At 34.4% G+C, this 72,089-nt stretch overlaps 4 protein-coding genes and 1 pseudogene across 4 annotated transcripts; 4 read left to right on the top strand and 1 right to left on the bottom strand.

Moving 5' to 3' along the window:
• The first annotated feature begins 3,214 nt into the window (after nt 1-3,214).
• Nucleotides 3,215-7,821, top strand: LOC130951619 (peptidyl-prolyl cis-trans isomerase FKBP62-like). The gene is made up of 13 exons (XM_057880316.1): nt 3,215-3,529; nt 3,721-3,807; nt 4,092-4,352; nt 4,436-4,510; nt 4,593-4,673; nt 4,798-4,992; nt 5,092-5,184; nt 5,260-5,435; nt 6,166-6,288; nt 6,381-6,527; nt 6,607-6,734; nt 7,351-7,456; nt 7,566-7,821. Exons 1-13 carry the CDS (start codon nt 3,325-3,327, stop codon nt 7,614-7,616), a joined length of 1,728 nt encoding a protein of 575 aa, XP_057736299.1. The 5' UTR covers nt 3,215-3,324; the 3' UTR covers nt 7,617-7,821.
• Nucleotides 7,822-26,766: 18,945 nt separating this feature from the next.
• On the bottom strand, nt 26,767-28,012 carry LOC130949112 (glutathione S-transferase F9-like). Its single transcript, XM_057877932.1, has 3 exons — nt 27,738-28,012; nt 27,577-27,625; nt 26,767-27,032 (listed from the first exon to the last, which is right to left on the bottom strand). The coding sequence occupies exons 1-3, from the start codon at nt 27,879-27,881 to the stop codon at nt 26,767-26,769; spliced, it is 459 nt and encodes a 152-aa protein (XP_057733915.1). The 5' UTR covers nt 27,882-28,012.
• A 1,551-nt stretch (nt 28,013-29,563) lies between these two features.
• On the top strand, nt 29,564-31,898 carry LOC130947515 (40S ribosomal protein S8). Its single transcript, XM_057876208.1, has 5 exons — nt 29,564-29,614; nt 29,730-29,802; nt 30,351-30,681; nt 31,408-31,577; nt 31,675-31,898. The coding sequence occupies exons 1-5, from the start codon at nt 29,611-29,613 to the stop codon at nt 31,748-31,750; spliced, it is 654 nt and encodes a 217-aa protein (XP_057732191.1). The 5' UTR covers nt 29,564-29,610; the 3' UTR covers nt 31,751-31,898.
• Nucleotides 31,899-32,784: 886 nt separating this feature from the next.
• On the top strand, nt 32,785-39,577 carry LOC130948467 (probable xyloglucan glycosyltransferase 6). The gene is made up of 5 exons (XM_057877211.1): nt 32,785-34,178; nt 36,381-36,689; nt 37,198-37,488; nt 37,564-37,677; nt 38,312-39,577. The coding sequence occupies exons 1-5, from the start codon at nt 33,414-33,416 to the stop codon at nt 38,945-38,947; spliced, it is 2,115 nt and encodes a 704-aa protein (XP_057733194.1). The 5' UTR covers nt 32,785-33,413; the 3' UTR covers nt 38,948-39,577.
• A 2,069-nt stretch (nt 39,578-41,646) lies between these two features.
• On the top strand, nt 41,647-46,651 carry LOC130949111 (probable ribose-5-phosphate isomerase 3, chloroplastic; annotated as a pseudogene).
• The last annotated feature ends 25,438 nt before the right edge of the window (nt 46,652-72,089 follow it).

Raw genomic sequence — 72,089 nt, 5'->3', positions numbered from 1 at the left:
ATTTGTCTAAAATGTAAAAAAGAGTATTTACCCAAATTGGTCCCCAAAAAATTTTTAAATGGACGTTTTGGTCCCCAACAAAATTTAATTATTTAATTAGTCTCCAACTTTTGTAAACGTCCGTCATTTTAGTCCTTCTATTAGTTTCTTCCGTGAAATTCTAATGGTAGAGTCCAACGTGTCATGTTAAGGTGTTGAGTCAGCTGTTAAACGCCACGTGGGATGAAAGACAAAATGGTCCCTAGAAATACAACTACAAATTTATTCTTGTATGATGCCCTAAATCCTAAAACAACAGTGTGAAGGTCATAATCATCGTCGTGTGCTACTCTGAAAATGTGTAACCATAGCAAGCGGAGGGAATTCAGCAAGTTCTTATCGTCAACGAGTTATTAGAGATAGCGGAGATGGTAGTGTTTCAGGTGGCCCGAAATTTGGAATTGCAAGAGGGGAAAATTCAAGATGCCACTGTGGAGCTTATGCCATTGTTGTGGAATCTGGAACAGATAAGAACCCAAGAAGACCTTTCTTTGGTTGTCCTTATTATAGGGTAAGAAACATTGGATATGGTATCTTCTTTATGCATTGCAAAATTCGTGGGTTAACTCTGATTTTGTACATTTTCCCCTTCAATGTAGGAGAATCTTTCACACTGTGAATTTTTTATATGGTTTGACAAAGTTTTTTCCCATGAAATGCAAGGTAGCCAGAATAATGTTGTACTGAAAAAGAGGGTGAAGAAGTTGAAAAATTTAGTAGATGAATGAGAGAAGAAAACTAAGAATATAAGTAAAAGGAGGGAGTGGAGCAGTCAATAGAAAAATGTGTTCTTTTTCATGCTAGGTTTTTTGGTTTGTAATTTTGTAGGAAAGATATAGTTAGGTAGGAAAAGAAGGGAATTAAGTGCTTATTATGGATGGATATATTGTAATTGAATAATTAATCAAAGTGTAATTGCTAATATTATAGTCTGTCAGAATTGTGTAATGAAATTTTCTTTGCCCAATATTAGAATCATATGCATTCACAAAAAATAATGTTTCAAAAACCTAATTTAATACAAATCACATCACTCATAATTATTAAAATAGTCTAATAACTATAATTTCATATATTTAAAATCAAGCATCAAAGTTCTGAATATTCCAACAAAAAACTTACTCCTAGCTAGTTTATATATGTTGCTAGTATCAAAGAAACATTCCAAAAACATAGCTTAAAGTTGCATAAATGCACTACATAACCATAATCTATTACAAAAGGGTCTTAATAAACTAAACAACATAACTACAATCAACATGATATCACAGAGCAATATCATTTCTTCTTTTGGAGGTTGAGTCCTGGTGTAGGCATGAACTTGAATATTCTGGCAGCAGTTCCAGAGCTTCTAGCAGCAACTGTTTCTAGAGAGACTCTTGGTATCTGATTCGGATGAAGTGACCTAGGCACTGGAGCAAATGGGATTGTAGGTGGAGTAGTTAAAGTTGGTGGAGGTAAAGGTCTTGGAGCCGAAACAAGCTTTATAGGAGGTGTTGGAGTAGTGACCGGAGCTACATGAGGTCTCAGAATTTGTTGTTTGGGTCTTGGAGGCCTAAAACTTATTGCTGATGCAACTTGGTTGGATGAGTTAGTAGTGTGCGCCTAAAACTTCCTTGCATTATCCTTTTTTCTAACAGCTTTCTTCTTACCCTTCTTATCTCTTTTGCCACCTTTTCTCTTTGTTTTCTTCATGAGTCATTCATCTTCAAAGCTATCATAGCTATCATCGGTGTCATCCTCAAATCCTGGAGGTGGGGTTTATACGCCTCGTCTTCAGTACTTTCATAGCTATTATAGCTATCGTTGTCAGAAATTGGTTCATCAGACAAGACCTCGGCCTCACTATGCTCATCAGTATCATCGCTATCTTCAAAATCAACATCTTCCATAATTGGATGATCAAAGAACAGACACAATTCATCCGTCTCTCTATCCTCTCTCTTTTTGTCACACATCTCTCTAATTTTCTTGTCTCCATATATAGGATGTAGGCCTGCTTCATAACTAGGAGCTGTTGGGTCATACCAATACATCTTTTTGTATGCATGGTAGCCAAGTTCTTCAAATATTTTCTTCAAATCAAAATAATTCACTAAATCAAGATCCAAAGGAGGAAATTTCTTTACATTTTCATTAATATAAAGTAGTTCATCCTTGTTATCTTTGACAAAACTCTCCTCATATTGAAAGGCAGGGATAACCCACTCAGTCATCTACAATCCATAAACATGGAATAAAATGTGAAAACCAGAACACAAATTTATACAGAGCAATTTCATATTAAACAATAACTGCTCAAACTTTAATTTTCTAATTGTGATAACTAGATTAATTAATGTAAAAAGTATATTTACCACAAAATATTGAATCTTTTTAATATTAAACTCATATGCTTGCATTACGTCACTTATCAATAACTGATTTTTATAGTAATGGAGAACTTAAAAACACTTTTTATAGTAACTAATTTCTACTACCATAAACAGATACACAAGGTAAACACATTCAAACAATTGCAACGATGATCAACTATACTATCCGCACATAATAGAGAAGAGATATACTAACCTGACCGATGAAGACCGATAGACCGACAAAACCTTCTTCTACAATAACTTCGTCTAGTACAAAGTCTTGAGTTAACAATGTCAGTGAGATTGTCGGAAGATTGACTACCGGTTCACGTGGTGGTGGCTTTTTTTGTAAAACCTAAGGGAAGAGAGAGTGTTGGTTGTAATTTCGTTTTGGGGGAGGAAGACAAAAATAGACCTTTAAAGTCACTCAACTAACGAAACGACACACACCTTCGTGCCCTACTTCCAAAACACGGCGTTTAGCATTATTCATAATAGAGACTAATTCGTCTTGATTGAGCATGTGGCACTTAACGGCTGACTCATCACTTAAACGTGACACATTGGACTCTACCGTTAAAATTTTACGAAAAAAATTAATAAAAAGACTAAAATAATGAACATTTACAAAATTTAGAGACTAATTACCTAATTAAATTTTATTTGAGACCAAAACCTCCACTTCAAAATTTTTTGGAGACCAATTTGAATAAATACTCCTTACTGATTAAGTAGCATGGGTGAATAATAAATGTCATAGCTTTTTCTAAGTAGACTTTCCCATAGAAGTCTCTGGAACAATCCCAACGGATCCTTCGCTCACTTCGTTTTTTTTTTTTTTTGGTGACTTCGCTCACTTCGTTTTAAAAACCCTCTCTTCGCTCTCACTTCTCCACTTACGTGATCTTTCTGAGCACATTGCACTGACATGGATGAAGATCTCGACTTGCCGATGGCGGAGCCTATGAACGACGACTTCGACTTCGCCGGCGGCGGCGGCGTCGGAATGGACGACGATTTCCCCGTTCTCAAGGTCGGAGAGGAGAAGGAAATTGGCAAGCTTGGATTGAAGAAGAAGCTCCTCAAAGAAGGTGAAGGATGGGAGAATCCTGAAGCCGGTGATGAAGTCCAAGGTATAAATATCTCTCTCTTTCACTTTCTTCCTTTTTCGTTTGCTTCGATTGGATTTGTTCTCGGTTACATTGTTTTCTTGAGTGAACATCAAATTCATTTTTGAAATAATCATAATAATAATAATAATAGTATTTCGTTTATAAAATTTACTTATTATTGTTGTTTGGTTTATTTATTTATTTATTGGCAGTTCACTATACCGGGACTCTGCTTGATGGCACCAAGTTTGATTCCAGCAGAGATAGGGGAGCCCCTTTCACGTTCACACTTGGACAAGGTGAGTGATGTGCTTGCTTTAATCTTTGTTGATTTTGTTAGGATTTTTGATGTTGTCATTGAAAGCTTTGAATTTGGAAGAGTGACTGCTTGATTGGTTTATGAACTGATTTAGCTGTTAGCAATGCAGGATTGTTTGATGGATTTTGTGTTGTTTTGATTGTTAATTTGAAATCAACTTTGTGCAGCTGATACTACTAAAGTGCACCAAATAGATGCACATTTATGAGATGCACCTCTAGTCATCATTTAATATATTTCTAAGTGACACTTTCAAATATGTAGGGCAAGTAATTAAAGGATGGGATGAAGGTATTAGAAGCATGAAGAAAGGTGAAAATGCCCTTTTCACCATCCCACCTGAGCTAGCTTATGGTGAATCCGGTTCTCCTCCCACAATTCCGCCCAAAGCAACTCTTCAATTTGATGTTGAGCTGTTGTCTTGGACCAGTGTGAAGGACATATGTAAGGATGGTGGTTTGTTTAAGAAGATACTTGTTGAGGGAGAGAAATGGGAGAACCCTAAGGATCCTGATGAAGTTCTGGGTATGCATATTTCTCATATTTGATTTCTCCGTTTGTTCGTCGACATCTGTACCTTACTATGTGTTGCCCTCTTGGTGCCACAGTTAATTATGAGGCACGCCTTGAAGATGGAACACTTGTAAAGAAATCTGATGGGGTAGAGTTCACAGTAGAAGACGGTAAGTGTGGCACACATCTTTGTTATCTCAATTTATACTTATGCTTGTGTTGTATCTTATGTTAGTCGTTACTTTATGATAGGTCACTTTTGCCCTGCATTGTCAAAGGCCATCAAAACAATGAAGAAGGGACAAAAAGTAATTTTGACTGTAAAGCCACAATGTGAGTTGTCAATGATTTGGTGATTTTTTATTGTGTGTTTTGGCAAAAGATATGAATGCTATTTTGTTCATAACTTCATTTCATTTTAGATCAATTATTAATTCATTTCTTATTGGGTTATTAGATGGATTTGGCGAGAAGGGTAGGCCAGCCCATGGTGATGAAGGTGCTGTTCCACCAAATGCAACATTGCTGATTACTCTTGAGTTAGTCTCTTGGAAGACAGTGACCAATGTAACTGATGACAAGAAGGTCATGAAAAAGATCCTTACTGAAGGAGAAGGATATGAGCGTCCCAATGAGGGATCCATTGTGAAATGTGAATTCTTATTGACATAGTGAATGGTGATTTTTAATTTATCAATTGATTTATTGCATTGATTCTGATAGATTCTCTCCTCATGTTGTATCTTCTCAGTGAAACTTACTGGTAAGCTGCACGATGGCACTATTTTTGTGAAGAAGGGCCATGATGGTGAAGGGGAACTACTTGAATTCAAAACAGATGAGGGTAATAGAAATTCCTCAATGTAACTCCAAATATACTTTTATGCCTAGAGAAGTGAATATTTGATGTGTTCAACAGAGCAAGTAATTGAGGGGCTTGATAAGGCTATGTTGACGATGAAGAAGGGCGAGGTAGCACTGTTGACTATTGCTCCTGAGTATGCGTTTGGTTCATCAGAATCCAAGCAAGAATTGGCAGTTGTTCCACCTGACTCCACTGTGTATTATGAGGTTGAATTAGTATCTTTTGTGAAGGTATGCCGAAAACTGAGACTTATAAAATCTATTAAGATTTGGTCATATTTGTGTTACCATTTCAGTGGAAGAAATTTTATTTTTGTAAAGTAAGACTTGCCAATAATTTAAAAATTGGGTTGAATTGATTGGTTGAACTGTTCAGAACGTGGGCCATGTTTTTAGTTTGAAAATTTTCCAGTTCAATGACAAGTCAATCACAGGTTCTTAGTACAAATCCAAATTGAGATCTTGTGATTTAATACCCACTTTGGTTTTTAAAACGTTCATATTAAGCATGCAACTGCTGTTGGACATAATTCCAAAGAAAGTACTGATGAGTGAGAATCTGAAAAAAAAGCATAATAAAACTGCAATTTCTTATATTACCTGCAAATTCTAAATTTGATATGCTTCTCCTTTTATGCTTGTTTTTATTCCTATATACCAGTTACTTGTTAATTAGAACCATCTCTTATATACTACTCAATTTTCGTCAAGCCTTACCAATTGAGTGTAAAAGATTAATTGGATTTCTCTACTCATTCTTAAATCTGTTTTGCATATTCTTCCTAAAACATAGGAGCAGTCAAATATACAGTAACTTTGAGGAAATCTGTCCAGAGAATTGCTGCTCTTGGCACAAAAGGCAAAAAAAGAATAATGGCATACCATTTTACTATCCCGTTTTACCCATTCATTGTATCTATTCATATACCCACCTTGAAACAATCTTCATGATTTCTTATAGGATAAGGAATCTTGGGACATGGAAACTCCAGAGAAAATTGAAGCTGCTGGTAAGAAGAAAGAAGAAGGGAATGCACTGTTTAGAGCTGGTAAATATGCAAAAGCTTCTAAAAGATATGAGAAGGTAATCATGCACGCACATATACAGGAATATACACCTATATTCAATTTGTTTCATTGTAATTTGAGGCTATTAATATTAAAACCTTTTTGCAGGCTATTAAGTTCATAGAATATGATACCAACTTCAGCATTGAAGAGAAGAAGCGTGCCAAGGACTTGAAGATTGCTTGCAATTTGAATGATGCAGCTTGCAAGTTGAAGTTGAAAGATTATAAACAAGCAGAGAAATTGTGTACGAAGGTATGGCTCTCGTATCACATCTTGTATAGTATCGACCCTTGCATAATAAACAACAACTTTTTTTTATGCGGACATTCAGGTTTTGGACCTTGAGAGCACAAATGTGAAAGCACTCTATAGAAGAGCACAAGCATATATCCAGTTAGCTGACTTGGATTTGGCAGAATTTGATATCAAGAAAGCACTTGAGATTGACCCTAATAACAGGTATATTTTCTGATTGCAATTTACTTCGATTTAATCTCACCTCTATGTGACTAGACAGTTGGCATCCATTTGGTATAATGCTCCATTTTTGTAGAGGAATTTCCCTTTTCCGCTGATATGTTAAGACATAGAAAGCTATGATTTTGCTCTTATCCTATATCTTGTGTTATTCATTTCTCCATATTGATGAATCTTTTCTTTTAAGGTGCATGCTATAGTGAAGGGGAAAAATGGTGAAGAGATGAAGATTTACTTCTCTCATAGATAGTTAGATACTTGTTTAGGAAAATGTGTCATTTTATTGTTATTAATTTTTAAAAATAAATTTATACACTTCTCTTCACACAAAAATTTCTTTATCATAGAATTATCCTTCTTTTAACCCCCCCCCCCCCTCTCCCCAAACAAAAAGGTCATAGAGATGGTCCTGCAAAAATGGGCTAGACACCACTTGCTTTCTCTCCTCTCTCTCTCTCTCTCTCTCTCTCTCTCTCTCTCTCTCTATATATATATATATATATATATGAAAGTGGTGTCTTATATTGTGTTATTTTATAGATATCATATATGGATGTATAAATAATCAATATAACTCGTTCTGATGAATATAAACCAGGGATGTTAAGCTAGAGTACAGGATTTTGAAGGAAAAGATGAAGGAGTACAACAAAAAAGAGGCAAAATTTTATGGAAATATGTTCAGCAAAATGACCAAGTTAGACGTGAGTATTCTATCAATCTATCACCTCTTTCTCTATCTGTTGTTAAGCACAAGGGTTTGTTTTGGTGTTCCTGATTTGTGTATTAATGTTCCATTTGTTTAACCTGCAGAAACCTGCCTCCACGGATTCAAAACCCATGAGCATTGACAACAAGGCATAAAATGAACAAGAAAATACACGATGGAAATTCATCTAGTTCCTGGGTCCGGCTTTCTTTGGTTTCGTTCTTATTAGTGTCGCTTTGGTCAACGTTTTAATTTTGTTGGCAATGTTAACAGGGACAAATTGTTTATTCTAATAGAACAGCGGAAAGAAATTTGTCTTCGTGAAGTTATAAAATTTATGTTGTCTTTGGTGATTGGTCATATAGATGTTAGTTATTTGGATTTTTTTTTCATTTAAATAAAAATTTGTTATTTACGTTTTTACACGAGCTAGGGAAATATTTTCAAATAAGTCCCAAGGCTGCGAAACATCAACAAATTTTACAAGTTAATTCATTAATTTGAAAATATAAATAATAAAAAAGTACTTTTAGATTAGATTTAAATAAAATATAAAATAAAATGGATGAGAATAGAAATAGAAATTTAAATTGAATGTTTTAGTTTAAATTTAGGAAACATTATATTTTGGGCAATTCAGTTAAATAAAATATTTAGAGATTAATTTTATCAGAATATATACTTTCTAAATTACAAAATGCAAATGTAATTTTTCACAAATTTATAGAAATTGCTACTCTGAAATATATATCGTTATGTTCCTATTTTTTTTATTATATATGCCAGTTTTTTTCATTAAATATGCTTGATATGCTGTTCACTAGATCTCTATTCCGATACTGAAATATAACCGGAATAACTTGTACATTGTTTTACGTAAACTGCAGTTGTCAATAGCAATTTACGTATTTTTTTTAATTTGTTACTGGTTTTTATAAAATTGTGAAAGTTGTATTTGCGTCTTGTGGTTTAAAAAATTGTATTCTAATAAAATTAATCTCTAAATATTTTATTTAAGTAAATTGTCTTTATATATTTTTATTAATTTATGAAATTGAAATTTTGTTAAAAAGTACGTATATATATATAGTCTAGCTTATGATCTCACATTGAGAATTTTTAAGAGTTTGGTGTAACATGATCCAATGCAATCAATATATTTGGTATACTATATTTATTTTTCAGTTATTTCTTAAATTATATTGTCTAATGTTTAGATTTGATTAGTTTTTTTAGATTGTTTTATTACAATTATATATTTCTTTAATTATTAAAAATTTCGGCACTCTTACACATCCATATAATCATGTAATTAAGTTGGCCCAAGTTCAAATAGAATCATGTACATTAATGACGAATGAAAACACGCGCTCGAAAATCCTTCGTTACTTCGCGCTCATTATGAAAAAACGTTATTTCTTCCTCAACCTGAAATCGCTCTTTCTCTTCGAATCTCTCTCAAAATCACTCAAACTTCAGTCACGTTCTCTGTAAAAATCACTACTGGAGAAGAATCGCGAAAAGATTTAGCAAGGACAACCAGAAACGAACGAAAACAGCAACAGAGATTCGCCATCCTCCTCCTCCTCATTCTTCTCTTTCTTTTTCGCGTTTCTTCTTCTTTACGTGTTTTCTCTTTATCTTCATTCTTTTGTTGTTATTGTTGCTGTATTTTTTTTGTCTTTTTCTCTTTCTCTCTCTTGTGAAGAAGTAGTAGAAAGTAAGGAGGAAGAGTTTTAAATTGTGCATAACAGAAATGAACCGAAATTGTCAACTCCACTGAACCGAATATCATTCATGTGCTGAATAAATCGTCATAAGCATTTAATCATCAAAGAAAAATATACTATGATAGTAAATTCACTGCCCTCTCCAGCCCTTATTGTAAATTCACATCTGGAGATTTAGATAGTAAATAGCATATATTATGATTGGCTGTTTGTAATTAACAATATTTTGTTTAACTTGTTTAAAAAGCAAAAAATGCTTACTTCAAATGTATATATGTGAATATTAATCTAAATGTTAATGTTAATATTTTATTTGATTCAAGATGGATTATTTATCTGAGATGTTAATTTATATATCTGTTGGAACTGTATCGCTGCTGTTTTATTTCAAGTTCTCAGTGATTGCAATCACTGTATTTAGTAATACATTACGAACTCCAAAAGAGTACAGTGAACCGAAATTAATTCACTGGGCGAACCGAAAGTTGGAAACCCACTGAACCCCTAAACCTTGAACCCTAAACCCTAAACCCTAAACACTAAAACTAGAATCCTGAACGCTGAACCCTGGACCCCTAAAACCCTGAACCCCTAAAACCCTGAACCCCTAAAACCCTGAACCCTGAACCCTAAACTTTGAACCCTGAACCCCCTAAACCCCTAAAACACTAAAACCATAACCCCTAAAACCCTAAACATTGAACCCTAAATCCTGAACCCTAAACCCCTAAACCCTAAACTCCTAACCCGAAACCCTAAACCCTGAACCCTGAACACGGTGAACCGAAATTAATACACTAAGCGAACCGAAAGTTAGAAACACACTGAACCCCTAAATTATGAACCCTAAACCCTAAACTCTAAACCCTGAACCTGAACCACTAAACCTTAAACCCTAAATACTAAACCTAGAACCTTGAACACTGAACCATGAAACCATAAACCCTAAATTCCAAAAACCATAACCCTAAATCCTAAACCCTAACCCCTAAACCCCTAAACCCCTAAACCCTGAACCCTGAACCCTGCACCATGAACTCTAAACTCTAAACACTATATTCGTCTAATTATTTTTAGACTCCTTTCTACATACCGAATTGAACAAATGCACATGGTGAATAAACTCTTTAGTAATTACCGAACCGAAAAGTTACTCACAGTTACATATTATCAATTCAATTCAATTCAATTCAATTCAATTCAGATATAGATCACTTCAGTCCATTCAATTCACTTCAAATAAAATTAGCAATTTCATTCCATTGAATTCGATTCAAAATTCAATAATCCAAACCTCATCAAATTGATGCGTTTCGAAAGAATTATCCAAATCGCACTCATTGATTTAAAGTTGATTCATTCATTATTTCAATTCAAAAGTGCAAATCGAAGAAGAAAACGAAGAAGAAGATGAACGATGAAGCTAATTACGTTGAAGTCAATCCAGATCCATAATGCAAAGAAGAAAAACGCGAATAGAGGAGAGCAACGAATTTAATTAGGTTGAAGAAGAAGAAGAACGCGAAAAAGGTATACGTTATATGGAAAGGTTTACGTTGAGAAAGGTTGATCACGCAAAATAAGGATTACGTTTATACGTTATATGAGTCGCATGTAAAGCAAACGAGTGTGTGGGTGGGAAAAAACGCGTGAAGTGAAAGGTATTTGAATACCATCCATGTAATTTTTACATGGATGTAGAGCTTTTCCGTAAAATTTTTTAAGTTTGGAATTGTGTAGAGTTAAGTTTTAAAGTGGTCTTTAAGTTGTATTTAAATCTCAAAATTATTTCTAAAAATAGTTATCTAACTTTGTTCTTGAAATTACATTTGGAGACTCATAATAATTCTTAAGGCACTTTTCGTCTATTGCTCGTCATCAAAAAATTAAGTTAGATTAATTTCTATTACATTAACATTGTAACAGCTAGTTAATGTGACATAAAAAAACTTTATTTTTATAATTTGGTCTCCTTCCAATTTTTAAAATATTAATTCTTAAATTATCTTCAAACTTAAATCGTTGTCAACATAAAAAAAATTCTTTACTTCTTTTTTATTGTCGTGTTCCCAACCATCTTTTTTGTCACCGTCATCACTCTTATACTCTCTTCCCATTGATATTATTATTATTATTATTATTATTATTATTATTATTATTCCAAGTCAAGAAACAACTAGTAATATTAAAAAGATAATAATCTAAAATTATTTTATTTAATTTAATATTTATAATTTTGTGTATATAATATTTTATAATTATACATTTATTATTTTTAATATTATGTATTTATTCTAATAATAATTAATAAATAAAAAATAAAAAATATTTGATAACAAAAAAATTAGTAAAAAATAGTCAAAATTTACTTTAATTAATGAATGTCAAAAAGGATAAATTCTAACTATTTTTTTTCTCCTTAATATTATCGTAAAACAATTAAGTTATGATTATCTTTTTTTTAGTTGTTTATGATATCTTTCTATCCGATAAGTCAATCATTAATTTGTCTGAATTCTATTTAAGGATTTATCACTAACTAATGAGTGTTGTATATACAAAACAAGATTTAAACTCCCAATACTTACTTAAACATGAGTGAGTTGATCAACCAACTCAAGTTGGTTAGTTATGACTATCTTTGATCTCCTAATTTTGGCCTCCAAATATTTTTGTTATCAATAACAAAAAAAAATTAATTTACATTTGCTTTAGCTCGAAAATTTTCATCATGATAAAAAGTCTTCTGAAGTGATTGGATTAGTTACTTCCATTATGAATTGGATTAGTCCTATTAAATTGAATCACTTTCTCAACTTTACAAAATTCGTCACTTAGAAGATCCAAATCCTCTTTCGTAATCATACCCTTAGATCAAATTGGATATGTGGGAAGAACTTTAGGTTCAATTCCCACTAAACTTTCTCACTAGGAAGGACGAAATAAATCAGTGTCATACTCATATCATAGAAAGCAAATAGAATTCCATTTAGGAAAAGTAAAAAAGGAAATATTTATGATATAATAAATAAATGAATATTTTGGAGTAATGAATAAATATTACTAAAAAAAATAAAATGGAAATGGATTTCGTTAATAATAAAAGTAATTTTTTAAGTATACGACACCGTTTAGAGTTAGGTTTCATTGATTGTCTCACATAAATACTTGTCTTGTGAAAGTTGTGCTGCTAAGCCGTCACAATTTTTTTTTACAACATATTGACCATAGTAAGAGCTTTAGGTTGTTATTTCTTTCTCATTCTCTATCTTGAATCATCAAAGATTCAAAGTCTATGGTTTATCTGTTTAATTAGTATATGGCCTTTGACTGTTTTGTTTTTTTTTTTTTTTATACATCCCTAGTTTGTGGCTGACAAAATTTGTTCGATGGCTAATCTTCATCAACAGGATAATGGAGATACCTTAACAATTGAGGTATTAACTATTAAGTAATTTCACCTTTTGATTCAAAATCTCTAATTAATTTTAATAAACATGTGAACATCTCCTTGGAGATTTATTTTAAATAAATCAATTAAATTTATTATTTATTGATATATTTTTTAATTATTTATATTTTTATATTATTATTTATCTCGTTTATAGCAACCACAAAATATATATAAATATATTACACTGCAAACGAGATAAATAATATATAAAGTAAATAACATGTGATTAACAAATCTCTTTATATGATACGTAATTTCAAAAATAATTAAATATTATATTAATTAAATTATTATTTAATTTGCAAAATAAATAGGCGATAGCAAGTGTTTTGATCACATTATTGTCTTCAAATTTGAATTATAAAAAAAAATCCAAATTTGAGTTTTTATGTCAAATTGGAGGGTTGTACATTAGATTACTTTTTTAATAACAAAAGATACAGTAATAATTTTTTATGATTAAATGAATCAAATGATAATTTGTAAGAAATCGTTAATTATTTTAGTTACAAAATTCATAAGTTTTCCATAATTTAAAAACAAAATTTGGATTTTTTTTGACGTATAAATATATACAAATATGTGATGATTGAAATTTTACATTAACAATGCGCTCTTAAATTTAGAAATTTATAAAACTTGTAATCAAATTTCAACAGTTGATTATATTGTACCCATATAGAAAGATATAACAACAAATTTGCTTGTTTTATTTTTTTATAGTACTCTTAATTTAATAGGTTACAAATTATTTTGTTGCAAATTTGACATTTATTTAAGTAGATAAATTAGTTAATCATTTTGTCTATCCAAAATTAACCCATTAATATTTTATTATGTCAATGTAATTTTCAACCAAATCCTTGGCCAATTCCCCAAAAGACAAGGCCATGGTTTTGTTTTAGAGATAAAATATATATTAAATAGTTGAAATTTGATTACAAGTTTTTTATAATTTTTGTGTTATTTTTAAAAGCTTTTGCATCATTTTTACAAAACTTATATGTTGTTCTTATAAAATTTATTTGTTGTTTTTTAAAAATAAAATTTGTGTTGCTTTTATAAAATTTCAGTGTTTTTTTTAATTAAAATTTGCAAATATTACATCACCCTTGAATCATCATATTATGAGGTTCCTCTTATGTGATTATTTTTTTTATTAAATATGTTTGGATTTAATTGTATACAGACAAGAAGAGAAATTGCCCTGATTCAACATGCATCATATTGTCAAACTTTAAGTTGCACATTTCCAAAGTGTTTGAGGGTGAGGAAACTTATCAGGCATAAGGAAGATTGTATGATTGGTATTGATGAAGGAGATTGTTCGGAATGCATGGAAATTTGGGATTTGCTTAAGCTTCATGCTAAATATTGCAACACAACAGATCCTGAGTGTGAAGTACATCGTTGCAGGTTTGTCTATCATCCATGCTTGCCTACCTTAACCTATTACTATAGTGAAACTTAGTTATGATCTAAGATCTTTTAATATATTAATTTACACCCCCATTTCTTTTTTTTTTTTACAAGATAAAATAAATCTTTTATGTTTAAATTTTTAAAAAAATTTTAGAAATATGTTCAAGTTTTAATTTGATTCAATTTCATCTTATTATTTAAATTAAATTTTATTTTTATTCTTTTAGCTAATTTTTTAACAATAAAAATTAAGTCAATTTTTTTTACCAACTTTATTCTTGTTAATTCTACATCATTGTCGTCATCATCATTATCATCATCTCTTATACTTTCGACAATCTATTATTATTCTTTACCTACAGATAATACCACCACTACCACTACCATACCATCGCCATCATCATTATCATCGTCAAAACGATTTTACTAGACCACCCTTTTTCATTTCACTGCCATCTCTTTCATCCACCACCACGAAAAATTGAATCACCCTCATTTCTTCTAACCACCAGCCACCACTACCACCATTATCATTATGAACATCATCTCAACAATTTTACCGGATAATCACCCCATTCAACAATCAACCACCCAATTTTAATCAACACACAAATCCTAACTCGATTATCACCACTGCTACCACCACTATCGACACACACAAAATCAACAATAATAAAGATATAGACAAAGAAAAAACATATCGAAATCAAAGAAGAAAAAGAAAATACCATGAAATTTCGCTGAGAAAAATAGAGTGTACGTTGGAGGAGGATGAAGGTGAGATGATGGTGAAAGTGAGATGCCGTGATAGTAGATGGAGGTAAATTAGTAAAAATTACAAATATACAGAGAAAAAGAGAGAAAAAATTTTTTGAAGGAAGAGGCCAAGGAGAGGTGACAATGAGGTGAGAAAGTGTGGTTTTGATAACATTGTTTGGTGGTGGTGTCGTGGCTAAGGGATAGGAGGCACCTAGTATGGGTGGTGGGGTGGTGACCACTGGTATTGTGATGATGTGGTGGTGTGCACTGTTACTATGGTGGTATAGTGTGATGGGTAGGGATGGCAACAGGGTAAGGTGGGACGGGGATGCCTCCTTACTTCTGGCTCCGCCCTTAAATTTGTTCTCCGTTCCCGCCTCGATCTCCACTGTGGGAGAATATTGCCCCATCCTCATTTTTCGCAGGGTCCAATTTTCTGCAGGGATCCATTCCCCATCTTTTTATATTAATAATTTATATGAAAATTATAATAAAAATTAAAAAAAAATCACAAAATATTATTACAACATACAAATAGAGTATTGTCCAAGATTACAAGTTCTAAAATATAAAATAATACACCATAGTCTTAGAGAGAAGAAATTAAAAATGTGGGACAACACACTGTTAGTGTTATAGAGAAAAGGAAAGATATTTTTTAAATTAGGATTAGATTTTTTAATATATATATATTATTATGTAAAATGACTAAAAAATCTATATTAAAAATAAATTATTAAGAATATTTAAATAAATTTAATAATTTGGGACTTAGTGGGGATAGGACGGGGATTCTCGCGTCTGCTTCGGAGAAATTTTATCTTCATCTCTATTTTCGTAGAGAAAATTTTTCGTCTTCGAGTCTTCATTTGGAGCGGTCTCTATGAAAATTCTCATATTTTGGGGAGTTTTGTCATCCCTAAACTGATGGGATTGAGAGATGAAGATAATACCTGATGATGATAAATATAAGAGGGGCAAAACTAGTAAAATTATATTGACTTTATTTTGATCATTAAAAAATTAAAGGCAAGTGCAAAATCAAAATTTATTATAACATTAAGGATAAAATTGAATCAAATTAAAATTTAAGGATATTTTAAAAAAATTTCAAAAATTGAGTACAAAAGTATAATTTATCTTTTTTTTATATTTTACAACATACATTCCGCCATGTAAAAATAAGATAATTAAACTTAAGAAAAAGTTAATTTTTTTTTATATCCACTAAAATAGCGCACACACACAAATATATATATATATATATATATAGAAAATATATTAATTTTAAAATTGATTGTCATGAGAATGCTAGTTAAAACTAGAAGTTACATATTCTTTAGTTATAAATTTTAAATAGAGTAAGGTATGTTTTTGTTCTTAATATTTACGATTTTTTTAAGATACTCTTAATGTTTGCGATTTTTCTTTTAAAATTCACTCATTTTCTACCTTGTCTAGTATTTTGAAATTGCGGTTATGGTGGCGCCATAACCTTATGGCATGGCGGGTTTTGATCTTGTCGCCATATAGTGGTCGTCGCAACGTGGTTTTCATGACGGGCGCAATTGCGGTGGCGCCATAGCGGAATGCAATGTAAATGGCGGAAACGGTGGATTTTTTTTCGAATTTTCCAAAAAAAAATTTGAGGATGTTTCTGGTAAATTAGGAAATCTAAGTGATCCCACTAACCCTAATAATCAGCCTCTTATTCAAAAACTCCCTCCTTTGCCTCATCTTCACAAAAACTTCTCACCGTCTCTATTCTTCTCTGCGACGCTCCCCTCTGCGCCACCCATCGCCGTCACTCATCGCGCCGCTCGTCGTCACCGCTGCACTGTTAACCATGGTTCCCTCTCTGGTTCGTTCATCTTGTTTCAACTTCTCTGCTGCCCCTTCTTTTCTCTCTTTCCTATTACCCTTTCTTTATAGACGTTATCAATAATCAGTGTTAAACCTCTCTTCTTACAATTTTTTTCCATTCAGTTCACTATGTCCACTTCTAGACAAGCCCTTCTGATGGTCCTACCCCTGCCTCCGCTAGTCCTGCAACTGGCATTGTCTTTGTTGGTCCTGCAGTGTCCGTTCTAATAGAATTGACCCATGCTGAAAATATATTGGTACTGAAGAAGAAGAAAATACCAATGACACTGTATGTAATTTTTGTGGAAAAATTATGAAAGGAGGCATTACACGGACAAAATAGCACTTAATGATCAAGCCTAGAAACGTTGCTGGATGTAAAATGATCCTAAAGAATGTTATTGCTGAACTATGGGAGTATTATAATCAGAAAAAGAATCAAGAAAGACAAAGTGCCACACCAGGAAGCATCAAAGAACAAAGTTTTAATACTAAGGAATTTGACTTAGAGAGTTTGGGATTTGGATTGCCAGAGGAAGATGCTCAAGGGATTGATGAACTTCATAATCCAACCCAACTCCAATGGCAGTAGCTAGAAGGGGTGCAAGTAGTATGACAGGTCTAATGGACTTGTTTGTTAGAAGACCTAAAATTGCCATTGCAAGAAACAAAAGAGAGAAATTGAGGCAGCAAAACATCAAGGAAGCATGTCATAAGGAAGCAGTTCATAGAGTTCATCGATACATAGCACGGTGGTTTTACCAAGCTGGGATTTCCATTTAACCCAATGAAGTTAAGAGTTTTCAAGATATGTTGTGAGCTATTGGAAGCTTTGGTCCTAATTTACCTGCTCCCAATTATCATGCTTCTAAGGGTTTCGTTAATTAATGAGGAGTTGGAATACACTAAAGAATTGTTGAAGGATCATAAAAAACAATGAAAAAAATATGACTGCTATATTATGTCAGATGCTTGAATGGATAAAAGGCAAATGAGCATTATTAATTTTCTTGTAAACTCTCTAGCTGGAATAATATTTTTGAAGTCTATTGATGCTTCTGATTATATGAAGATCGGTGAGAAATTATTTGAGCTTCTTGATGATGTTGTGGAGAAAATTTGTGAGCAAAACATTATTCAAGTTGTAACGGACAATGGGAGCAATTATGTTCTTACTGGTAAGTTATTGATAGAGAAAAGATCGAATTTGTTTTGGACCACTTGTACTACCCACTGTTTGGATTTGATGCTTGAGGATATTGGGAAGCTACCATTAATTCAAAAAACTATAAAAAGGGTTATTTCTTTGGTTAACTTCACTTATCGTCACTTTAGCACGTTATCTATGTTGAGACACTTCACAAATGACAAGGAGTTGGTAAGACATACAGTCACCCGATTTGCCACTTCATTTCTCTCTTTGGAAAGGCTTTATGAGGAGAAAGGAAATATGAGAAGAATGTTCACCTCGGAGAAATTGGCAAAGAATAAGTTGTCAAAAGAGGTAAACGAGAGGGAGTCAACAAAAATTGTTATCATGCCTTCCTTTTGGAATCATGTCAAGTACACCCTTAAGATCATGGACCCTCTTGTTCGGGTGCTTAGACTTGTTGATAGGGAGAAGAAGCCACCAATGAGATATATTTATGAAGCAATAGAAAAGACCAAAGAATGCATCATGAAAATATTTCTTAATGATGAGAGCAAGTACAATGATGTTTTTAAAATTATTGACAACAGATGAAATTGCCAACTTTATTATCTGTTGTAACAGCTAGTCATTTTTTAAATTCCGAGTTGTTTTATGATAACCCTCACATTGAATGGATTTAGAAGTCATAAAGGGGTGGTTTGAGTGCATCATTAGATTGGTGCCAAGTCAAGTTGTGCAACAGAAGATATTGGAGGAGCAAGCACTATACAAAGCTGGCTATGGACTTTTTGGATCAGATTTTACAAAATTTCAGAGGAAAAAGATTTCACCCGATAAGATTGTTATAAATTTTACAAAGCTTTATAATTTAGTTTGATTAAAATCTTAGACAAATTTATTTTAATTTTATAGTATTTTGGTGGTGGACATATGGGCATGAAGCTCCAAACATGCGAGACCTTGTTATTAAGATCTTGAACTTGACTTGTAGTACTTCAGGATGTGAGCGTAATTAGAGTATATTTGAACATATTCATACTAAAAAAAAAGAAATAAGCTTGTTCATGAAAGGATGGAGAGTTTGGTCTTCATAAAGTATAACCAACAACTCATCGAGATGTACAACCTTAAAGATGAAGTTAACCCTATTGTACTCAATGACATTGATGAATGTAATGAGTGACTAGTTGGAGAAATTAGGACTGCCACTTTTCGAGATAATGATTATGCGGATGATGATGCTGATTTGGTTCATCAAGATGACAACACTTTGAGTTGGAACCTTGTGTTTGAAACAATGGGAAACATGAGCCTATGACAAATACTAGGAGAAGACAACAAATTAGAAAAAAAAGAATTTACAACTGCAAGGGGTAATGCAAAAGGTGAATTAAGTGGTCTAAGGCTTCAAAAAAAGAAAAAAGAAAGACAGTAATTGTGGAAGAGGAAGAAGAACCAGAATTTGAAGATGAAGAGAATTTTGAATGAAGAAGAACAAGAAGAGGAGATTCAATTTAATGATACTGAATCAGAAGATGATGAGGGGGCAGAGGGACACGATAACAATCGTGTTAATTTGGATGAAGTTGATGAGAGCTAGAATTTAGATGGTTTATAGTTTTTATGTTTTTTGTCTTCTATTTTATGGCTTCATTATGACTTTTGAGTTATCATTTGAACTTGATGTTATGTTTATTTGCTAAATTTGCTACATTAATTTGATGTTTTATGACTAGAAAGTTACTTATATAGATAGATTTTATAGTTTATTATATTTGCAATTTTTCTTCATGTTTTTTTTTGTACATATATATGTGTTTTTTAGGTAATACGCCTTTTTTGCCATTTTCCGCAATGCCATCCGCTATAATTTTATGGTGAATTTTTTGCTCACCGCCATGAGCCATCATCCACAATAAAAAACTATGACCATGTCCTCCTCTATTTCTGCTTCGCCCTTCGAGTACGCCTCTACCTTTCGTTCTTCGACCTTTACCCTCACCCTGGCCCCACGTTTGCTTTTTTCTCTCAACGTCCTTATCGTTGTCCTCTCTCCTTCTTCCTCTATCTAGCTCTCTTTGTAAGACTAAATCTCCATTTTGGTCTTTGAGATTCACGCGATTATCCTTTAGTTTCCGAAATTCAAAAACCCCTATAATGGTTCCCCATATTCGGATCCGGGCACCAATTCGGTCCCTTGATCCTTTCAGACAATAGCCAGCAAACAAAGTGTTGAGATGGCACCCCTTGCCACATTGGACGCTGCAACAACTAGCTGACGTGACTTAATTTGTATTTGTACCCAATGTGGTCTTTGAAACTCTAATTCCAATCTTCCTCAACTTCCTTCTTCTTGTCTTCTTCTTTTTCTTATCACTGTCACCGCTGCCTTCCTCCTTTTCCTCGTTTTCTTCCTCTGACGTCGCAAGTGCACCATCCTTTTCACCGTCGGAGATGACTCCAAGCCCCACACCGGCTCTTCTACTCCCTCTTTCGTTGTACCACCAACTTTTTTTCTTTCCCACTCGGTCATGGTGGCTTCGGTGCCATCTTCTCCACCACCCTCCCTCCTTCAGTGAGAACCCCTGTCGTAATGAAGTTTATGGACCCCACAACAACCTCACTGCAAGGTGAACGTGAGTTCCACAATGAGCTTTTCTTTGCCTTGGGGCTCCACCAATCCTCCTTTATCATTGTCGTTGTGAAATTCTAATTAACCCAAAATGACATCATTTTCTCCTCGTCTACAACCTCATGGCAAACGGAAACCTCCAAGACGCTCTATTGCATAGAAAGTACCTTGAACTCGCGCTTCTCTATTGCATTGGACAAAGCAAAACATGTTCTTTTCCTTCATAGTTGTGACCCCCTTTGATTTATAGTGATATTAAGTTCAGTAATATTCTTTTTGATGCTGAATTCAATGCCAGGATTGAAAATTTTAGATAGTAGGGGTGATTTTGAGAAGAAAATGAGAGTTTTTTGGAGTGTAATTGTAGTGGGATTGTTGTTGTCATTGATAATTGTGAAATGAAAAAGAAGAAGAAGACAAAAAAGAGGAAGGGGGATGAAAAAGATTGTAATTAGAGTTTCTGGGACTACATTGGGTACAACTACAAATTAAGCCACGTCAGCTAGTTGTTGCAACATCCAGCATGGCAAGGAGGGTTCCATCTCAATATTCCGTTTGTTGACTCATCGTCTAAAAGGGTTGAAGGACCAAATTGGTGTCGAGACCTGAATCTGGGTACTACTATAGAAAATTTTAAATTTCGGAGATCATAATGGATAATCGCGGGAATCTTAGGATCAAAATAAGAATTTAGTCGTCTTTTTTATTTTTTTTAATTAAAAAAATCAGTTGCTATTGTTGTGGGTGAGGAATATGCGGTAGAAATTTGGGTAGAGTGGAATGAGTTGTTATTATTAATTAATGAATGGGGTGAACGACATCAAACAATGCACTATCATGGTGTGGGTGGGGAATGGAGTGTGGTAGTTGCTACTATGATGGGGTACTACGGTGATGAGGGGGGTTTTAATGTTGTGACAATGCTGATAGTGGTGTAGGTGGTAGTGCAGTGGTGGTGGTGGTGGTGGTTAGATGAAGGTGGAGGGATGGGTTTGGAAAGATTTCTGACTAAGTGAGTTTGAGGTTAAAGTTGGATTAAGAATTTAATATTTGAGTTAGAATTAGGACTAGATTAGAGAAAGTTAAATTTAAATGTTAAATGATAAAATTAAATTAAATTGAACGTTAAAAACAAAAATATTTTTTACTTTTTTAAATATGATTGATAGTAAAATTGTTAAATATTTCTAGAGTTAGTGATGTGACAACACATAGGGTTTGAAGTCTTTGTCCAAGTAGGGCTAGCATCATAAGGATAGGATAGGATTTAGACTTTAAACTCCATTTTAATCCTACTCACGGGTTAAATTATCTCTAAAATTCAACCATACTCTACTTGCGAGTTGAGAATCAACTCTAACTCTATCCACACTCTAAAGTTCTACACTCGACCCACCACAAATAAAATTTTTCAATAAAACATAATATATAATCATTTCATAGTTCAAAAACATACTAATAAAATACAAAATTAAATCCATATTAAAATTAAAAGATGTGAATTCGATTTTCATCAACTTCATTATATATGTATAATAATTTTTAATAACATATTTTATAATATCACGGGTGCGGTATGATCGGATTGTGTTAGGCTTATATCCACACCCGATTCTACCCGCATCGCAATCTAACTCAATGCAGATCGAATTGCCAATTCTATTCGAATGGATTAATTTGGATTGAATACCTATAGATAAGATTAAAATTACCAACTCTATATCCAAGCGATAACAATGTGAATGTATGATACACCTTCTTCGACTTCATTCGACCTCAATCATGATTTAATACAATGTTAAAAAAAATGAAAATTTACTTGATATTCCTAAAAAATTGATTTGTTAAACAAATCTACCAAAACTATCCAATAATCTCCATTTTTGTTTTAGATAGATATATTTTTATTCCACATCGTATTTTTTATGATTAATTTTAGTATTTAATTCATTGTGAAATTCAAATACATGTATAAAAAATAAATTTTTAAATAAATTATTATATATTTATGTATAATATATATTATTTTATATATTTTTAATATATATTTTATATTTTAACATGTATTTTTACTGATTAATAATTGATTTTTAACATGCATATAACATTATTGTTTTAGTAAAGTAATCCATTGATTTTTGTTAATTATTTGGAGTGAGTTCAGAGCCATGAAAGCAGAGTTAGCGAAAGCGAAGCGACAGAGTAATTTGAACCGAAGAGCGGAAGTAATGGGATTTGTCTTGGAGGCTGTTGTAGCAGCTTCCAATTCAAATGTGCATGACGTGCATCTCAATCTCTCTGCTTTGGAGACCTGCATTAATGAGTATATCATATGAATCAACTTCAAGGCTTAATCATAAGCAAAACTTGGTTTATTTTTATTTTATATGGCAGGACTTATATAAGACCAAAGCAATTACTTCTTATAATCTAAATTTCTATTTTAAACCTCTATCTGAACAATGTTATACAATGTGATCATAACATTAATTTTGCATGGATTTGTTAAAGGTCTTGACTCTTGATGGTTGATCTAGATTGGTTTTCTTAACCCATTGTTAGCTACTTTTGCTCCTTATAGTTTTTTGAGCTTGGTTTAGATTTTAAAATCTACATTTGTGTAGGTTTTTTTTTTTCAAATTATATTTCGGGTTAACTTAAGTTAGTCCAAAGTCATATAATTCTCTAAAAACTATGAAGTATTTTTTAGGATTAGTCTTACAAAATTATACTATCTTTTTAAAATTATAATTGTTTAAAGTTTAAGGACTTATTTGGACGCCATTCTTGAAAAATATCTTTTTTAAAAAAATCTTTTACAAAAGTAATAGTAATTTTATGTTTTGAATACTTTATTTAAAAATACTTATTTAAAAGATGTTATTGTTTGGATACAAAAATACAAAAGTACTTTTATAATAATAAAAATACTTAAAAGATATTCAATCATAAAAGAGTTTATTAATAATAATAATAATAATAATAATAATAATAATAATAATTTATACTCATTCATTTGATTCCATAATTAATTTTTTATATTATCTCTTATTTCTTCCATTGTTCAAACATCTTCTTGTGTTAGTTCTTCCCATTCATTAATTTCAGAATTTGTTGAACCATTTCTTATAATAGTACCATCATTTTCATTGGCCTGTAACGAAACAATATCTTCAAATTTTGGCAAAATACTTATCTCATCAGAATCCATCATTCTTATAAAATTATGAAGGATGAAACATGCAACAATGATATCATGCTAGGTTTCAAATTTGGCTCTTAATGGCATATTTTGTAGTATCTTCCATCTTACTTTGCATACTCCAAAGGTCCTTTCAATTACTATCCTTAAACTTGAAGGACAATAGTTGAACTTTTCATTGTTTATCTAAAGTTTGGTGCTAGTTTAAATTGTGGAATCTAAAATTTGGTGCTAGCTATGTGGAGCAAGGATCATCTCCCTTAGTTGCAGCTTTTGACTCCACACCAACTAAAATACGATCAAGTGAGTCTTGTAATCTAAATGCTATTCAATCTTGTTTTTCAACTTTTTTGCTAGAAGTCTTTCTTCTTTTCTCTCTAGTAGGGCTTTGAACAACTGATTAGCAATGTCTTCTTCAATAAATTCATTTGGATACAAATTAATGTCACCTCCACTCTCGAAATTCTCATTATTCTAATTATTAAATTCTTCAAGATTTGGATCTTCCGATGACGCCTAAGCACCATAACTAGTAGCTACAATGTCCTTGAAACATTGTTCAAGCCTATCTAAAGATTTAGAATGAATCCTTAAACTTAACAAACTCTGGAATCTGTTTAAAATATGCAAAATAATCAATATAAAAGATATCTAATAATTAAATTTTAAAGATAAAATTAACTTATGTATTATTTTATAATACAAAATTAACACACTTTAATTTTATCAGTCCACTAAGATTCAGAAGCTAACACTTGTTTTTTCTCATGATCTTAACCAAGACCAATCTCTTGTCCCACTAATTTAGCCCATAATTGAAAATAAGATTTAAGAGCATTCCATCTATTTCTTAGTTGTCTATGCACATATGAAAGTCTTGTTCTCTCTCTAAGTTTTTTTTTTAGTTTTTTCCATCCAATTTTGCTGAAATGTTTATTAGGCCTATTACCATCTCGTATCTCTTCCACACAGATAGTAAAAAATATTTCAGTATTTCAATAATTCCATTTTACTTTTACAGTTTCTACTTCTCCTTCATTTATTGTATTATTGTTTTCAATATTCAGTTAACTAGAACTTCTTCTTAAATCTAGTTTTGGAGCCATACTATATAAATTATAAATTATATCAAATTTTATAATGCATAACGTTAATGAAATCAAATAATAACAATGAATATAATAACACACTAAATAAAAATAAAGTACTATGATAAAAAAAATCAAATAATAATGACGTAAAATAAATAATAATAACAAAATGATAAAAAATAAAATAAAAAACTAATATGAAGATGGAAACAATATGAAAGTAATATGAAAAAAGATAATAAAATAAAATAAAATAAATAAATAATAATAACATAAAGTAATATGAAAACGGAAACAATATGAAAAGAAAGCAAATAATAATAACAATATAAAGATGAAAGGGTAAAAGAAATAAAAAAAAGTAAATTGAAGACAAAAATAATATGAAAAGAAAGCAAATAATAATAACAACATGAAAAAAAAAAGGGTAAAAGAAAAGAACCAATGACTTGTTGAATATGTAGAAGAACAATATCAAAGAATAATATTCTTTTAACCTCATATAGAGTTAGCCCTTCTAGTATCATAGCATCACCATTTTTGAATTTAAGTCTCACTTTAGTTTTTAAAATTGGCGAGTTGCATCGATTTAATATTTGAGATCCCAATAACTTCAAATTAGTCCCCATATTCGACAAAATGCACCCCATTAGTCTTTTTTTTCATTTTTCGAGAAGAACTGAACTTTGACTTGTGTCTTGGAAGAGCAACGGCTACAATTGACTTGTGCTAGGAGAATCAAGAATTTAGACTACGTTTATTTATAAAGACAGAACACTGAAACAGGAATACAGAGACACAAAATTGTGTTTGTCACAGGAGATATGGATAGAGACAATATATCTAGAGACATTAAATTAGTATATTTTATGTCTATTCTAACAGGAGAAATACGGACACACTAACAAGAGATATAACTTTTTTTCATTATTCTTGTTAAATTTTATAATTATATTTTTGTCTTAAATTTTTTGAATAAAAAAATGAGAATAAATTAAATTTTCATAATTTATTCTAATTTATCATCAAATAAAATATAAGAACATAAAATTTTGTGTCTATATCCTTTATATCTTATTCTCAATGTTTTGTCTTATTCTATTCTTATAAAGAAATGTTGCCTTAGGGTTAATGTATTTTAAGTTTAAAACTTTAGTATTTTCTATTTTTTATTTTTAGTGAAGGAGGCGCTACACACTTTCGAAGAGGGGAGGGATTTTTTTTTTTTGTTGCCAATGAAGAGGAAAGAGTGTGTGTAGTTGTATTAGGACTTATATTGTTCTTGTTGGGCTTCAAATAGCCCAAATACAACAAAACTACTAAGCGGGTCGGGTCTTTGTAGGGCTAAGCCCGTGACAAAAAAAATAATATTCACAATCTGGAGTCCACCTAACATAGGTAGACTTTCTTGGGTGTTGAGTGTTGACCTTTATTTTCTTTTACTTTATAATAATAATAATAATAATAATAATAATAATAATAATAATAATAATAATATTATCATAACATTTTTAAAATACTTAAATATATTAAAATTAATAATAAAATATTTATTTATGAATAATCATACATAATTATTTAATATTAATTATTAATGATTGATGATAAATTTTAATATTAATATTTTATATTTGATTTTTTTATTTGATTTTTGAGTTTATATTTAAATAAGATTATAATACTTTTATGTATTTTTAATTTGAATGACATTTTAAAATTTATATTATACTATAATTATGTTTAATATATTTATTAAAATTTTATTATAAAATAAAATTTTTAATTAAATTACAGTGAAACCAATTAAATTAATAAATCAATAATAAACAATTTGATGATTGGTCCGATTTCACAGATATTGAACCAAAGTACCAAGAACACAAGATATTTATTATCATTTAACAACTTATTGCACACCCATCATGATAAAGAGTTACAGACACAAAAGCAAACTACAAAAACAAACGACTGGTCCTTATTAGCAGCATGGTAGCTAGCTTTATCTAATTATCTTCTCCTCGTAAATGTCAAGCACCTTTGCAATCTTTTCATCACTCTCTTGAACCGCTTTTGTGTCCGAGGGAACACCCTGGATTGGACCAAATACAACATTCATTACTAAGTTGTAGATTGGAGGTTGGAAATTGTGGGCTTCAACTTCAAGCCATTGTTCTACAAGACCTCTTTCTTCTATTGTCTTTCCTAGCAATTCAGTCCCTTGCTCTCTGTACTTTTCAGCATAGTACCTTATTATTGCACGAGATTCTGCATAATTGATTTCACAAAGTGCATTAACTATAATGAATTTAAGTGAAAGATTCTCTTTAGTAAAACCTTTATTTATCTTTTTATGTTTTCTGCTATATTTTTTTTATTTCTTTTAATTTCGTCTGTATTCTTTTATGATAAAAACTCAGGTATTTAAGAGTTGTTAGATAAAAATTTAGTCAAATAAATTAAATTATCTAACAATTTTTAAATATTAATTTCATGTAGAATTGACTATATTTGAGTTTTTACTTTTTTTTATTAATTCTGTTTTTGCTATCAATTTTTTTATCTTTTTATTTTGTTACGTCTTTTCATTTTTCGTTTTTTATTGTCCATATAATTTATGTACACTTCAATCAAATTAACTATACCATTTTTTTTTCTTCAGTCTAAATCAATAATTTAATTTTGATGGTTAGTACATCAAAATTAAACTTCCAGATCAAAAAATTTTATAAAATAAAATTACTAAGCATGGAACTTAAGAAAGGAAAAGAAAAAAAATTGCTGAAATTTGTAAAAATTTGAGTGGGCTAACCATAGAGAGTATAATCACCATCTTGAATAACAGGAACAACTCCAAAAGGCTGCAAAATTAGTATAATTATACATAAAAAAATAAAAGAAAAAAAATAAAAAGAAAGAAGAAATCATGAAACCCCATGAAGCAAAGTAAGAACATAAAATCAGAAGACAGACCTGCAACTTGAGGAACTCAGGTTCCTTATGTTCCCCCTTGATGAGATCAACATCCACTGTTTCAAACTCAATTTGTTTCTCAATGAGACAAACTAGCACCCGCTTTGGGCAACCATATGCTGGACCATACACCTTTACTACCATGGTTGGTTGCTGCTTTAGGTTCAGGAATTCTATATGTGATTGGTGGTGTGAGTGTGCAGATATCTTGCACCCTTTGATACTTTATAGTGCCCTCCAAGAGGCCAAGACCATTAAAAGTCAATTCTCTAGAAATCTTTCAAAGAAAATTAGGCTGTGTTTGGTTAGAGCTTTTATTTTATATTTTTATTTTTAAAGTTTTTAATTTTTTTAAATTTTGTAAAGTTAAAGAAAAGTAAAAGTAAAAAATACTAAAAAGAAAATAAGTAAATATATAACAAACCAAATAAAGTAGTATATATATATATATATATATATATATATATATATATACATATGTGTGTGTGTGGGAGAGAGAATTCTTTGCACAAAAAATAACTAATGAATGAAAAATAATAGAATATTGTTCCTGGATAAGAATAAATATTCATTATGTCAATTAAACATGTTTATCATGTTACCAGCTCAATCAAGCCTAACAGGTATACCATTAAGGCCAATTCTATGGTGCCTTTTATTTGGTGCCTAACTTTTGCCTAAGTTACTTTTTATAGTAACTTTTAAATATTTAAATTTTTTAACTTTTATACTTTTAAATTTAAAATTAATTATTTTACCTATTTTAGTAATTAGGCAATGCTTTTTAAACACCATAGCACACACCTACCATTAAATGAGAATAAAATCATTAATTCAGAAAATTGTCACATCATGATCCTAAATGCATATTAAAGGTAGTACATGTCTAACGATTACCTGAGAAAGGTCTAATAAAAGAAAAAAAAAAAAGAAAAAAAAAACTAAACTCAGAAAGGAACACATAATTCAAATAAACTATTGTAAAACACTAATGATTTAAGTTTTAGAGTGTTTTATAGATTATTCTTTCGACTTGATATTGAAGTTGCTGAATCTTTAAAATTTGTAAACTCGTGATCTTTCACAGAAGATATTTATAAAATTTAATTTTGATGTATTTATAGTATAAAAAAAGTTATATATATATATATATATATATATATAATTACATATCGGTATATCAATAAAAATAATTACTTTCAACAGTCAATGTATCTAATTTTAAATAAACATTAATAATTTATACTATTAATAAATTAAAATTAAAGTCTTATTCATAATAAGTAAGTTATTATTAAATACATAACATTTAATATACAAATAGTTAACTTTTTTGTCAATTTTTTATTAGTGACTTATTTTCCCAAGCAAATCCTCTTTTATATATTCTATTAATTGGGATAAGAGATAAAAATCAGTAGTTAGAGTTTATATTCTATAATAGAAGAAGACTATCATAGTGGAGATAAGAGATTAAAAGGTTATAATAAATAGACATAAATTATGAATAGTGATAAAATTAAAAAATTTAAGATAAAAATTATATAAAATCATTTTTCCGTGTATGGCTCGCTTACAATTTTTTTTTGGACAAAGTGTTGTCCGGTTGAGGAAAACCCAACCAAACAAGGCCCAGTTACTTTTTTGGTTAAGGCCCAGTTACTGATTAGAATTAACATTAGGCTCAATTTGGGCCTGTAATCATAATCCAAGGAGAAAAAATTTAGATGAGAAACTAGGTCATAAAAAAAAGAGAAGCCCTGACCCAAAGAGAAAGAGAACACAAGCTCGTATATATATATAATATAAGGCACAATTAGGGTTTAAGGTGGTAGCAGGGAGAGGCCGACTCTGTGTTTTTGGTTCAGCCAAGATGGGTATGCTTCAATCAACATTATCGCTCTTGTCCAATTGCAACGCCAATTATGTCATGATTTCACTGAATCTAATTTCAACGCCAATTATATGATGGATTTGTTTGTTGTGTTGCAGGTATTTCCAGGGATTCTATGCACAAGAGGCGCGCCACTGGTGGCAAGAAGAAGGTTTGGAGGAAGAAGAGGAAGTACGATTTCACTCTCTCTTTCGATTCTCCGTGTTTTTCTTCATTTTGTGTTTTTGCGAAGTGACTTAGTTTCAAACCCAAATTCTCCCAAATTTCAACCCTTGTCCTTGATTGGATCTAGTTAGTTTCATTTTTTTATTTAGGCTTCTTGGATTAAATTGGGAGATGAAGAACTGACAGTGTTAGCTCATTAGAATGTTGCATAGAAGTTTGATGCAAAATGTAGAACTTGTTTGAAAGTGGCTTATCTGTTATTGCCTGATTTGCGAAAGGATCCAGTTCCTTCTTCTGATGTGTTATTTAATAATTTTGTTTTATATATTTAGGAAATAGAAAATCATAAGTACAGAAGTGGAAATGCAATACAATTAGATTGTTTTGTTTTCTATTCCTGTAGAAAAACCTAAACTGAAAGGAAATAGTACTATATAACATTTTCTTGATAAACTGGCCTATAATATATATATATATATATATATATATATATATATATATATATGAGTCCTAAATAATCTTTATGAAGAAGATACTTTTATGATTTAACATAGGTATGAGCTTGGACGCCAGCCAGCCAACACTAAGCTATCGAGCAATAAGACGGTCAGGAGGATTCGTGTTAGAGGTGGCAATGTGAAGTGGAGGGCATTGAGGTTGGATACCGGAAACTATTCATGGGGAAGTGAAGCTGTGACTCGCAAGACTCGAATTCTTGATGTTGTTTACAATGCCTCAAACAATGAGCTCGTGCGAACTCAGACTCTTGTCAAGAGTGCCATTGTTCAGGTTGATGCTGCCCCATTCAAGCAGTGGTACCTTCAGCATTATGGTGTTGATATTGGCAGGAAGAAGAAAACGGCTGCTGCCAAGAAGGATGCTGAGGTGAAGCCTTCTGATCTTTTCTCTTTGATTTGTTTTAGTATGATAAGCTTTCGTCACGTTTTATCCTGTCTTCATAATCAATGTAAAGGAATTAGCCTTTTGAAAATAATTAACCAACTTCTAGTTGCTCCTTAAAGAAACAAAAATGGAGATATTATTTTTATTACTCCTGAGAATTTAACTCGAACAATATAGGAAATTAGGGAAAGTGATATTTCTTTTTTAACAAAATCCTATAAACTAAGCTGTAAGCATAATGATATTCATACAATATTTGTATACTGAAGTCCAATTGATTAGTTTATTTTATCCTTTCTATGTTGAACTTGGGTGTTCTTCTTGCATTGTTTGTCATACAAATAATATTGGTCATTACTCATGAATATCTCAAGATTTTAAGTAACCACTCTTGCATTGGTTTATGTTTGTCACATCTAACAGTGCCTGAACAGTGACAATATGATATATTTGTTTTTGTTTGATGCTTTGCATATAATTTATGAAAATCTATTAGTAGCATTTATTTTAAATTTGACTTGTGTTTTTTATTAAATTTTCATCGTGCTTTTCACCCCTTAGAATGTGATTTTCTTATACTCTAATTTTTGCATTTTAGAATTTTGGTTTTCATTTTCCATTAGATCGAATGCACAAAATGCAACATAAATAAGAGTGCTGTGCAGAGGCTGATGTGTTTCTTATTATTCATTGATGTCTCATTTGCAGGAAGGTGAGACCCCTGCGGAGGAAGCCAAGAAAAGCAACCATGTGCAGAGAAAAATCGAGAAACGTCAGAAAGATCGTAAGCTTGATCCCCATATTGAAGAGCAGTTTGGTGGTGGGAGATTGCTGGCTTGCATTGCTTCTCGACCTGGTCAATGTGGCAGGGCTGACGGGTAATGCATATAAATATTGCTTGTTTGGGTTGCACTGAATTTTGTCTAATTTGATTCTTGATCCGTTACTTGTTTCATTCCTTCTTGAATGCTGCAGCTATATTTTGGAAGGTAAGGAGCTTGAATTTTACATGAAGAAAATCCAGAAGAAAAAGGGAAAGGGTGCTGCCTAATTGTTCTGTTCTCATACTTGTATTCTGGATTTATTCGTTTTTGTTGGGGATTGGTTCCATTCTTGGTGATTTTTCACCGTCATCACCTTCTGAATGAAGCCATAACACGTTAGTGTGACTTAACGCGTATTGTTATCTTAGTTTTGTTTTGTTATGTTCCTTTTGTTTTTGTTTTTTTTTTCTTCTTAAATTATGAGTACTAGTAATTTTCATCAAAATGTTTTGATTTGATAGATAATACTTCGCTTAATTATATTGGCAGATCAAGTTAGAGATGCATAAGGATATGGTAAAAAACTAAAAATTGCACTTTTTAAAAGCTTTTATCGGTGTCTCTCAATCGCCTTGTAATACATCTATTAAATAAGCATTATTCTTTGTTGTTCCATTTGGTCCAAATGGGGACTAACTGCTAAGAAAATGTGTGCTGTTGACACTTGACACTTGGTGAATTTCTTCGACACCCATTCTGGGAATGGAGAGTTTACTACTTATAATCCTTTGATTATGTGGCTTTATCTACTTGATTCATTTTTTAATTTATTTTCATATATGAAGATTTATTTAATTTTGGCAAAACTATTGGAATGGTACCAAATAATCCGTATCATTGACGAAATTTAAAAAAAAAAAAAAATTCCAACGACAAATAAATTAAAAATCGTGACAAAAATAATAAAAAACTGTCTTTTTGTTTTATAATTAGAAAACAAATGTTGTATTTGGCAAATAACTGGGAATTTTTATTACTTTTTTATTTTACAAAAATTACAAAAAAAATTTAGAGCAAAATTAAAATGTTTTAAAAATAAAGAATATTTCATTTTTCATGTCATATTAATAAATAAATATATTAAAATTTGATGTTTTTAATTATTTTATCACATTTTAAAATTTATTTATTATTGGTATTTTTTAAAATTATTTCTTTAATTATATAACTTTTTTAAGTACTATTTTAATAATTTGTCCGTTATTTTCTAATGAAATTGCACACACAATGACAGAGACACAAGTGAGAACTGAGAAACCCACTGGGCAGTGGATTTTCCCAAGATAAGTTAAGTAAAACACTGATCCTGTTCCGAAACTGATATAAAAGGGAAAGGAAGCACTAGTAGAAGTAGCAGCAATAGTAGTCTCGCGATCTGAACAGCGACATAAAAACGTGGTTACCCTGGTCTCCCTTAATTGAACTCACATGATTCTGCCATCATTTCAGTTAACAAACACACGAGCCAAATCCAATTCAAACTCCTTCTTCACCCACGCGCCCATCTCCCACTTCACGCGCCACCGTCCTCCGCTCAATAATAACAGATCTCGTTGCAGCCAACACCCGCGTCGGTGCCATAAGAAAAAAAAATAAAACAATAAAACAAAAAATGAGCTGAAACAAGATCAAGTGGCTAAAATTTTGGTTCCACATTTTCCAAATATAGTTATACTCTTCTAGCTTTCATTCGTCATTTGCCTTTGGAATTTGGATCACACTTCACCAAAAAGAAAAAAAAAATAGAACATCAAAACACAGCCCCAAAAAATAAGAGAGAAAAAAGGGGAAGAAACAAAAGATCTCGAGTCTCTTCGTTTTTTTTTTTTCTTACCATTTATTCCTCATTCATTGTTTCTTTTTTTTTTTTCGGTTATTGTTACTCTTCCTATGTCTCGTGCACCAAACTATGAGTTTCAGGAATGGTGGAACAAGCAGAGAGAAAAGAACAACGTAGACCTTTTCCAAGACAAGGAGCACCATGCGGAATCAGCTCCTTTTCTTTCCGTCGACATCCAGGGAGGCGGCGATGTCAAGGGTGGTGGTGGAGGCGGCGGACGCGGCGGAAAAGCTCGTTCCTCCGATCCATTGGTGGAGAAGGACCGGGCACGGAGCGCACGCCAGCTGTCATGGGTTGTGAGGCTGAAATTCCAGCAGGTTGGCGCGTTTCTTGCGTGGATATCGAACGGCGCCGTTCATCTCGTCCGGACAGCCAACCGCCGGATCTCCTCGGCCGGATCGCGGTCCGATTCCTCGTCGCGGCTCTACCGGGCGATCAGGGCGTTCCTAATTGTGGTGATCCTCTTATTAGGGTTTGAATTGTTAGCATACTTTAAAGGATGGCATTTCAGCCCTCCGGTGGTTGGGTCCGCCGAGGTGCTGGGGATGGTGGGAGTTGTTTACGCCAGATGGCTCGAGATTCGGGCCGAGTACCTTGCCCCGCCACTGCAGGGTTTGGCCAATGTGTGCACATTTTTGTTCATTGTGCAGTCAGTTGATAGGATTGTGTTGATCTTGGGGTGTTTTTGGATCAAGTTCCGGCGGCTCAAGCCGGTGGCTTCGATTGAGTATGCCAGCATTGGAGAGAATAGGGAGGTGAATGTGGAAGAATATCCTATGGTGTTGATTCAGATTCCCATGTGCAATGAGAGGGAGGTAAGAATGATGTAGGTTCCATTGTCCTTTCGAAACGAATTCTTTTTCTTATGTTTGTCGTTTAGATTTGTTAATGTTGCACTTGTTGATATTTAAAAATGCTGATGCTGGTTTGTTTTATTTGATTGTGATTTGTGCTTATGGTGCCAACTTGGTTTTCTAACTTATTGAGATGCTTAAGTAATGCTTCATTTCCAAATTATAGTTTCTTGTGTTATAGGTTGGAGAACATTTGTCTGGAGTAATATGACACATATTTGTTGGCATACTAACGTTAACTTGTAATAAGGTTCTGTTGATTGAATGGATGATTAGATAAGTGAAACAATCTAAGAGCTATTCTTGTGCACCTTCTTGTGAATTTCATTTGAATTTGTCAATGTGTGTTCAGTCATGGATGGCTCTGTTGCTGGAGCTATAGAATTTATATCAATGATTTAATTATGTCTTTGTATACAATTCTCTCGCGTGTAAACCTCATCCGTCGTCTCTTTTGACTCAAATTAATGTTCAACTTTGTTGAATGGTGTTAGTGCATTCTCTGTCTCTTCAAATCCTTAAATTCTACAGAGCAGTACACCAGCAAAGGATCAAATTGAAATAATCCTCACTGGGTTTGTGTTGTTTCTTCATTGGATGTAAACTGTTTTGTAAAATACCATGCATGTTAAATTTTGTTCTTTCATTGGTGAAATGAATGATAAGGGCTCATGAATAGCCTTGTGGTGCTAACCTGCATTTGATTTTAACAGTTGTGTAAAACAAAAAATGAGGTGGTTTAGTGATACCACAATTATTCCTTTTTTTTTTTGGGTAAAAAATTCTGATGTGTGGAAATTGAGCAGGGCTAAAAAAACCACAGGGGTGAACTGGATTTTACCCTATTTCTAATTTGACAATGAATTTTTAATTGTTGGTTTATCAGTCTAAAGTCAATGTTTGTTAGGGAACTTGTTGCATAATGTTGATGTTCTAGACGAATTTGAACTAGAAAAGGTTGACGGTTCGGTGTCAAAGTGTGTGTTTGAGTTCCATAATGGCTGCAAATCTAGAAAAATACGGAAGTAAAATATGGAAATGTATGTGAATGGCTAGTTTGAGATAGTGACCTAAAACTATGTGCAACATTGTAGAATTAAAGAAAGGATATGATTGTTAGAGATTCTGAAAAGAAACGGATTCTAATGGGGAAGGGTAGGATTTTATATGTAGGGTGTTATTTATAACCAAGTAATTAAGCTTTAACAGGCTGAGTTGGGGCAAACCAAAACTGAGAGGGGTGTCGGGGATTGAATTGAAAAATAGTGGTACTGCTCCAGTACCATGTTGAATTTAGAGGAAAATAAAAGAGAAGGATGTGTAAAGCCCAGGTAAAGCACAAAATGGTAGCAGAATCGTCTAGTTTCAAAATGTTTTGTGTGCTTGTTGACTCGCCAAAGGTGTTTTAGTTATACGATGAGAAGACCAACATAGGTTCAAATGAGAAACTAGTAATTAATAGTTGTAGAGAAGAGAAGATGGTTGATTTAGAAGTATTTTTGGGAAAATTGGATTTTGATGCAGTATGATAGTGTTTGATTTATGTAGACGACCTTCCTTAACTGGATAAAGTTGGGTTGTTTTGCAATGGAGTGCTCTCTTAGCCTAATCATCACAAAATATCTAAAGTTTGATTTATTAGACCTACTAGTTTTAAAATCTAGAGAGTTAACCTTGGCATAATAATAAGATTGTTGTCCTGCAACCTACAAGTTCCCCAAATCAAATGCCAGACGCTCTGCTCGAGGGTAAGACTGTCTATATACTTTCCTGAGATTCTACTTGGTGACAGCCTCAAGCATGATCCTACTCAGGTTTCAGATAATCTTCTTCTTCACATACAACACAAACATACATAGAGGGAACAAAAAAAAAAATTTCTCCTGCATACAAGGCAGATTTGGTTTCATGAACACCTATAACTTCTGAGTTGGCTGGTCTTACTTTTTATGTCTTGATTTGTAATGCAAAGTGAATTAGATAAGATTGTTCTTTCTTTAGATGGCGATTGGCATAGTTACTTTCTTGGAAATGTTTTGATTTTATCAATTGGAACATGGATGGTGCTGACTTTTCTGTATGAGCTGAGAATCTTGTATCTTAATTTATATTACCATACTCTCCTTTTTGGTATCATCATAATTCGTACCTTGTTGACCATAGGTTTACCAGCAATCCATTGGAGCGGTTTGTATCATGGATTGGCCAAAAGAGAGAATGCTTGTACAGGTTCTTGATGATTCGGATGACGTAGACATCCAACAACTCATCAAGGCAGAAGTGCATAAATGGCAACAGAGGGGTGTTCGCATAATATATAGACATCGTCTCATACGTACAGGTTACAAGGCAGGGAATCTTAAATCTGCAATGAGCTGTGATTATGTTAAGGATTATGAGTTTGTAGCGATATTTGATGCTGATTTTCAGCCAACTCCAGATTTCTTATTGAAGACGATACCTTATTTCGAGGTAATTCATGTTTATACATTTAAGGGATAAAGAAAAAATAAGAGGAAGAAGAATTATTAACTTCAACTATGAAACGGAGTACACTTTCTTTTGTGGCATCATAATTTTTGGTCCAATTCATCCCAAGTGCAACACATTATGCGGATAGTTGAGTTTTTCTTTTTAAGTATATAAATCTAGGAAGTTAACAATTTACATTAAGAATAAATTTTCTTTTATTATTCAATAAGTGTGATATGCATCTCCTTTTTTTATATCCCCTCTTCTAAATTTGGTTTGAATAAACAATTCAGCTCAAGAGATGTCATCACAAATGGCAGTTATTAACAAATCATTTCATTGTATAAAGAAGATATTCCAATGAACTAAATAAATACCGCAACTGTTTTAAATAATTTAAAAGAGGACAAAAAAAATTGATTGCTAAATGAAAATTCCTTTGGTTCTGGTATCGAGTGCGAGAGTCTTTGTAATCTGATTGGTCCTTCTTGTTTTTCTCTCATTGAAGGGAAATGATGATTTGGCATTAGTCCAAGCAAGATGGGCATTTGTAAACAAGGATGAGAACTTGCTTACAAGATTGCAGAACATAAATTTATCATTCCACTTTGAAGTTGAACAGCAGGTGAATGGCTGGTTCCTAAACTTCTTCGGTTTCAACGGAACCGCAGGTGTCTGGAGAATAAAGGCCCTAGAGGACAGTGGTGGCTGGTTGGAGCGAACAACTGTCGAGGACATGGATATTGCCGTTCGTGCTCATCTGCATGGATGGAAGTTTGTATTTGTCAATGACGTTAAGGTGAGCATTATTTCAAATATCGCAGCTTAATCTGAAATATTTTAGTTTTTATATATCTATTTATGGTTCTTGCAGTGCCTTTGCGAGCTTCCAGAGACCTATGAGGCATATAAGAAGCAGCAACACCGATGGCATTCTGGTCCAATGCAATTGTTTCGTCTATGCTTTTTTGACATTCTTCGATCGAAGGTATTCAATTTTATGTATGTTTTCTTTTAAGAATAATTTGACTTATCTTAAATCGAGGAAACTACTATTCTGTTATTATATAGTGAAAGTAAGAATGGTGTGTATGCTCAAAAGAACCTAAATCTAGTTTAAGACAAACATAGGTAGCAGGCACAAAAATATACAAACATCTATTTCCTCTACATTAAAATATTTACATTTAGAATCATAATACAAAAGTTGAAAGCTTTTCAGTCATTTAAAGTCAAAATTTGATTTCCAAGTTTCCTGTTTCACTAAGAATTCCTATTCTTGGTGGTTGAGTTGGAAGAATTATTGCTTAAAATAACTTACAAAGATGTTCAATCAGTCACACATTGAAGTTGCCTTTTGTGGTTACCAGGATTAATCAGGATAATTCTAATAGCTCCTTCATTTGAAAATCTTTTCTAAATTTGTGTATAATCTTCATAAACACTATAGATTGAAGGTAGAGAGAATCAAATAATAGATAATTGTTATCAAATATGCTTTTTATTTTTAATGCATGTACTGCTACCTAGTTTATGTCATCCATTTCATTAAAAATAATTGAGTATTTGACTTACAGAAGGATCTAATATTATTGTGCCGATGTAAATTTTATTTTCTCCAGATTAGTTGGGTAAAGAAGGCCAATATGATATTTCTTTTCTTCCTTCTAAGGAAGCTCATTCTTCCATTTTATTCATTCACCCTCTTCTGCTTCATTCTTCCAATGACGATGTTCCTTCCCGAAGCTGAACTACCTGCCTTAGTTGTTTGTTACATTCCTGGCCTCATGTCTGTCCTAAGCATTCTTCCGGCTCCACGCTCATTTCCATTCATTGTACCATACCTTCTGTTTGAGAACACCATGTCAGTGACCAAATTCAATGCCATGGTATCCGGCTTATTTCGCTTCGGAAGTTCTTACGAGTGGGTAGTCACAAAAAAACTAGGAAGGTCATCAGAGACAGATTTGATCGCCTACGAGAAGGAATCTGAACCTCTAATGCAATCTGCCACTCTTCATAGATCATCCTCGGATTCGGGCATCGAAGAACTAAGCAAACTAGATTTGTCTAAGAAAAGTGGAAAGACGAAGAGAAATCTTCTGTTCAGGAAAGAACTTGCTCTCGCATTTATCTTGCTAACTGCTTCGGTTAGAAGCTTATTATCTGCACAAGGAATTCACTTCTACTTCCTATTATTTCAAGGTATAAGCTTCCTGGTTGTTGGTCTCGATTTGATCGGCGAGCAGGTTAGCTGAGCTTCTGTATTTGGAATTTCGGGTGGATGCATAACCTTCTCAGATCCCCATTGATTCAAATTAAAAGGTCAGAATGGCCAAAACCTTAAACCCCATCATCACATTGATTTTGAACCCAAGATGTTTAAATACCATGTGGTTTTTGGTTCCCACTTGAAGCGATTCGGTTGCGGCTTGGCTCCAAAACTTGCAGTTCAGATTGTTTCTTTTTTTTTTTTTTGGTGTAAAGATTTCTTCCCTCATGTTGTGCCAAGTCATATATTGCCTTCAGCTACCTAGAAAGTTATTTCAAACCATAATAGAAATGGAAACCATGGGAAAACCAAAAAAGGGGATCACATTTCTGACCTTATAATAGTTGATACAGTTGTTTTGCCTGGTAGAACTTTTAGAAGGCAGAAATTATTAGATTATAGCATTTATTATTCTTTTTTCATATGGACAAACTGTACAATCACCATATAGTAGTATCATTGTGTTGTCGTTTGAATTGGATTTTTTCTAAGTGAGATTTTGGTCCCCTTCGGTTCACATATGTTTTCCTGTATTCCCATTTTTGTAATTCTTTTGGTAGCTTCATTATTGTAGTTGGATTTGTTATCAATGACACTATTGGCTTTTCTCTTTTTTCACATTAGTTTCATTAATATTGGTTGTGTCCTCACCATAGTGGATTCTGTAATTTTTCAAGATTATGAATATCGTCGTTGATACATAAAGATCAAGGTTCTGAAAACCGAACCGGTCATCGAATCGTTTTAGTCATTGGTTCACTAGTTTACTGGTCCAACCGGTCTAACTGTGGTTCAACCAAAAAAACCGTTCCTTAATAAAATAATAAATAAATTATAAATAAACATCCTAAGGTATCTTTCAAATTTAAAACCCTATATAACATATCACCAACTAAATGTAATTAATCATCAAAATACTCAAATACTTACAGCAAATATATTGGCAATTAACATAATTATACTTTCATTAAAAATAGTTGAATTGAATTGCAGTGCACAAGTTAAAGACAGAGAATATTGCCTTAATGTAGCTAAGTCAAAAAGTAAAACAAAACAGGCCCTTTTAATTCTTACGCTTGTAGGCTTCAATATAATCATTACCATACAAAGAAACTTTCTTGAAGGGATTTATGGCAACCAAAATAGGCCCTGCTTTTGTCTGAATTTTACAAGATATGATTAACAAGGTTAAATTAAAAGAATATTTTTCAGTTGTCTCAGTGAGTCCAGCTAGATAGAACAAACATCACTGTGTACTGTGGTAATTCTAGATCATATCTTACTTTTCTATCAGGCAGTGAAACAACAGACTCAGTTCCAGAAGATGTTATTATCTTCACCAGCTCCCAATTCCTATTTGAAAGTTGAAGCCAATACTGAACCTTTGAAACAATGAACTTCAGAAGTAAGGGAAAGAAATAGAAAATACTAAGCTATCCATGTCTTACTAATAATAGAATAGAAAAACTCAATCTCTTAGAACTCAATAATTACATCAGTTATCCAACTAAATAATTGCATCACAGTTATCATAACCTGATTTCAAAGCCTAGAAGCAAAGTGAAATTAAAAACATGAGACATACAATAAATCAAAAGATCACCAATTGCAAATTTTTTTAACAAGAACAGAAGTTAAGAACAATAAAATTAATAAATTATTCACGAAATTAAAATAGTAACAGCATTCAGCAACAAACATTTAGCATTCAGCACAAACAGCATTCAGCAACAAGACCATATCTAAACTCAACAATCAGCATTCAGCAACAAACATTACAAAATATTAACCAATAATCACACTAAACCTCCAACTAGCAACCAGCAACCAACAATGACAAAATAGCAATAAACATTAGTACATAAACATTCCAAAACAGTGATGACTCTAAACCTGCACCCAGCAACCAATAATTACAAGCAGCAACATTATAAAACATTACACAAAAATTTGAACAAAAATTCCAGAAATTAAAAGAACAAGAAGAACCAAGCATTCAGAAATTAAACAGAGCCATCACTCATCAGTAAACAGAACAAAATTAAAAGGAAGGAGCCGATCGAAGCAAAATTAAACAGACCCATCAGTAACCAGAAGCAAAATTAAACAGAGCCATCACTCATCACTCATCAGTAACCACTAACCATGGCAATGGCAAAATTAAAAGGAAGGAGCGAATGCGAAGCAAAATTAAACAGACTAACAGAGCCATCGGTGACCAGAAGCAAAATTAAACAGATCCATCACTAACCTTCGACGGAGACACGGATGGAAACCGACGAGACGACGACAATAGGCAAGGCGACAGCAAGCGGCGACCCAACGGCGAGCTGCTCCAAGCCACGAACAGAGAAGACAGGGAAGATGGGGATGACGAACCAAGCTACCTGGGTTCCGAACAGCGAGAAGAAGAAGAAGTGGAGGCGCCGAGAACCTGGGGACGGCGGCGGCAAGGATCCTAGGGCTAGGGTTCTCTTTGATTTTCTTCAGAAGGGGCTAATGGGGGTGCACGATGCACGAATGATTCTTGATTCGGGGAAGGTGGCCGACGTGGTCGTGTGGAATAGAGCTGCCATCGGCGGGAAGTGACTGCACGACGGAGGCAAGAGGTGAGACCGGCGACGGTGGCTTCGATTTTCGAAGCTCAAACGGCGGTGGCTGGACGGACATGCGCCAGCGGCTTCGATGAGGTTGAGAGAATCTGGACTCTGGACTGCTGCTTCGCGTTGTGGAGGCTGGAGACTAGAAGGAAGGGGGTTAGGGAACTTAGGGTTGCCATCCTGCACAGCGAAACGCAGCGTTTTTGGTAAGATTAAAAAACCGGTCGGGTCACGGTTCGGTACGACCGACCGGTTCCCGGCCGGTTCAACGATCCAACGACGGTTTTCAAATTTGCCGGTTTTGCCTTCTGTCCGAACCGTAATTGATAGCGGTTCGCGGTTCAACCGGTTCGACCGTCCGGTTCGAACCGGTTTTCAGAACCTTGATAAAGATAGAGATAGTTGAGATAAAAACTTGTTTGGTTGTGTAGATTAAGACATATATAATATTTTCTGTTTCGAAGATGGAAAAATCTTGTATTTTCCGTAAGAGAGAGAACGTGGGAACCGAAAATATTCACCACATTGCTCTCCCATACTGTATTGGTTCACCATCACGAACTGTTTAACTGACGTTGAAGAAGTTTTCATCTTTACTATTTTGTTTCACGTTACAACCATGATACAATGACTCTTGTTCGTCTCTTTCTTAAACACAGTATTCAAGTGCAACTCCAAGGGGAGAATAAGAGACATGATATCTAAGCAACCCAAACAAACTACTCTGTCTGCTAGGTCTCATGATTACATCGAATTTCATTTATTTGAAGTCCTTTTTTCAGGGATACTAGGAGTATCCATTTGCCAAAAGCCAACAATTAATCTCTAAAACACTATTCGAAACATATCATATTTCTTGTCGAGATTTCTTAAGTTCAAGGTCCATATAGTATAGTAAAATAGTGGAGATCTTATTTTAAATTGGTGAATTCTAGTACGTCTAAGATTATGGTAACTGCGGTGATTATGTAAATATTATTAAAATTAAAATCACACTTCTTTTCACATTTTAGTAATATTTTTTTAACAACACTTTTTAAAAGATATTGCTAAATAATAAAAAGGATAATATTATTTTAATTTTAACAACACCTTTTTAAAACCCCATAGTTATAGTAGTTGTTGTCACCAATAATTTTCTTCTTCATCAGTTGCTTGGCTACGATGCTATTGCTATGCTAGGGAATCTAGCTTGCAAGTTATATTATTCTGATGATATTTCATATCACAACAGTCATTAATTGAATAACAAACTAACATCATATTGCTGGGTCATATTTAATTTCCCAGCAACAGTTATATATATATATATATATATATATATATATATATAGACAAATTCTGTGGTGTCTATAATTTTGATGTTAAAATTGTTGAACTTGCTTTTTATGATAAATTTTAAATATTAAAAAAATTATTTATTTTATATTTTTTAATTTAAATATTAATTTTTATCTTTATTTAATAAATTAAACAATATATATAGACACCATAACATACATCTTATTATTATTATTATTATTATATTATTATATTATTATTATTATTATTATTATTATTATTATTATTATTATTTAGTGTGAAATTGGGAAAATTGGCGAAAAGATGTTTATGATGATGATTTGGACAAACTGAGCTTATATAGGAATGACAACTTGTATCCAATATTATGGTAGAATTTTCATTTTTATTTACTCTTAATTTGCCTCTATTTAATTTATGATAGGTCCTAAAATTTACTATATAAACACCAAATTTCATACTAAACAAAGTTCTCAAATTTTTTTTTTTCTGTTTCTATTTTTTCAGAAAAAATAAATAAATAAAAGAGAACCAAGGTATTCACACACACTCCAATAAAGTACGAATAGATTTTTTATTTATTCAAGGGGTGGTGGTCTACCATGTAGCTTGAAGAATATGATTGGAGGGCTATCAATTTTAAATGAAGAATCATATTTCATTAAAAAGAAATGACAAGATCGCTCGTTATAATATGTTGTTTTAGAATTCTTTACTATTATTATCTAAGAAGTATATTGAAAAACCTTTTTTTTTTTCAATAGTTTGTTAGAACTTAATCTAAATGAGACAAAGACAAGAATTGTGATAAACACAAATAATCTTTTTAATACTTTTGAATAAGTTATGTCATAAAAAAATGTTTTATAAACATTTTTACATAATTTAATAAATATCTTAAATGTTAATCAACCTCAATTATGTGTAGTGGTTTTATAAATATCTCAATACTAGAGCAGGTTTCATAAACCAGTATAATTTTGGTTAATGAATTGTTATATATTTAATATGTATTTGATTTTCAACATCACCAATCTAATCACTTTGCATGAGGGTCATCTACAATCTTGTCAAACTGAAGGGGAAAAAAAGGAAAATATGTGTAATTAGAAAAAATTTTAAGTGTACTAAAGAACATCAGTATTCTAATTATTTTAACTGTTGATTTTAATTAATATATATTATATATTTTTTTTATAATTTAGATCAACAGTTAAAATAATTAAAACACTATTATTTTCAATACACTTAAAATTCTTCCAATGTCTTATTGTGATTTTTACATATGGGTTAATGTAATAGGGCTATTTATGCAGTTGTAACAGTGCAACTTCAATGAATGACACCAAGTACTCATAAGAGTTCATCCATCATGTCACTAAAAGAGATGACGCAAAGTTAGTTGCTTCATTACATCTCAAGTTGCAACTTTATTACTTCACCAACAAGTTCCACATGTTCTGCTGCGTCTTTTGGGATAAACTTTTAATTTGTTAATATTAAAAATTATAAAATTATTCTTTTATTTTTATTTTTTAAAAAAAATTAAAATAAAAAATAATTTAAAAAAATGGACTAAATTGTTCAATTTTAGGTAAAATTTAAATAAATCGTATCAAATTTTACCTATTGTCATTTATTTAAAAGGCTAAAGTTATAGTTTGTACACAATAATTTTTGGATGTCAATGTATTATTGTTGAATCACTCTTTAAAGTTCCAAATTTAAGAATGGAATTTAAATATTCAGATTAGAGAATTAATACTCAAATTGATTCTTAAAATTTGATTTAAATTTTAAATTGATTCTTAAAATTTTAATTGTCTTAATTTGATTCTCGAATTTTTACTTCATAACTCACATCAGCTCTCAAATAATTTTCATTAACGCTGTGTTGCTATAAACAATCAACGCCACTTGTCAAAATAACATGTGAAATCAAAGGATAATATATCCATTAGTGACATGTAACATGCTAACATAGATTATAATATCACTTATGAGTTATATGTCACACATAATAATATGATTTGTTCACATACTATTGGTATGTTATAGTCTTTTTAAATTATTCAAATTAACTCCTGAATTTTTACTCATATCTCATTTTAGTCTTTAAAATAATTTCTCTCATTTTAATTTTATAAATTCAAAATTATTTATATTGTTTGAAACCGTTAATTTCTTTTATAATTTTTGCATATTGCAAAAATATAAAACTTCTTATAAATATTTTTTAATTTCTTATTTTAATCATATATTTTTTTATAATAATTTAATATTAATAAATTTTATAACACATAATTATATTATTTCAGTAAAATAAATATATGATTGACTAAAATATATATTTTTTATTTTTGGTCTTACTTATGTCTATCACTATTAACACTAATTAATAAATAAAAAAGAATATTTATATGAAAATTATTACAAAATAATTTGTTTGAAAATATATAGAGAATATATTAAATTTACCTTTTATATAAATATTTAATAACTTTTTATTTTTCTCCATTTCTACCTTTTTTTTTTCAAATTCATTAACAAAATCAAACCCTCGTCATAAATCATATATATTGTTAGAATTGAAAAACGATTAATGGTTTAATCCAGTAAGGAAACAAACAAACAAAACAAAGAAATATTAAATCGTCTTTCATCGTCAACTCCTAATTTTATATTTTAAATTTCTTGAAATAGTTTTTTATATTATATAACAGAAAATTTATTTAATTTGTATATGAAAAAAATGAGAAATTAAAAGATTTAAAAGATATTAATAATTTTAAATTTATAAAATAAAAATAAAAATAATTATTTTAGGAACTAATTTAATTTGTGTTCTTTAATTTTAGAAGTTAAAATGAATCATAAGCAAAAATTTAAAAATTAATTTAAATAATTTAGAATAATAACAAGGCAGTAACACGTGAATAAATCGTGTAATGATACGTGATATTATCAACCATGTTAGTATGTTACGTGCTATTAATAAATATATTATCTCTTTATTCTATATGATCGAATATTGTTCTGCTAATATGTGATACTGACTATTTATATCATCATGCATTTATACTATGTCAGCACAACGTTAAGAGAAAAGAAAAGTATAGATAGACAACATAAACAAGCTAATTTTTTAAACAACTTCATTTAATAATTAATTTTAAATTTTTTAAATTAAAAATTAAATAATTAGAAACTGATTAAATAAACCTAATTAAAAAATATAAAATTATTTCTCTTCTCTCCCACATTAACCTACGCACAACAATACACACAGATCCCTCTCTCTCACCGACAGGTTCTTTCTGCCCCTGCCCTCACTCAAGACGACCTCAAGAAACTCACCGCCGACAAGGCCGTCAAGTACGTCAAGCCCGGCATGGTCCTCGGCCTCGGCACCGGCTCTATCGCCGCCTTCGTCATTGCCAAGCTTGGTCATCTTCTCTCCACCGATCAACTCTCCAACATCATCGCCGTCCTTACCTCCATGCGCACTGAGGAGCAGGCATGCTCCCTCGGAATCCCACTCTCTGTTTTTGACGACAATCTCCGCCTCGATCTCGTCATCGACAGCACCGATGAGGTGGACTCGACCTCAACCTTGTAAAAGACGCAGTGACGCTCTTCTTTGTGAGAAGATGGTGGAAGCCGCCTCCGACAAGTTTGTTGTGATGGTCGATGAAACGAAGCTCACGTCAAGGCTCAGCGGTAGTGACCTTGCAATGCCGATGGAGATGGTGCAGTTCTGCTGGAAGTACAATCTGGTTCAACTTTAGAAGTTGTTGAAGTAAGTAGGAGTGGTGGAGCACGGGTTGTTCTTGAACAATTGCAGAAATATATAAAAAAATATCTATTTCACATGAAAAAAAAAATTCTAATGCTTAACAGAAAAAATGTCCAGTTATATTTTGGCAAAAACAATCAGATATCTATAGAATTTTAAAAAAATTATGCAATTTTTAAAGAAATAGAGACATTCACATCTGTAACACAAAAAATTCAAAAAATACATAAAAGACATCCATTTAATTAGTATGAAAAAGAAATATTCTAATACTTAGTAGAAGAAATATTTACTTATATTAATTTATTTTTGTTAAGATTGTAAAACCCGGTTAATTAACGGCTAATTAACCCGTAAATGAGAACTTATTCTAGAAAGTCTAAAATGTGATTTTTATGGCTAAATGTGATAGAGGAGACTGAGACGAGAATTTTGGTACCAATTTTATAGAATTCGGACCAAGATTGGACCGAACGGGCCAAACCGGGCCAATTGGACCCAAAGTGGGCCCTTGGCCCAACATAACTTAACCAAAACCCTAGTTTTCAGCACTCTCTCTCCTCATTTGTTGCACACAAGCTGAAATTAGAAAGAAAGGGAGGAAGAACACTCTTTCAAGTTCTCTCCCTTGGTTGATCTTCAAATCACCATAACTTTTGATCTAGAGCTCCGATTGCCGCCCCGTTTGCGGCCACGCGTTCACCGCGGAGAGCTCTACAAAACCCATACAACCAATCTTGAGGTAAGCCACGTGTTGCTGTTCGAAATCTCAGCCCTTATTTTCGAGTTTCATGGGTGAAATGTTGAGATTTTGGGTTCTTTGATGTTATAGGACCAAACTCTCTTGAAGGAGAAGGTTAATCTTGTCTCCTTGGACCTTGGGTGTGGTAAGATTCTCAACCCTAGTATATTTTGTTGTTTTATGATGCTTGGGTTTTGAGATGTTGTGTATGGGTATGATGATTGTGGCTTAGGTTGTGTATATGTGAATGTTGGAGCTTGATTGGTGATTTTGAAAAGCTTGAAAAAGGGATTTTGTGGTGGGAAATCTGTTCTTGGAGGTGTTGAGGCCTTGTGAGCTTGAGGATAAGTGGTTTAGAAGTGTTCCGGTGGAGCTTGGGAAATTCGGCTAAGGTATGATTTCGGTTTCCCGTATCTAATATGTAATGTGGTAGGGAATACTTAGGCTAGAGGCCCTAAGATAGGCATTGAATGGTTGATGTTGTTAAATGATTGAGATATATGATGTGGTCATATATGTGATGATAATTATTGAATGCCTTGGTGGTATGATGTATGAGAAATATGCATGTTGTGATATATGCTTGATGATTGGTTATGGTTGAATTGGGGGTTGAACCATGTTGACGGTGAGTATGATATTGATTGTGTACACTAATGATTTATTGGAATTGGTGTTGTTGAAAATTGGCATGAGGAATAGTATATGATATGTCAATATGTTTGAGTTGAGCCACTTGGGTGAAGTGGGCTAAAATGATGAGTTAGTGATCTGGTATATTGTGGTAATGTGTCAATGTGTGAGTTGAGGAGGCTTGATGTTGAATTTGATACATTTTGATTGATTTCAAAGAAAAGGGATGAAATTGGCATGTTTTGATCGATTTTGAAAAGAGTTGAAAATGGTTTGTTTTGAAAATGGCATATTGTGTTTTGTATGAAAATATGGTTTTTGGGCATATTTTGACGGGACATAACTTGGACTACGGATCTCCGTTTTGTATCAAATCTGTTTAGAAATGAAATTGGATCCGGGATGTCCATGCCGTTCGAAGAACGGGTGAAAAACGATTTAAAATGAGGAAGTTATGTCCGTTGGAAGATTGGGGTTTAAATCTGTGAAATTCTGCAGCTTTTGACTTAGAAAATTTTTAGCAGAATGACCCCTTGCGCGTGGGCGCACCTGGCGCGTACGCGCCAATCTTCCGTGAAGTGCAATCCACGCGTACGCGTGATGTGCGCGGGCGCGCCGATTGTGCTGCACCCAATGCCCAGCCATTTTCCCGAGAGTTATGCCAGAACTGTGCCGGTGTTGTGCCTGGGGCACGAGAACACCCGCGCGTACGCGTGGTTGACGCGTGCGCGTCGATGGGCAAGTTTGGAATCCACGCGTTAGCGTGCACGACGCTTGCGCGCCGAGGAGTTTTTGATGCCATCCACGCGTGCGCGTGGAGTGCGCGTACGCGTGGCCCTGTTTTCATCCCAAGGTTGATTTTTGAGTTTTAAAAGCCAAATCTCATACTTCTAAGCCTCCGATCTCACCATTCATGTCTTAAATCATCATAATATGCCTAGCTATTAGAAAGGGGCTAGTGAATGTGATAACTTGCGAGTGAGGCAAGGGAAAAATGTATGATCAATGAGGATCAAGATGATTATGTGAGATGCGGAGGATGGTGGTGGAAGTGTTTGTTATGCCATGGGCCGGAAGGCTGTAATTGTTAATGAAATGGCTGGTTATGGATTTAACCGTGAGCCGGAATAGCTGTGTATGCTATGAATATTGGCTGGTTCTGGATTGAACCGTGATCCGGAATGGCTGATATGGATGTTGATCCATGGATGAGAATTCATGCATGTTGATGCTGAATTATTGATAATTGTGATTTGCACTTCCACTATCTGAGTACGAGTTTCCTTGGGAAGTAGCAGTGGCTAGCCACCACGTGCTCCAGGTCGAGACTCGAAGCTCTGTTAACCCTATGTCGTAAGTGTGGCCGGGCACTGTGAAAGGCCCGGATGAGCTCGAACCCCCGTAAATATTCACCAGTGAGGGTGAAGGATATGGATCATGTTTATGATCACGTTTATACGAGTATAACTCGAGTTTGGGGATGCACGACAGAGGGACAGTCCAATGGTTAGCGACCAGGACTTGTCGGGTTGGCTCTATAACCGACAAGATGATATCATCGGCCACTAGGAACAGGCATTCATCATATGCATACTATGTGAATTGTTTGAGATTGCCTATTTGACTGCATATAACTTGCTAATTGTCTAAATGTCTTACTTGCTCCTATTTGATATTCTTTGTCTGATATAATTGTGTTTGCTATAATATACTCCTGCTGGTGGTTGGGAGGTTTGAAGGAATTGGAAAGGGAAGTATTAGTTAGACTGAAGAATCTTTAGTCAGATGCCCTTATACGGTTTAGCTTGTTTATAAGCTTTAATATTATCTGGAGGAAGTTCTAGGATTGCCTTCGGCTTTCCTCCATTATTATGTATTATATGTGGAAGCTGTTACCATGCTGGGGACCTTTGGTTCTCACCCATGCGGATTTTGTGGTTTTCAGATGCAGGGCGTGAGGTGTCCCGCTGAGGCATGCTGGAGACTTCTAGATTGCGAAGATTCCTTGTTCTTGGGGATTACGTTTTTGGTTTATATGTTGTGCTTAGATACTTTTATCTCCATTAAATAATACAAACTGTGATGACTCCTCTTATGGGAGATTTTGGAGAATAGGTTTTATGTATTTGTGTCCCTTTGGGTTTCCTTGGGGTCTTCTTTATTTTATCATATGTATATATTGCTATGCTCGGACCGGTTATCTTCGCATCCGGATCTTGAGCCTTGATATTCCTGTTTTTGACACTCCTTTGTATATATATAATCTCGCGTTGGTTATCCTCGTTCGTTACGTTATCGATCGGAGTGTTGCGCTTTTGAGTTGTGGTTTTTGTTTACCCCTTTTTCTACAAAGGCTCCTAGTTATAATTAATCATTCATACTACTATGCGTACTAAATTTTTATTTTAGAGGTCGTAATACCTTGCCATCTCTGAATTATGACTTAAGCATAAGGCTCTGTATGGTAGGGTGTTACATTATGGTATCAGAGCAGTTCGTTCCTGTAGAGCCTGAGGGATGGACTGACTATGCTTCTGTACATTCTCTGTGTGTGTGTTATGTGCTATTAGTATATCTACTTGATATAATTGGCATAAACGTTCATGAGCATGCATTTGGGACTTTGAAGTACTAGACTTCCGATATTGAGACTGATCAACTTAATATCGATTGTTTGGTATGTATAGGAACCAGATGGCGCCTCGTGGACGCGGTAGAGGTAGTGCGAGAGGTCGTACGAATGCTCGTGCACCGGAGAATAACCCTAATGACCCGGTGAACTTCATGACTGCTTTGGAGAACATGGCTGCTGCTATGCAAGCCACTGCTGAGGCTCTTGGTCAACAGATGAACAACCATGGTAATGATGGAGGTGGAGTTCAAGGCCCGATGACACTGGCAAACTTTTTGAAGGTTAATCCACCTAAGTTCAAGGGAACTACTAGTCCGACTGAGGCTGATACATGGTTTCAGGCTATAGAGCGAGCGTTGCAAGCGCAAGTGGTGCCTGAAGGACAGCGTGTCGAGTTTGCTACCTATATGCTTGTCGGTGAAGCGTCGCATTGGTGGCAAGGTATCCGACGTCTTCTGCAGCAGGGTGATGACTATATCACTTGGAATGTCTTCCAAGAAGAGTTCTATAAGAAGTACTTTCCGACTTCTGCTAGGACGGCTAAGGAACTTGAATTGTTACAGCTGAAGCAGGGTGCTATGTCCATATCAGAGTATACTGACAAGTTTGAGGAGCTGTTCAGGTTCTCTCGTATGTGCCAAGGGACTCCGGTGGAATATGAGGAATGGAAGTGTGTTAAGTATGAAGGAGGACTCCGGAGTGATATCTTCAGTTCAGTGGGACCAATGGAGATTAGGACTTTCTCCGAGTTGGTGAACAAGTGTAGCGTTGCTGAAGAGTGTGTAAAAAGGGCAACCGCTGAGAAGGGGAGTCACAAAGGATCATTCCCACAGAACCGAGGGAAGAGCTTTGCACCTAGAGGTCCGCCTTTCAAGAGGGGAGGCTCCTTCAGGAGGCCCAACAACAACAACAACTCCCAAGGAAAGAAGTTTGGGAAACAGCCTCAGAATGATCAAGCTTGCACTAGGTGTGGGAGTCACCATCCGGGAGCACCATGCAAGGCCGGATGGGGTTTGTGCTACAATTGTGGAAAAGCGGGGCATAAAGCCGCCAATTGTCTGGAGAGGCAGAAACAAGGTGCTGGGAAGGCACAACAGTCTGGTCGGGTGTTCACCACTTCGGCTGTAGGAGCTGAGGGATCTGAGACACTCATTCGAGGTAACTGTGAATTAGCTGGTCAAACTTTAAATGCTTTATTTGATTCGGGAGCATCACATTCATTCATTGCATTTGAGAAAGCCCATGAGTTAGGGTTGAAGATTGTAACATTAGGTTATGATCTAAGAGTGTACAATGCTACCCATGAAGCCACGGTAACTAGGCTAGGATGCCCGGAAGTTTCCTTTAGGTTCAAGCAGCGTGATTTTGTTCATAATTTAGTCTGCTTGCCGATGATTGGTCTTGATCTTATCTTGGGATTGGATTGGTTATCTAAGAACCATGTTCTGCTAGATTGTTCTACAAAGTCGGTGTATTTTATGCCGGAAGATACAGAAGGGCCGGTCGTGGTGAATAATTATTACTTGAATTCGATGATGGTGAATTGTTCCGGAACCGAATGTCAGGGTATCATGTTGTTAACAGCGGGTGTTTCAGGTGATGATCAAAGGTTGGAGCAGATTCCGGTTGTGTGTGAGTTTCCGGAAGTGTTTCCCGATGATATTGATGAGTTTCCACCTAACCGAGAGGTTGAGTTTGCTATTGAGTTGGTGCCCGGGGCGGGACCAATCTCAAGTGCTCCTTACAGGATGTCACCGTTAGAGATGAACGAGCTAAAGTCTCAGTTAGAGGATTTGTTGGGAAAGAATTTTATACGACCAAGTGTTTCTCCATGGGGTGCTCCAGTGTTATTGGTGAAGAAGAAAGATGGGAGCATGCGGCTCTGTGTGGATTACAGGCAGTTGAACAAGGTTACAATAAAGAATAAGTACCCATTGCCGAGAATTGATGATCTCATGGATCAGTTACAAGGAGCTGGAGTTTTCTCTAAGATTGACTTGCGATCCGGTTATCACCAGATAAGGGTGAGGGGCGAGGATATCCCTAAGACCGCTTTCAGGACTCGTTATGGTCATTACGAGTACACTGTGATGTCTTTTGGGTTGACGAACGCTCCTGCGGTGTTCATGGATTACATGAATAGAGTCTTCCGTCCGTTTCTGGATAAATTCGTTGTTGTCTTCATTGATGACATACTAATTTACTCCAAGACTGAAGAAGAGCATGCGGAACACTTGAGGACCGTATTGCAGATTCTAAAGGAGAAGAAACTTTATGCAAAACTGTCTAAGTGTGAGTTTTGGAAGAGTGAGGTGAAGTTTTTGGGCCATGTGGTGAGTAAGAAGGGGATAGCAGTAGATCCAACTAAGGTGGAGGCGGTGATAGACTGGAAACAACCAACCACCATAACAGAGATAAGGAGTTTTCTGGGTCTAGCTGGCTATTACCGAAGGTTTATCAAGGGTTTTTCACAGATAGCTTTGCCATTGACAAAGTTAACCCGCAAAGACACTCCGTTTGTTTGGACTCCTGAGTGCGAGGAGAGCTTTCAGACATTGAAGAAAAAGTTGACTACTGCACCTGTGTTAGTGTTACCCGAGCCGAATGAGCCATTTGAGGTGTATTGTGATGCCTCATTAAAGGGTTTAGGGTGCGTGCTGATGCAGCATCGTAATGTGGTGGCGTATGCCTCACGACAGTTGAGACCTCATGAAGTTAGTTACCCTACGCACGATTTGGAACTCGCTGCGGTTGTATTTGCCTTGAAGGTGTGGAGGCATTATCTATATGGGGTTAAGTTCCAAGTCTTCTCTGATCATAAGAGCTTGAAGTATCTCTTTGATCAGAAAGAGCTTAATATGAGGCAGAGAAGGTGGATGGAATTGTTGAAAGACTACGACTTTGAGTTGCATTACCATCCGGGAAAGGCGAACGTAGTGGCGGATGCGTTAAGTCGGAAGTCGTTATATGCGGCTTGGATGATGCTTCAAGAGGAGAAGTTGCTCAAGGGATTTGAGAGTCTGAAAATTGGTGCTCGAGAAGTATCCGGAACCTTGTGTTTGAGCCGATTAGAGATCTCAAGTGATTTTAAGACCGAACTCCTAAAGGCTCATCAAAATGAAGCGTGAAGCGTTATGCTATTGAGCACCGGCGGTGGAAGTGGAGAGTGTCGAAAGAGAAAGATGGGTTATGGAGGTTCAAGGGTAGGATCATTGTGCCGGATGTTGGCACTTTAAGGCAAGATATTTTAAAGGAGGCACACAAAAGCGGATTCTCCATTCACCCGGGAAGTACTAAGATGTACCATGATTTAAAGGCGATGTTTTGGTGGCCGGGTATGAAGAATGATGTGGCGGAATATGTTTCAAAGTGCTTAACTTGTCAAAAGGTAAAGATTGAACATCAAAAGCCCGCCGGTATGTTGCAACCTTTAGAGATTCCACAATGGAAGTGGGAAAGTATTGCAATGGACTTTGTGTCGGGATTGCCAAGGACTAGGGCTGGTTTTGATGCTATTTGGGTGATTGTGGACCGATTGACGAAGTCAGCTCACTTTTTGCCCATTCGTATGACTTACACCCTTGAGGAGCTAGCACGGTTATACATAAAGGAGATTGTGAGACTTCATGGTGTACCTGCTACTATAATCTCTGATAGAGATCCTCGTTTCACTTCAAGGTTTTGGGGTGCATTTCAGAAAGCTTTTGGAACCCGATTAAGCTTGAGCACGGCTTACCATCCTCAAACAGATGGACAATCTGAGAGGACGATCCAAACACTAGAGGATATGTTGAGAGCTTGTGTTTTGGACCAACCGGCGAGTTGGGATCGGTATATGCCATTAGTGGAGTTTGCATACAATAATAGTTATCATGCGAGCATCGGAATGGCTCCGTATGAGGCCTTGTATGGGAGAAAATGCCAATCTCCGCTATGTTGGTATGAAGCTGGAGAGAAAAGCTTGTTGGGGCCAGAAATGATAGCTGAGACTACTGAACAAGTCAAGAAAATCCGTGATAGGATGCTTACGGCGCAGAGTCGTCAAAAGAGTTACGCCGATCAGAGGCGAAAGCCCTTAGAATTTGAGGAAGGAGACCATGTTTTCCTTAAGGTTACTCCGACCACGGGAGTAGGTAGGGCGATTAAAGCAAAGAAGTTGAATCCTCGATACATTGGTCCATTTCAGATCCTAGAGAGGATTGGACCGGTGGCGTATCGGATGGCTCTACCACCTCAACTTTCGAACCTGCACGACGTGTTTCACGTGTCGCAGCTTCGGAAGTACACTCCTGATGCTAGTCATGTGTTGGAACCTGAATCGGTTCAGTTGAGGGAAGATTTGACGCTTCCAGTGACTCCGGTCAGAATTGATGATACTAGTATCAAACGGTTGCGTGGAAAAGATGTTTCACTAGTCAAAGTGGCATGGAGTCGAGGCGGTGTTGAGGAACACACTTGGGAACTTGAGTCGGAGATGCGATCGGACTATCCGCATTTATTCTCAGGTAATTGCATTTGAATTTTGTGGGCAAAATTTCCAATTAGGTGGGTAGGATGTAAAACCCGGTTAATTAACGGCTAATTAACCCGTAAATGAGAACTTATTCTAGAAAGCCTAAAATGTGATTTTTATGGCTAAATGTGATAGAGGAGACTGAGACGAGAATTTTGGTACCAATTTTATAGAATTCGGACCAAGATTGGACCGAACGGGCCAAACCGGGCCAATTGGACCCAAAGTGGGCCCTTGGCCCAACATAACTTAACCAAAACCCTAGTTTTCAGCACTCTCTCTCCTCATTTGTTGCACACAAGCTGAAATTAGAAAGAAAGGGAGGAAGAACACTCTTTCAAGTTCTCTCCCTTGGTTGATCTTCAAATCACCATAACTTTTGATCTAGAGCTCCGATTGCCGCCCCGTTTGCGGACACGCGTTCACCGCGGAGAGCTCTACAAAACTCATACAACCAATCTTGAGGTAAGCCACGTGTTGCTGTTCGAAATCTCAGCCCTTATTTTCGAGTTTCATGGGTGAAATGTTGAGATTTTGGGTTCTTTGATGTTATAGGACCAAACTCTCTTGAAGGAGAAGGTTAATCTTGTCTCCTTGGACCTTGGGTGTGGTAAGATTCTCAACCCTAGTGTATTTTGTTGTTTTATGATGCTTGGGTTTTGAGATGTTGTGTATGGGTATGATGATTGTGGCTTAGGTTGTGTATATGTGAATGTTGGAGCTTGATTGGTGATTTTGAAAAGCTTGAAAAAGGGATTTTGTGGTGGGAAATCTGTTCTTGGAGGTGTTGAGGCCTTGTGAGCTTGAGGATAAGTGGTTTAGAAGTGTTCCGGTGGAGCTTAGGAAATTCGGCTAAGGTATGGTTTCGGTTTCCCGTATCTAATATGTAATGTGGTAGGGAATACTTAGGCTAGAGGCCCTAAGATAGGCATTGAATGGTTGATGTTGTTAAATGATTGAGATATATGATGTGGTCATATATGTGATGATAATTATTGAATGCCTTGGTGGTATGATGTATGAGAAATATGCATGTTGTGATATATGCTTGATGATTGGTTATGGTTGAATTGAGGGTTGAACCATGTTGACGGTGAGTATGATATTGATTGTGTACACTAATGATTTATTGGAATTGGTGTTGTTGAAAATTGGCATGAGGAATAGTATATGATATGTCAATATGTTTGAGTTGAGCCACTTGGGTGAAGTGGGCTAAAATGATGAGTTAGTGATCTGGTATATTGTGGTAATGTGTCAATGTGTGAGTTGAGGAGGCTTGATGTTGAATTTGATACATTTTGATTGATTTCAAAGAAAAGGGATGAAATTGGCATGTTTTGATCGATTTTGAAAAGAGTTGAAAATGGTTTGTTTTGAAAATGGCATATTGTGTTTTGTATGAAAATATGGTTTTTGGGCATACTTTGACGGGACATAACTTGGACTACGGATCTCCGTTTTGTATCAAATCTGTTTAGAAATGAAATTGGATCCGGGATGTCCATGCCGTTCGAAGAACGGGTGAAAAACGATTTAAAATGAGGAAGTTATGTCCGTTGGAAGATTGGGGTTTAAATCTGTGAAATTCTGCAGCTTTTGACTTAGAAAATTTTTAGCAGAATGACCCCTTGCGCGTGGGCGCACCTGGCGCGTACGCGCCAATCTTCCGTGAAGTGCAATCCACGCGTACGCGTGATGTGCGCGGGCGCGCCGATTATGCTGCACCCAATGCCCAGCCATTTTCCCGAGAGTTATGCCAGAACTGTGCCGGTGTTGTGCCTGGGGCACGAGAACACCCGCGCGTACGCGTGGTTGACGCGTGCGCGTCGATGGGCAAGTTTGGAATCCACGCGTTAGCGTGCACGACGCTTGCACGCCGAGGAGTTTTTGAGGCCATCCACGCGTGCGCGTGGAGTGCGCGTACGCGTGGCCCTGTTTTCATCCCAAGGTTGATTTTTGAGTTTTAAAAGCCAAATCTCATACTTCTAAGCCTCCGATCTCACCATTCATGTCTTAAATCATCATAATATGCCTAGCTATTAGAAAGGGGCTAGTGAATGTGATAACTTGCGAGTGAGGCAAGGGAAAAATGTATGATCAATGAGGATCAAGATGATTATGTGAGATGCGGAGGATGGTGGTGGAAGTGTTTGTTATGCCATGGGCCGGAAGGCTGTAATTGTTAATGAAATGGCTGGTTATGGATTTAACTGTGAGCCGGAATAGCTGTGTATGCTATGAATATTGGCTGGTTCTGGATTGAACCGTGATCCGGAATGGCTGATATGGATGTTGATCCATGGATGAGAATTCATGCATGTTGATGCTGAATTATTGATAATTGTGATTTGCACTTCCACTATCTGAGTACGAGTTTCCTTGGGAAGTAGCAGTGGCTAGCCACCACGTGCTCCAGGTCGAGACTCGAAGCTCTGTTAACCCTATGTCGTAAGTGTGGCCGGGCACTGTGAAAGGCCCGGATGAGCTCGAACCCCCGTAAATATTCACCAGTGAGGGTGAAGGATATGGATCATGTTTATGATCACGTTTATACGAGTATAACTCGAGTTTGGGGATGCACGACAGAGGGACAGTCCAATGGTTAGCGACCAGGACTTGTCGGGTTGGCTCTATAACCGACAAGATGATATCATCGGCCACTAGGAACAGGCATTCATCATATGCATACTATGTGAATTGTTTGAGATTGCCTATTTGACTGCATATAACTTGCTAATTGTCTAAATGTCTTACTTGCTCCTATTTGATATTCTTTGTCTGATATAATTGTGTTTGCTATAATATACTCCTGCTGGTGGTTGGGAGGTTTGAAGGAATTAGAAAGGGAAGTATTAGTTAGACTGAAGAATCTTTAGTCAGATGCCCTTATACGGTTTAGCTTGTTTATAAGCTTTGATATTATCTGGAGGAAGTTCTAGGATTGCCTTCGGCTTTCCTCCATTATTATGTATTATATATGTGGAAGCTGTTACCATGCTGGGGACCTTTGGTTCTCACCCATGCGGATTTTGTGGTTTTCAGATGCAGGGCGTGAGGTGTCCCGCTGAGGCATGCTGGAGACTTCTAGATTGCGAAGATTCCTTGTTCTTGGGGATTACGTTTTTGGTTTATATGTTGTGCTTAGATACTTTTATCTCCATTAAATAATACAAACTGTGATGACTCCTCTTATGGGAGATTTTGGAGAATAGGTTTTATGTATTTGTGTCCCTTTGGGTTTCCTTGGGGTCTTCTTTATTTTATCATATGTATATATTGCTATGCTCGGACCGGTTATCTTCGCATCCGGATCTTGAGCCTTGATATTCCTGTTTTTGACACTCCTTTGTATATATATAATCTCGCGTTGGTTATCCTCGTTCGTTACGTTATCGATCGGAGTGTTGCGCTTTTGAGTTGCGGTTTTTGTTTACCCCTTTTTCTACAAAGGCTCCTAGTTATAATTAATCATTCATACTACTATGCGTACTAAATTTTTATTTTAGAGGTCGTAATACCTTGCCATCTCTGAATTATGACTTAAGCATAAGGCTCTGTATGGTAGGGTGTTACAAAGATAGACTTTAAGATCCAGTCTATTAAAAAATTGATAGAAATTAGTTAAACCTCTGGTAATTACCTAACGAAATTGAAAAAAAAAATTATTTGAAAGGTTAATATAAATTACAAGTTAAAAATTTAGGAGTTAAGTTGAGATAATTAAAATTTTAAAAGCCTATTTAAAATTTGAGACAAATTTTAAAGACGAATTTGAGTAATAATTCGAATTTGAAATATCAGGATATAAGTTTATGATGAATTGAAACGGTACCGTCTTTAATTTAAGTCTTAGTGTTACATACCATATTTACCGTTTGAGGACTCGACTCGTGGATGAAGATTTAATTCTGAGCGTGGCATATAAATTAAGAACATAATCGCATAAGCAATTGTAGATAGGAATTAATATTCTAGTAGTAATTAATAGTTTGTTATTGATTAATAAATTTATTGTATGTACAATATAAAATTTAAATCCAAAAATTTTATTTATTATAACAAAAATTATAAATTAAAATTAGGATTTTTTATTTAAATTAAATAAATAAAAAATTTATAAAAATACATAAAATACAGCATAATTACGTAAATACACAATATGTTACATACAGAAGATTTTAGAAAATGAACAGATCTCAAATTCTCGGACTTTAATTGATATGAGAGGGAGTCTAGAGTAAGATAGAAAATCAAAGAAAAGTATTCTTTTACTTCAATTTGATTTTCTGATGCAATAATTAAGGAAATTACTTTATTTCATTTGTTCACATCTAAATTTCTCAAAAAAATTTAAGAAATTTTCATTCATCAAAAATTAAAGAAAAAAAAAAAGTGGCTACCAACTTTTAGAAAAATTTTATACCTTTTAAGTTTAAAATCCTAATTCATAAGTTCATTAAAATAAAAATGGGTCAAATCATAACTAGACCTAAAACAAACAAAATAAACTAAAATAAAATAAATATAAAATAAATACTAAGAAAGTGATGCCTATTTAATTTATTTTGATTAATGAGAGTTTTCAATGTATATTGTAAATAATAAGACATTTGACTTTTCATAATCGTTGATCATTGTCTTGTCCAATTTTTAATACATCTCTTGAACAAATAATTTAGCTATATTTACAAAAATTTTTTTTATTCTCTTAGTACAACAATACAAGTATATTTATTTTTATTGAATTAAATTAAATTATTAATTTAAATTATAATCATCTAATTTTAAATTAAATATTTTTATAATTTAAAATTTAAAATTATTTAAATTAAATTAGATGAAATAAAAAACTAAAAATCAAACAAACATAACATCAATTCAATTATATACACATCTGAATGACTGAGATGCCAATTAAAATTGTGTGTATATCGAATTTTACACGTATATTGAGTATTCAGTATTTATTTAGCTCTTGTGAGACAGAATCTAAGTATTCGAGATCTTTTATTTTTTGAAATCTCTCCGTAACCAAAATGTGAGATATTGTGCATTTATATAATTATGCTGTGTTTTATATATTTTTATAATTGACTAGTATCTCTTGACTAAAACGTAAAAAATTGACAAGTGCTTAAGCCCAAGAGGCACAATAAGCCCAATTACAATATTTTTTAGATTAAATTAATTCTCTAATAATTATTTAATCTAGTTAATGTGGAGCTAAATCAAGATCAATTTGACTTGTAGAAATAAAATTAAATTAAAAAAATTGTACATATGCTACCGGTCTACCACCTTTGCTGATTATTTTTTATTTTTGGAAGAAAATTAGTGTTAAGGAATACCAAAAATAAATGAATAATAAAGATAAATACTTATTAGGACTGATATGGTTTTTTTGTCATTAATAGGACTTAATAAGTTTGAAAAACAAAAATTCTATTTCCGTTTGTCAAATTGCTTTTTCTTGTAAAACCCATCTTATGATTCGTTTGACCAGAAAGGGTTTACTTCACCATGGTAGAAAATGTCACCCTTATAAATTAAAATAAAATCTTTATAAATAGATTGGTAGGTGGGGACAGAAGCAAACGCGTCTCATATTCCTGAATTTTCACCTCATTTTGGTTGGTGATGTCCCTCGATATGCTTTTAATAATTGTCTCTCAAGGATACCACTTGAGTTTGGAATCAAATGCAAGTGAGAAACGAAAATGGGTATGATGTTGACACAAATTATAAAATACATCACACTTTCTTTTGGGGGAAACATAAATTTTGGAATAGGTCATGATATGTGTACTAAGTTAAAATAAAACAGAATTGATGTTGAGTCCTTGAAATGCTAGAAACAAAAATAATATTGGGTATTAACTAATTTAAATTAGTCGAGTGGTCAATTTACTCGTTCGCTTAAATAAATATTAGGAGTTCAAATTTTATTTTATATATGTAGCAATTTATTGACGAGTGACCGTTTCTCAAATAAAACTCAATTTTGCGACGAATTAGTTATTGACCTATCATATTAAAAAATAACGTAGAGAATAAAAAAATTACTATTAAGGTGCTTTAGGATTCGGTAGTATCTTGTAGTACCTTAAAGCTTATGTTTCATTTTAGTTTTGCGAAAATTGGTATTTTAACCGATAGAAAGTTAGAATATAAAAAAAAAAATTATGAAGACACAAAACAATTTCCACCAAATCAAACACAATATATTTATATATAAATATATATTATTAATTTATTTTTAATATATATTAATTTATTTTTAATATATATTTTTATATTTTAACATATATTTTATACATGTAATTAATTTAGTGACTAATTTTTTGTATACACATAATATAATTATAAAATATTTGTTCTAATTTATTGAGTATTGAAATTTTATCTTCGGAAGTAGAGAAAGAACTTAATGATGATTTGATGAGAGCAAGGAGATTGCAAAAGTAGAGTTTTGAGAGCTTCTTAGATTAATTCTCATTTATTAGAATAATGAATCACACTTATATCAGATACAAACTTTTTTTATATACAAATCATAATAAACTTAACTAATAGCTAATTATCTGCATTGTATAACTAACCATCTATTCTACATTACTAAGCTAATATACAAGGAGATCAACCTTCAGACTCCAATATTACTTGGGTGGTCCTTGCACCGAAGTATACTGGAGTCAAGGAGATCAAAGACCTCTGCCTGATCAGCATGGTAGGCTGCATATACAAAGTTATATCCAAGGTGATGGTTAGAAGGATGAGATCAGTGATGCAGGCCTAGTTAGAGAGACTCAAACCGCATTTGTGAAGGGTCGAAAAATCTACGACGGGGCACTTATAGCATGTGAAACAGTGCAATGGTTGAAGATGAGGAAGAAGAAAGTGGCAATCATTAAATTAGACTTTCAGAAGGCTTATGATCGGAAAAAATGGAACTTTGTGGATGTTGTGCTGCAGAAGATGGGATTCAGTTGGAGATGGAGAGAATGAGTTAGGGAGTGTGTTGGTACAGCATCTATGTCAAAACTGATAAAAGGATCGCCATCAAAACCGTTCAAGATGGAGAGGGGCTTGAGACAAGGTAACCCACTATCTCCTTTCTTGTTTGTTCTGATTGTTGATGTTCTGCATAGGATGATAGGGGAGGCAGTTAGGAACAGGCGTATTTTGCCGCTGCTGGTTGGTAAGAAAAATATAGAGTTGTCACACCTCCAGTTTGCAGATGACACTATATTATTCTGCCCACCAGAGGTAGAAACCATCAGAAACTATGCTAGATTGCGAAGGTTTTTTGAGGTAATGTCGAGGTTAATTATTAACTTCGATAAATCAAGTTTAATCCTAATCAACTATGAACAGCAGTGGTCTGACAACATGTGCAACTTATTGGGATGTAAAAAGGATAACCTTCTAGTCAGATATCTTGGTATTTTTCTAGGAGCAAACCCAAGGCTGGTTAGGACTTGGAAACCAATAATTGATAAGGTAGAGGAGAAGCTCAGTTTGTGGAAGGCAAAGGTGCTAAATAAAGCGGGTAAGCTAGTCCTTATTAAGTTTGTATTGAATGGTTTGCCTGTGTACTACTTGAGCCTGTACAAGATGCCGAAGACTGTGACAGAAAAGTTGATATCGTTGCAGAGAAGATTTCTATGGAGCAAGGAGGAAGATAGGAATGGTATAGCGCTAGTTAAGTGGGAAGTGGTTCAAACCCCTAGAAAGGAGGGTGGACTAGAGGTAGGTGATGTTGTAATTAGAAACACTGCCCCTCCTTTTCAAGTGGTGGTGGTGCTTTTCGAAGGAGGAGTGTACTTTATGGAAGAAGGTTGTATGCTCTTGCTATGACTTGGATCCCAATGTGATGTTATCAGCTCAGTCACTACCTACTAGAGGGAGGCCATGGAAGGATATCTGTCAGTTGCACTTCAAGGATAGCAATGTAAGAGATAAGATAATTGCTGGGTTGTCTATGGAGGTGGGTGATGGAAGGAGGACTAGATTCTGGGAAGATGTCTAGCTACAAGGTGGTTCGCTCAAGATGAAATTTTCGAGACTTTTCTCTATTTCAAACCAAAAAGGATCTGTCATAGGGGATTGTGGGTTTTGGGATGGGTTAGAGTGGATTTGGAACTTCTAGTGAAGGCGAGACTTATATCAGTGGGAGTTGGAATTAGTGGATCTTTTGCATGAATCTTTACGCCCTGTAAAACTAGCATGTGATAAGCAAGGCAGGGTTGTTTGGAAGTTTGACAAGGCATGATTTTTTTCAACCAACTCTTTTGTGTAGGTGGTGCAGTCAGATACTCTTTCGGAGGATATCACCAGCTACAGTTTCACCTGAACCATCTGGAAACGTTTGGTTCCACCACGTGTGGAGTTATTTATTTGGTTTGCTTTGGTAGGAAGAGTAAATACTAAAGAGAGACTTTTTAGATTTGGAATTATTAGTCATGGTGACAACATTTGTGTATTATGTAAAAAAGACGTTAAACATATTCACCACTTGTTTCTGGGCTGTGAGTTTACTTGGCAGGTGTGGTGTTATTGACTTTCTGATTTTGGGAGATTGTGGTCTATTCCGGGCTCACTAAAAGAACATTTTGAGAGTTGAACAGGTGCTGTTAATAAGAAGGAGGAGTGTAACAAGTGGATGATATGCTTCTTTGTGGTTATTTGGAATATCTGGTTAGAGAGGAACGGGCGGATTTTTAACAACAAGGAAGGTGGTGCAGAAGAGGTGTTTCAAAGATCTTTGAGTAGCTATAGAGAGTGGAGTAGTTTGGATTCCTTTTGTTGTTGATGGCAATGCCGGAGATGACATCAGGAAAAGTTTCCTTTCGCTTCTTTTATTTTCCTTTTATGACTATGGTTGCAGTTTTATTTGGTTGCTGCTCCACTGTATTATGTTGAGCTCTCTTGTTCAAAAAAAAACTAAGCTAATTTCTCTAATTGACTAACAAATACAAGTGACTTAGTTTGCTAACTGAATTCTGTTGTATTATCAAGGAGCTAACACTTCTATTTTCCAACATCCCCCTCAAGCTTAGCGTGTAAAAATCTATTAAGCCAAGCTTGGAATGAAAAGTTGAAAAATGTCCTAGAGCAAGTGATTTAGTAAGTATATCGACAGTTTCATTTGTTGAAGATATTGGTAGAAGTTTAAGGATACCTTCTTGACTCTTGTCACCAATTACATGACAATCAATGTCTATGTATTTGGTTCTTTTGTGGAAAACTGGATTTGCAGCAATATGGAGGGCTGCTTGGTTGTCACAATACAAAGTGATTAGTTTTTCTCGTTGAATTTTGAAATCATTGAGGATATAAGTCACTCACAAACCTTCACGAATGACTGCCTCCAGAGCTAGATAATTTGCCTCTGCGGAGGAGCATGAAACAATAGTTTACTTTTTGCTTTTCCAAGAGATTAGGGCTAATCCAAGGAAGAAGCAGTAACTTGTCATGGATCTTCTTGAATTTGGACACATCCCAAATCTGAATAACCTGTGAGTTCAGAATTTGATTGAGCTGGGAAGAAAACTCCTTTGGCCGGAGCTTGTTTGAGGTATCGAAAGATGTATAGAGTAGCCTTAAAATAAGCATCCATTGCACAAGATCTAGGTATTGATTAAATTTGTTAACATCGAAGCAAATCCCAGGCCTAGTGTTTATGAGATATATGATTCGGCCAATTTATCTTCGATAAGGTTGGAGATCATCCAAAGGAATCCCTAATGACTTTGAGAGTGTTGATGTGTAGTTCATGGGAGTGGTAGCAGGTCTTGCATCTAGTAATCCATACTCCTTTAATAAATCTAAAGTGTATTTTTGCTGATACAATGAAATTCCTTGGTTGTTTCGAGCCACCTCTGACCCCAAAAAGAACTTAGTTTTTCAATATCCTTAATTTTGAACTTTTCATCTAGTAACTTCTTCACAAATTCGATCTCTTGCATATCATTCCTAGCCAATATCAAATCATCAACGTACACCAATATTGATGTAAAGCTAGAACCTGAATTCTTGGTAAACAACGAATGGTCAACCTTTAATTGCCGGTAACCTGAACTGAGGAGTATAGTACATAATTTGGAATTCCATTGCCTTAATGCCTGCTTAAATCCATAAAGAAAATTCTCAAGTTTCCAACTATGCCATGGGGCTTAAAGGCCTGGTGGGGGTTTTATGTAAACATCCTCTAGTAAATCATCATGTAGAAATGCAGTATTAACATCTAGTTGGGGAACGTGCTAATGCTTCTTAGTTGCCAAAGCTAACATGATACGCAATGTGGTCATCTTAATCACGGGGCTGAAAGTGTCAAAATAATGGGAGCCTTGAACTTGAATAAAATTTTTAGCTACAAGTTGGGCCTTGTGCCTTTCAATGGTGCCATCCGCTTTGAACTTTGTTTTGAATACCCACTTGCAGCCGATCGCTTTTTTTTTTGGGTGAAAGTTTAGTCAGTTGCCAAGTCTTATTTTCCTCCAATGCATCAAGTTTGATTTGGATTGCCTCTTTCCATCAATCATGCATAATTTCTTGCTCATAAGATTGTGGTTCTTTGATATTGGATATTGCGATCGAAAATGTTCTGTGGTCACTGCTAAACTTGTCATAGTTTACAAAGATGCAAGTAGGATATCGCTTAATATTAGAGTCAGCAGTGCTGGAAATGGAGGTCTGCATACACTGAAAATCATCTAGATATTGAGGCCTATTTTTAATTCTTGTAGATTAATGCATCCGTATCTTTAGTAGTTTTTACTATGTTTTTCTTATGTTTTCTTTATGTTTTATTAAGTTTAAATACATAATTCTCTCCCAATCCTATTAGAATCAACTATCAGTGCTACTAAACATTTCTCTAAGTGTTTTCAAGGAAAAATACAGGGTTTTAAAAATGAGAAAATCAAGTAGCAAAGCAAGAGGGAGCAAGGAGCAGCTCAAACAAAACTTCCTGGGAGTGCAGCAAGGTCATGCGTACGCATAGCTCATGCGTACGCACAACTATGGAAAAATCGAAGGTTCCACGTACGGATCCCTCATGCGTAAGCGAGAGTGCAAAAATTTACCATGAAGTGTTTCACGCTCGGAGCACGCGTTACACGTCAAATAACCTCCAACATGCCAGTGATGCCCAGTAACTTTCCAGAATCAAATGAAATAACTCCTAGATTTGATTCTCCTTGATTTTAGATTGATGAAGATTTGTATTTGAATTTATTAAGTTAGTTTGGATTCTATTTTGAAATTTGAATTTGAATTGTAGCTTTTTTTTAGGTTAGTATTTAAAGAGAAGGAAGACTCTCTTCCAGGGGGCGGCTCTCTTCTTAAAAAAAAATTTGTAGTTTTAATTTCTTAAGGATTCTCTGAAGAACATGAGTTTTTAATTCTTCACGGTTAAGATTAGGAGTTCTGTTAATTCCATGGTTTAATACATTAGCTTCTCTACTTTTAATTTATGCAATTGATTTCTTCTTAAGAAAAGGTTTTCGTTCTTCATCTTAAAGAGTTTGAATATGTTGAAAAAAAATTCTTCTCTTATTTGAATTCTCTTAACCTCTTGAAAAAGTTGATTAATTGAATTAAGCTTGAAAATTGATTCTCATAATTCTTAAGTTTTGAAATTGGATTGATAAGTGACATAAAATCAACCAGGGGCGAATTGTGTAATACCCTACCACACAGAGCATTACACCTAGAATGTAAAACAGAGGTGGCGAGGTATTATGACCTCTAAAATAAAAGGTGTACATATGATAGCAGAAGAATTATAATCATAGTTATCAAAATCCGACCTAACACCGGTTCAGTCTAAACTTCCAACCGCTTAAGGTAGAGAACCGAAACGAACCGGTCAAACCCGTACTAAACCGGCAAAAACCGGTGAGCTTTGGTCGGTCGCAATTGAAGGAAAACCTACAGCGCACCAGCGTTCCGCAACTCCACCGTGCTCCATATGCTCCTGCGCTGCCAAGTGTCATGCTTTGATTTTGGAAAAATCCAAAATGTTATGACTGGGGTTCGAACCCCTTACCTAAAAGTAGTAATGACACTAGCATGACCACCAGGCAGCCATGCTTCTTATCAATAAAAGTGCAAATTATAATACATATAGAATATTTTAGTTTACTTATATTCAATTTATTTTAATTTTAATGTCACTCATTTTTAAATCATTTATATTTTATTTAACTATAATTTTATATTTAATACAAATTAAAAAGATAAATAAAAAAATTTTATTAATCACAATTTATTTATTTTTTCATGATTATACGATATCTATTAATATTATTTTTTCAACAAATATTTATAGTATATAATAATAGGTAAAGACTCACATACATTTGTCTTCCTATGAAGTTGATAATTGAAAATCATTAAATGATAATTTAGTCAAACTTGTCAAATTATCTAACGATTCTTAAATATCAACTTCACATGAAAATAACTGTACGGGAGCAATGATCCAGTGACCTAGTAGCTTGACTAGTGACCGAGTTAACCGGTTTTACCAGTAACCCACCGGTTGAACCAGTAATCCAGTAACCCAGTAGCTTGACCGGTTTGATCACCGGTTCGGTTTTGATAACTATGATTATAATATGCTAGGAGCCTTGAAAAATGGAGGGAATAAAAAATCGCGAAATAAAAAGCGCAATGCTCCGGAAACGGAATAACTTGTGTGTGAAGAAAATTATAACTATCAAACATAAGATAATAAAAGTAGGAATAGAGAGCCAATGATACAAAATAACAAGCTCCTAACTCAGCCCGCGAAGTCAAAGCTGGCTAGAGATTATTTACACACACACACACACACACACACACACACACACACACATATATATACATATCCAAAATCTAAATGTACATAAACAAAATCATGTCTCTCCATGAACCTCTAGGAGGATCAAAATAACAAGTTATGTAGAGAGAAAGCTGAGTACATATATATAAATCATTGTACAATAAAATAACCCAGTAACCACTTCGCTTCAGGATCCCAGACGTCTAACGAGACGCCTCTCGACCTGCATATGAAAAATAACAACATAGTATGGAATGAGAACCGTAGGTTCTCAGTATGGTAAAGGTGCCACACACATAATATATAAGGTATTGAGAATTTCAGAGGCAATCCCAAAATGCCGACACTCAGATTATAGAGTTTAAAGTATTAAACAAACGCCATAAAAGGTGGTTTTCTAAGAATATCTAAACCTAACTTAACTTAACCTTAAATCTAAATTCCATACTGCCATTCCTCCATACCTCCAACTCCATTATGCATTTCACAGACAAATAAACAGATAAAGACAAATACAAGAAGGTTACAAATACTGCAGGTAACAGATATACACTTAACATGGCAAGTACATTTAGGCATACCCAGTTAAAGCACAAGCAAGTAATTCAAGTAATATTTATATGATGCATGCCTATCCTATGGCTGATGAGGCTCATCTGTCGGTTATCCAGCCAACCTGACAAGTCCGAAAACCTTAGACTGTCCATCGACGTGCATCCCCAAGAGTCTATACATAACTTTTTCTCAAATAATCAATATTGCTCAATGGGGGTTACATTCCCGAAAATTTATAGTGACCGGTCACCCTTACGTCGTAGGGTTAACAGAGTATTGAGTTTTCAACCTGGTACACGTGATGGCAAGTTACAACACTTTATCCAAGGAACCTCGTATCTCAGATCATTAAATCATTCAAGCCAAGTTTTATACATAATCTTTCATTTGATTATCAAATCAAGTATCATAAATGATCATCCATAATATTTCATAATCAATTCATCACTTCTCAGTTTTACTTTATCTCCAAGTCATCTCCGTTTCCTAACTTCATCTGATTATCAGGTGTAATACTACTATTCATGACTAAAGGAATGAAAATAGAAGTTTAGAGGTTTGAAATACAGTTTAAAACATTAAAGGTCATGTTTGCTGAAATGGGTCCCACGCGTACGCGTGACTCACACATGCGCATGGAGGTGTAAAACTGAAGCTCGCACGCGCGTCCCTTTGTAATGCGTACGTGTGGGTGTAAACCTCATGTCACGCATGCGCGTGGGTCACACGTACACATATACATGCTTGTTTACTTCTTATGCGCGCGCATGGGACTCGTTGCGTACGCATCGCCAAAATCCACTCCACGCGTACGCGTGGGCGTACTTTCTTTTTATAAAAATAAGGCTGATGCAGAAGCTTGATGCCAGGGCATCTTGGCTAGTTTTACTAGCCATTTTTTGTATGCTTTAGGTTGGTTTCATGCATTTTCGTAGGAAATAGGCAAGTATTTGGGTGAAAATGCAATCATACCATGATTCAAGCAAACATTGTGAATTTTGAATGATTTCATGAGAATTATACATAAATTGAATGATAAATTGGATGATGCATGTTCCCATGATTAAGAGAAAGACTTTGATGCACTTTGTTTGATAGATTTCAGGCCAAAAGAAGAAGAGAAGAGCCACGTTAGTGGCTACGTTAGTTACACTAACGTGGAAGGAAGGAAAGCTCCAACGTTAGTGAGAAAAGTTAGTGGCATTAACTTTGAAGAAGGAGAGCATGGAACGTTAGCAAGGAAGACCCACGTTAAGAGTCACGTTAGCTACACTAACGTGAACTCTAACGTAGGGACAAAAGGCACCAAGCAACGTTAATGGGAAATGTGAGTCCCAATAACGCTTGCGAAAGGGGTATATGCCAACGTTAGTGGAAAAAGTGAGTGCCACTAACGTTGGCGAAGCAAAAAGACCCACGTTAACAGCCACGTTAACTAAGTTAACGTGGTAGTTAACGTGGAAGGAAAGGGAGATGCCAACGTTAGTGGAAAAAGTGAGTGCCACTAACGTTGGCGAGGCAAAAAATACCCACGTTAACTTCCACGTTAACTAAGTTAACGTGGGCAAAAGTCCCACCTGGCAGCCTGACCATGCCTTCTTCAAACACGCATAACTTGAGCCACAAAGCTCCAAATGAGGTGATTCCAGTGGCATTGGAAAGTAGGATTCCAGAGCTTTTTAAGCATATATGGCACTACATGGTTGATACTAAATTTGAGGTAGAAAACCTGTCTCAAAAGTGCAAAGATGAACATGGTATCAACCTGTAGTAAGGCCAACTGACCTCTTCACCTTCCAAGAAGTGTAACTCGAGTTGTAGAGCTCCAAATGATGCGCTTCCAAAGGCATTGGAAAGTAGACATCCAGAGCTTTCCAATAATATATAATAGTATGGAGTGAGCATTGATTTTGAGCTCCAGAACCTGGAAATATTAAGCCCCTGGTCGCTAGCGTTATCGGGACTCACGTTTTCCATTAACGCTAGCGACTATGCCAGCGACCATGTCCACTTCAAAGGAGCATAACTTGAGTTATAGAGATTCAATTGAGGTGATTCCAGTTGCGTTAGAAAGATGACATTCAGAAATTTCCAACGATATATAATACTTTATAGTGGGCATGAAATTGGAGCACAAACAAGAGGCATCTTTTAAGCCCCAAAAATACCAACTGGGCAGCAAGTGCAACGTTAGCCACAATAACTTTAGCACTAACGCCCACACTTGTAGCGTTAGTGTGGCTAACTTTAGCACTAACTTTAGCACCTGAACCTCAACTTGATTCACTTCTCTTTCAAGGACCACCCAACCTCAAGAAAGTAAGCCCACAAGTGTCAACAAATCAAGGCCACAAGAAGCATCTAGAATAGGGATTTTCATTTAATTGTAATTTGCTTTTAATTTCATTTTGTAATTTAGGAGAGCCTATATAAAGGCCTTAGTTTGTACATTCAAAAGGGGGGGGGGGGTAGGATACAGAATTGAGAATTGGAGATTGGGGATTGAAGAGGGGTCTTCGGACTCCCTCCCCTCACACTCTTTTCCTTCTCTTTCTTTTCTCTGTACTTTTCATTTATGAATTTGAAAGTTTCATTTTCAGTTTTAATCTTCATCTTTACTTTTTTGGCACTTTCTTTCTTTTCTATTTTGGTAGAGCAATGATCAACTAACTCTTTTCATTGGGTTAGAGAGCTCTATTGTGATTCAATGGATCAATTGTAGTTCTTATTCTTCTTCTTCTTTCTTTTCTCTTGATTTTACTAGAGAGCTTTCGAACTTCATCCAATTGGGTAATTGTCTTGGAAGAGAAATTGCTCATACTTGGATTTCCTCTGAACCTTGGAAGAGGAATGAGGAAATCATGCTAGAAATGCTCTCTCACATTGGATTAGGTTGGGAGTTGGATGGATATTGTGACATGTAATCCTACCAATACTTTGATCTATGAATGTGTGTGGTATAATCAGTGACCAAACTTCATCTCTTCCCATGAGCAATTAAATCAATGAATTGGGCAATTGTTCAAGCTTAGAGAGATTGGATTGCCAAGGAATTTGGATCCAATCACTTAAGATTGCCAAGGAGATCAATGAATGCATTGATTGAGGAAGAGATGAGAATGAACTTGATCCGAAGGATTGCAATATCTCTTGATCCCAATGTTCATTTTATTTTTAGTTCTTACATTTACTTTTCTTGCCATTTTACTCTTCTGCACTTTATAGCTTTTCTTTACTTTTATGCCATTTACATTTCCTTGTTACTTATCACTCCAATATGATTCGTCTAACTAGGATAATCAATTAATTATTGTTTTCTTAATCCGTTAATCTCTGTGGGATTCGACCTCACTCTATTGTGAGTTATTACTTGACGATAATTTGGTATACTTGCCGAAGGGAAATTTGTTGAGAGACAAGTTTTCACGCATCAAAGCTAGGTTGCAGTAGCAGGAAAACAAAACTACTAAAATAGAACAGTTTGCAAGCATAACTTTTAAATTCCCATAACTTCTTCATTTTA

Source organism: Arachis stenosperma, chromosome 9 (assembly GCF_014773155.1).
Source record: "Arachis stenosperma cultivar V10309 chromosome 9, arast.V10309.gnm1.PFL2, whole genome shotgun sequence".
NCBI lineage: Eukaryota > Viridiplantae > Streptophyta > Magnoliopsida > Fabales > Fabaceae > Arachis > Arachis stenosperma.
This window is presented reverse-complemented; position numbering and strand designations above follow the sequence as displayed.

Excerpts from the sequence above, each read along its gene's own strand:
- LOC130949112 (XM_057877932.1), bottom strand. The coding sequence starts at position 27,881 with ATGGTAGTAAAGGTGTATGGTCCAGCATATGGTTGCCCAAAGCGGGTG. Across the intron at positions 27,626-27,737 it reads CTGAGTTCCTCAAGTTGCAG|CCTTTTGGAGTTGTTCCTGT; the intron begins GTCTGTCTTCTG and ends CTAATTTTGCAG. Across the intron at positions 27,033-27,576 it reads TGGTGATTATACTCTCTATG|AATCTCGTGCAATAATAAGG; the intron begins GTTAGCCCACTC and ends TCAATTATGCAG.
- LOC130947515 (XM_057876208.1), top strand. Across the intron at positions 29,803-30,350 it reads GTTTGGAGGAAGAAGAGGAA|GTATGAGCTTGGACGCCAGC; the intron begins GTACGATTTCAC and ends GATTTAACATAG. Across the intron at positions 30,682-31,407 it reads CTGCCAAGAAGGATGCTGAG|GAAGGTGAGACCCCTGCGGA; the intron begins GTGAAGCCTTCT and ends TCTCATTTGCAG.
- LOC130948467 (XM_057877211.1), top strand. The coding sequence starts at position 33,414 with ATGTCTCGTGCACCAAACTATGAGTTTCAGGAATGGTGGAACAAGCAG. Across the intron at positions 34,179-36,380 it reads CCATGTGCAATGAGAGGGAG|GTTTACCAGCAATCCATTGG; the intron begins GTAAGAATGATG and ends TGTTGACCATAG. Across the intron at positions 36,690-37,197 it reads AGACGATACCTTATTTCGAG|GGAAATGATGATTTGGCATT; the intron begins GTAATTCATGTT and ends CTCTCATTGAAG.
- LOC130951619 (XM_057880316.1), top strand. The coding sequence starts at position 3,325 with ATGGATGAAGATCTCGACTTGCCGATGGCGGAGCCTATGAACGACGAC. Across the intron at positions 3,808-4,091 it reads CACGTTCACACTTGGACAAG|GGCAAGTAATTAAAGGATGG; the intron begins GTGAGTGATGTG and ends TCAAATATGTAG. Across the intron at positions 7,457-7,565 it reads GCAAAATGACCAAGTTAGAC|AAACCTGCCTCCACGGATTC; the intron begins GTGAGTATTCTA and ends TTTAACCTGCAG.